The 72,089-nt window shown below is 39.0% G+C and overlaps 1 protein-coding gene and 1 pseudogene across 7 annotated transcripts; one reads left to right on the top strand and one right to left on the bottom strand.

Annotated features, from left to right (window-relative positions):
• The first annotated feature begins 11,751 nt into the window (after positions 1–11,751).
• On the top strand, positions 11,752–67,919 carry ZFAND6 (zinc finger AN1-type containing 6). 7 transcript variants are annotated; one of them, XM_002749206.5, is made up of 7 exons: positions 11,752–11,869; positions 37,447–37,609; positions 56,491–56,661; positions 57,882–57,990; positions 58,879–58,979; positions 60,471–60,584; positions 67,010–67,919. In XM_002749206.5, the coding sequence occupies exons 3-7, from the start codon at positions 56,508–56,510 to the stop codon at positions 67,156–67,158; spliced, it is 627 nt and encodes a 208-aa protein (XP_002749252.1). In that variant the 5' UTR covers positions 11,752–11,869; positions 37,447–37,609; positions 56,491–56,507; the 3' UTR covers positions 67,159–67,919. The 7 variants fall into 7 exon arrangements, with proteins under 7 accessions (XP_002749252.1, XP_008996764.1, XP_054113272.1 ...); XM_054257297.2 differs by lacking the exon at positions 11,752–11,869 and adding an exon at positions 11,970–12,070; XM_035303998.3 differs by lacking the exon at positions 11,752–11,869 and adding an exon at positions 11,970–12,134.
• Positions 49,420–49,916, bottom strand: LOC100409254 (small nuclear ribonucleoprotein Sm D2 pseudogene; annotated as a pseudogene).
• Positions 67,920–72,089: the final 4,170 nt, after the last annotated feature.

Genomic DNA, 72,089 nt, shown 5'->3' with positions numbered 1-72,089 from the left:
TGTCAGTGCATTCAAAAGGCTACATAACAATGGCAGTTCTGGGAGCCACTCCATCATTTTAGTTATAGAGCTCATGGACATGGATCCATAGTCTGCAGACAGGTTCTGGGAGATATGGGAACTTCCTAATCTAGATGAAAAGCTTTACATATGGTTTTCGCAATTTTTTTTTTGATGGAGCCTGACTCTGTTGGCCAGGCTGGAGTGCAGTGGCGCGGTCTCGGCTCACTGCAACCTCCGCCTCCTGGGTTCACACAATTCTCCTGCCTCAGCCTCCTGAGTAGCTGGGATCAGAGGCGCCTGCTACCACGCCCAGCTAATTTTTTGTATTTTTATTAGAGACAGAGTTTCACCATGTTGGCTAGGCTGGTCTGGAACTCCTGACCTCGCCCGCCTTGGCCTCCCAAAGTGCTGGGATTACAGGCGTGAACCACCGTGCCTGGCCAGTTTTTGCAATTTTCTAAGAAGAGGATCTACAGGCTTCATGAGACCCTCAAAGAGGCCCACAAACTAAAAACAACAATTTCCAGGCTCGTGGCTCACACCTGTGATCCCAGCGCTTTGGGAGGCCAAAGTGGGCGGATCACCCGAGGTCAGGAGTTTGAGACCAGCTTGGCCAATATGCTGAAACCCCATCTCTACTAAAAATACAAAAATTAGCTGGGCATGGTGGTGCATGCTTGTAATCCCAGCTACTTGGGAGGCTGAGGCAGGAGAATGGCTTGAAGCCGGGAGGTGGAGGTTGCAGTGAGCTGAGATTGTGCCTGAACAATAGAATGAGACTCTGGCCCAAAAAAATTAAATAAATAAATAAATAAAAACAATTATGATCTTCAAGCATCTCTGCTATGAACCTTTGAGTTGGGTTTGCAGTTTAATTCTCAATACATTATTTTATCCTCATGCTCAGAAGAAATTCACATTTGCCCCAGAGTGCTGACAGCACAAGTATACACTAACAAATAAATTGGAAAAATCTCAGTGAAATAGGCAATTTTCCATAAAAATATATATTATCAAAATTGTTAAAACATGGAGGGAAAAACCTGACTAGACCAGTAAGTCAAGCAGAGACTGAGAAAGTTTTCCAGTATAATAGTGGAAAGCAATCTCACACATGAAAATATGTATTAAGGAGACTGTAAGCATCATGGGGAAGACTGGAAATCATACACATACTCCTTTCTTGAACTGCCTCTGGGCCCATGGGGCAGGGCAATGGGTATGCCTGCATCCAGTCATCTTAAAGTGGGTGGAACTCGGGACCTGGAGAACAGGGGAAAAGGCTTTAGTCCAGGTGAACCTTGGAGTCCATCTTGCCCCACTTGCTGCTTGCTGGTGGAGAGAGAGTGTTCGAATACTAACCCTTCCGGGAGCAGATCTTCTCAGCCCCTTTCTCTCTTGCCCAGAGGGACTACTGCTAAACAAGAGAACACACGTGATTAAGACTGCTCGGGACACCAGCGGACAGAGCAATAGAACTAATAACCGAACAAACAGCACCAGCTACTATGCTGACTTAGCTGGCATTCTGGTTTTCTCTCTTTGAGCATAAGTATCCTTTGACCTGAGTAATTCATTGGCCTGATAACTCTTTCCTAGAATTATCATAAAAGGGAGGATAAAAAAGGGCAAAGGAAGGTATAATGGGAGTTTACAATCATTTAACGTAAGCTCATTTGATACTACTGATGAATTGGGCTATGTCAGGTAGATATAGACGAAAAATCTAAAATAAAATATTAGCAGATGTAATTAAACAACATAATGAAAGAAAAACTCACTATAGTTGTGTTAAGCATATCAACAATATAAGAAAAATTCACTAAGTAAGCCTATTAAGATACCACTTTACAACTATAGATCAACTATAAAAATGCTCATCTTCATGGATGGTGAAAATCAGTCAATACAATTCAACAGTCTTTTTTTTTTTGAGATGGGGTGTTTCCCTCTTGTTGCCCAGGCTGGGGTGCAATGGCGTGATCTTGGCTCACAGCAACCTCTACCTCCCGGGTTCAAGCGATTCTCCTGCCTCAGCCTCCCGAGTAGCTGGGACTACAGGCGTGCACCACCACACCCAGCTAATTTGGTATTTTTAGTAGAAATGGGGTTTCTCCATGTTGGGCAGGCTGGTCTCAAACTCCTGACCTCAGGTGATCCACCCACCTCGGCCTCCCAAAGTGCTGAGATTACAGGCATGAGCCACAGCACTCGGCCTCAATAGCCATTTCTAACAAAAATTAGTTATAGAAATAGATGGTATCTCTTTAGCATCACTTTTTTAAAAACTGCAATAAAATATGCATAGCCTAAAATTTACCATCTTATCTATTTTTTTTTTTTTTTTTTGAGACAGAGTCTCGCTTTATAGCCCAGGCTGGAGTGCAGTGGTGTGATCTCAGCTCATTGCAGCCTCCCCTTTTGGGTCCTGGTTCAAACAATTCTCCTGCCTCAGCCTCCCGAGTAGCTGGAATTACAGGCATGAGATACCATGCCCAGCTAATTTTTGTATTTTTAGTAGAGATCGGGTTTCACCATGTTGGTCATGCTGGTCTTGAACTTCTGACTTCGTGATCCACCTGCCTCAGCCTTCCAAAGTGCTGGGATTACAGGCATGAGCCACCGCGCCTGGCCCATCTTAACTATTTTTAAGTGTAGAGTGCAGTGGCATTAAGGACATTCAGTTTCTGGTGCAGCCATCACCACCATCTATCTCCACAGCTCTTTTCTTCTTGCAAAACAAACTCTGTACACATTGAACAATGACTCTCCATTCCTCCCTCTCTGCCCTCAGCTCTTGGCAACCACCATTCTATTAATACTTTCTGTCTCTATGAATTTGATAACTCTAGAGCACCCCATCTAAATAGAGTCAAACAGTATATGTCTTTTTGAGACTGGTTTATTTCACTTAGCATAATGTCCTCCAGGTTCATCAATGTTGTCTTATGTGCCAGAATTTCCTTCCTTTTTAAGGTGGAAATTTCCTTCCTTTTTAAGGTGGAATAATATCCCATCTCACATATATACTACATTTTGTTTATCCATTCAACTGTCAATGGACACAGGATGCTTCCACCTTTTCGCTATTTTGAATAATGCTGCTATGAACATCAGTATGTAAATATCTCTTTGAGACCCTGCTTTCAGTTCTTTTGGTTATATGCCCAGAAGTGTGTTTGCTGAATCGTACAGTAATTCTATTTTAATTTTTTTGTGGCGGTACCATTTTACACTCCCACCAGCAGCGCACAGGGTTCCAATTTCTCCACATCTTTGCCGACATTTATTCTTCTGTTTATATAGTAGACATCCTTAGATCACAATTTTTAAAAAAGATATTTATTCCAAATAAATCAGCATTTTCCAGAAACTAGTCTATAATAGAATGTCACATATTATCAATATTATTTAATTTTGCTTTGAAAACTCTGGCTATATCAGTAAGACATGAAACATAAGAAATATAAATATTTTAAAGGAAAAGAGAAAATACTATTTGAGTTATAATAATTAAAAATAATCAACTGAAAAATTATTAAAAATACTTTTTAAGGACCTGGTGTGGTGATACACGTCTGTAATCCCAGCACTTTGGGAGAATGAAGCAGGAGGATTTGCTTGAGCCTGGGAGTTCCAGACCAGCCTGGGCAACACAGTGGTAGCCCGTCTCTACAAAAAGTTTTAAGATTAGCTGGGTGTGGTGTTGTGCACCTGTAGTCCCAGCTACCTGGGAGGCTGAGGTGAGAGATTTGCTTCAGCCCAGGAGATTGAGGCTGCAGTGAGCTATGATTGTGCCACTGCACTCCAGCCTGGTGACGGAGCAAGACTCCATCTCAAAAAAAAAAAAACAACAGAAAAAATAAAAACTATTTTATCCACAGTATCAACAAATCATAATATAAGAGAATTACTAACAAAAAAATACAATGCTCATGAGCATTCCTCTTTAATATTTCACTAAGTTATATTAAGGAAGCAAAAATATGTTTGAGAAGTGTTTTTTTAAAAGCCGAACAAATGGGGAAAAAAGACAGCAGATGTCTTAATGGGCCATCCAGATACTGTGAAGATGAAAATATTTCTCCCTGCTCCCCCAAATTGTTTTTGGCGAATGCAATTCCAATTAAAATCCTTGCAGGATATTTCTTAAACAATTGCCAAAATTATTCTAGAGTTAACCTAAAGACATAAACAGATCAGATTTTCAAATAAAATTCAGAAGAAGAGCAATGGATAGTAAAAAAACAAGCTCTAGTAGATGCTAAAGCATATTATATCGTGGTGAGATTGAAATGTTATGGGTTTTGAGTAAAAACACAGTGTTGAAGCACAAATAGCAAGAACAGTGGAAATCATAGCTCACTGCAGCCTCAATCTCCTGGGCTCAAGCAAATCTCCCACCTCAGCCTCCCAGGTAGGTGCACACCACCACACCCAGCTAATTTTAAAACTTTTTGTAGAGACAAGCTACCACTGTGTTGCCCAGGCTGGTCTCGAACTCCTGGGCTCAAGTAAATCCTCCTGCCTCAATCTAGAATCTATTATGTATAAAAAGTTGACATACGGTAAAGAAGGCCTCACATAAAACCATGGGGAAGAGAAGAGTTGATACATTTATTAGAACAATTGGTTAGAGAGGGCCAGGCATAGTAGCTCATGCCTGTAATCCTAGTACTTTGGGAGGCAAAGGTGGATGGATCACCTGAGGTCAGAAGTTTGAGACTAGTCTGGCCAACATGGCGAAACCCATCTCTACTAAAAATATAAAAATTAGCTGGGCATGGTGGCACGTGCCTTAAGTCCCAGCTACTTGGGAGACTGAGGCACGAGAATTCCCTGAACCTAGGAAGCCGAGGTTGTGGTGAGCCAAAATCGTGCTAGTGCGCTCTAGCCTGGGCAACAGAGCAAGACTGTCTAAAATCAAAACAAAACAAAAGAACAATGGGTTGGAGACTTGGAAATGGAGCAGTTTACATGCTTATCACATATCAATTTTTTTTTTTAAATCAAACTTCAGAAAAACAAGTTTCTGGTCTAACTAGGGAAGAGACAAACCAATTTCCCTCACTCCCTCCCTCCTTTCTTTTTTTTTTTTATTTTTTATTTTTTCTGACAGGGCCTTGCTCTGTTGCCCACGCTGGAGTATAGAGGCACAGTCATAGCTCACTGTAACTTCAAACTCCTGAGCTCAAGCGATCTTCCTACCTCAGCTTTCCAAGTAGCTGGGACTACAGGCATGTGCAGCCACGCCCAGCTAATTTTTTTTTAACTTTCAGTCCAGAGAAGACCTTGCTATGTTGCCCAAGCTGGACTGACAAATATCAACATAACAAGGGAAATACTGTCACAGAAGGAAGAGTAAAGTGCGTGAAACACAGAAGAGAGGTGTCCTAATTATGCCTAGAGGAATCAAGCCAGCCTTGACCAACGAGCAGGCATTTATACTGGGTTTTGAGGGATGAGTGGGAGTTTGATAGGGATAAGAGAATATCCGTACAAGGGTGAGGTGATAAAAGGATGCTAGGCCTTTTACCACCTCACCCTTGTACGGATATTCTCTCTTATCCCTATCAAATGTAATGAATAGAAGGAGGTCGGCGGAAGCACGTCCCTGAGTTGAGGTAGCTGCTTGCCTGACACCTTCTATAAGTGCAGTACACTTCCATCAATTTTAAGACAGTGTCAACATGATAGTAGTTTAGACCAGCAGTTCTCAAAGTATGATCCGTGAACCCCGGAGGCCCTTGAGATCCTTTTAGAGCATCTGCAAGGTCAAAATTATTTTCATTGTAATGTTAAGTCATTATTTCTCTTTTTCACTGTTATTGTCACGAGTGTACATGGGGTTTTCTAGAGGCTACATGATGTATGATATTGTAACAGATAAAATGTAGAGGAAAATAGAAGAATCAAGCTGTCTTGTGTTGAGCCAAACATTAAGGAACGATCCTGAAACCAAAAGTTTAAGAACTTTGATTTAGACTCTGATGAAAAGGCATTAGAGGAAACACTATTAACAGAAGTCAAATTCATGAGAAGTTTTTATAAAAGTACCTCCTCCCCATTAACCAGAACCTCAGATTCCATTTTGATCCTATCTTTCCCTGGAGTTATGTTAGAAGTGGGTGTGCCCTTGGAGATAGTTTTGAAAAGGCACATTAATAAAGTGGATTAAATGACCATCAATTCTTTGCAAGCTCCCTGTTTCAAAAGATAGAGTTTATCTCCCTTCCCCTGAATCTAGGTCAGTCTTGTAACATTCTTTGATAAAATTTAGCAGAAGTGGCATCCTACAACTTCCAAGAAAGACCAGGCTCATGCTCCTGTATCCCTGAAAGTGCTGTGCTGTGAAAGACCATGAGGAAAGAGAGGCTCCAGCTAAACAGCCGTCACAGTTCATCTGTCACCTGCAGCTTCTCCACGAGAGAGCCTAGGCAAGACCAGCAGCAGGACTGCCCAGTCCACCCACAGAATCAAGAGAAATAATAAATTACTGTTTTAAGCCGCTAGATTTGGGGTATTTCTTACAGAGCAACAGATATTTGATAGAACTGGGGACTAACTGCCTGGCTTCAAAAGCAGAAGTTTGTATTTTGTCTCCTGGACCAGGGTTTTTCAACGTGACATGATTGAAATTTGAGGCTGATGATTTTGTTGAGGGGGCTGCCCTGTGCACTACAGGTTGCTTAGCAGCATGCCTGCTGCCACTAGATGACAGTGACAGTTTCATCCAGTTGCGACAACCAAAAATGTTCCAGACGTTGACAAATGTCCTCTGGGGGACAAAATTGCATCCCATCCTTTAGAACCATTGTCCTAGGCCAAACCATTCTGAGAATAAGAATCACCTAGGGGTTATTAAAACTAGATTTCTAGGCTGGGTGCAGTAACTCACACTTATAATCCCAGCACTTTGGGAGGCTGAGGTGGGGTGGAGGGGGGCTCTCAAGGTCAGGAGTTCGAGACCAGCCTGACCAACACGGTGAAACCGCGTCTCTACTAAAAATACAAAAATTAGCTGGGTGTGATGGCGCATGCCTGTAATCCCAGCTACTCAGGTGGCTGAGGCAGGAGAATTGCTTGAACCCAGGAGGCAAAGGTTGCAGTAAGCTGAGATCATGCCATTGCACTCCAGCCTGGGCGACAGAGCAAGACTCTGGTTCAAAAACCACCACCACCACCACCACAACAACAAAAACTAGATTACCAGACTCTTCCCCTAGAGATTCTTATTTATTCTGCCCAGATCATGAACCTGCAATGTGAATTTTTTAAATGCTCAAGGTATTCTTACTGGAGAAATGTGAGAACTGCTATAGGAGGGACAAGGAACCAAAAGAGGTCTGACCTGCTCATTTTGTGTTTCAGTAAGATCCTCCCAGAAGCAGTTGGAAGATAAATTGGGTAGGATGTGAGGGGAAGAGAATAGAATTGGAGGCTATTACTTAAATTCATGTGAGAAATAATAAGGGGGTTGTATAGGGCAGTGGTGGTAGGGATGCATTCCAAAGATATTTCTAAGGCAGAATCAGTGAAATTCGTGATGAACTGGATATTGGGAAGAGGAAGACTTAAGAAAAAAATTAAAGAACTTTTATACTTCAAATGATATCGAGTGAAAAGACAATAGGCAAAATGGGAGAAAATATTTGCAAATTATATATAAGAAAAGGGACTTGTATCCAGAATATATAAGGACACTTACAACCAACAATAAAAAGATAAACAACCCAATTAAAAAATGGGCATGGCCGGGCGCGGTGGCTCACGCCTATAATCCCAGCACTTTGGGAGGCCGAGGCGGGTGGATCACAAGGTCAAGAGATCAAGACCATCCTGGTCAACATGGTGAAACCTCGTCTCTACTAAAAATACAAAAATTAGCTGGGCATGGTGGCACGCGCCTGTAGTCCCAGCTACTCGGGAGGCTGAGGCAGGAGAATTGCTTGAACACAGAAGGCGGAGGTTGCAGTGAGCCGAGATTGCGCTATTGCACTCCAGCCTGGGTAACAAGAGCAAAACTCCGTCTCAAAAAAAAAAAAATGGGCAAAGATCTGAAATGACATTTCTTCAAAGAAGATACTCAAATGGCCAATAAACACATGAAAAGATGCTCAACATTGTTAGGCTTTATGGAAATGCAAAGCAAAACCACAGTGATATACCACCTCATACCCACCAGGGTGGTTAAAATCCAGAAGACTGATTATGACAAGTGTTGGCAAAGAAGTGGAGAAATTGAATCTCTCACTCATTGCCGGTGGGAATGTAAAATGGTGTAGTCCTTATGGAAAACAGTCTGGCAGTTATTCAGATGGTTAAACGGAGTGACCATATGACCCAGTGTCTACCTACTCCTAGGTAGATACCCAAGACAAATACAAACAGGCTGGGGGCGGTACACCTGTAATCTCAGCACATTGGGAGGCTGAGCTGGAAGGACTGCTTAAGCCCAGGAGTTCGAGACCAGCCTGGGCAACACAGTGAAACCTCATCTTTACAAAAAATTTAAAAATTAGCTTGGCATGGTGTTGCATACCTGTAGTCCCAGCCACTTGGGAGGCTGAGGTGGGAGGACTGTTTAAGTCTAGTAGTTGAGGTGTCAGTGAGCTGTGTTCATGCTACCACACCCTCATCAGAGTGACAGGGACCTCAGCTGTTTAAATAAAAAAAGTTCCTATGAAAACTTGGAAAAAAATATTAATAGGAGGCCTATTCATATAATGGGCAAAAAGTGGGCAACAACCCAAATGTCTATACATTAAGGAAACGTGTTATATTAAATATCAATACAGCGAAATGTCATTCATTTAACATTTTAATACATATTGCTGTATTAAATATCAATACAGCAATAAAGGGAAATAAAGTGCTGGTACATACTGCAACATGATGAACTTTGAAAACGTTATGCTAAGTGAAAGCAGCCAGTCTCAAAAGACCACATATTATATGACTACATATTTATAAAATGTCCAAAATAGAAAAACTAGCCGGGCATGGTAGTTTGCGCCTGAAGACCCAGCTACTTGAGGCTAAGGCCAAAGGATCATTTGCAGAACTAAAGGGACACACAGTAGCTTAATGGTTGCCTAGGGGTGGAGTAGGGCATAGATTAGGGGAAAGGGCCGTGATTACTAATAGGTTTTTTTTTTTTTTGAGATAGAGTCTTGCTCTGTCACCCAGGCTGGGGTGCAGTGGTACGATCTCTCCCGGGGTTCAAGCAATTCTCCTGCCTTAGCCTCCCAAGCAGCTGGGACTACAGGTGCGCACCACCACGGCTGGCTAATTTTTGTATTTTTAGTAGAGACAGGGTTTCACTGTGTTGACTAGGCTGGTCTCCAACACCTGACCTCAAGTGATCCACCTGCCTTGGCCTCCCAGTGTTGAGATTACAGGCGTGAGCCATTGGGCTCTGCCAAGGTTTCTTTTTAGAATGACACAATGTTCTGAAACTGATTGTGATAATAATTGCACCACTGTGAATATACTAAAGACCACTGAATTGTATCATTTCTTTCATTTTTCTTTAATAGGAGATGACTGTCTTGCCATATTGCCCAGGCTGGAGTGCAATGGCCATGATCCCATTACTGATCAGCCCAGGAGTTTTGATCTGCTCTGTTTTGGACTTGGGCAGAGTCCTCTTTCTTGGGCAACTTGATGGTCTCCCCCATCCTCTGTAGACACCCATGGGTACAGTGCACTACTGCCCAGAACTGGACTTGAGCAAGTCTCTGACCTCAGCTTCCTGTAGCTGGGACCACTGGCATGTGTCACTGCGCCCAGCAAATTGTATTCTTTAAAAATGGGTGAATTGTAATGGTATATGTGTTAAATCTCAATAAAGTTGTTAATTGTTGTTTTAAAGCTTGAGTTTCTAGCTTTAATAACTGGAAACATGGTGTCACCATTAGCCAAAACTGGGAATACAGAAAGAAGAATGTGTTTGGGAGAAAAATGAGCCTTGGGCACAGTGTGTGGCTGTGATAAGCACACAGTGAATGTCCTGTTCTGGAACACAGAAAAGATGGCCAGGAGACAATAATGCAAACATTCATTTATTGAGCATTTGTTACATAGCAGGTGCTGTGAATATGTTGTTTACCTACACTGCCTGGTAGGTTGCATATGTATACCGTGTATTGTTTCTGCTCTTTCTCTTTCCCTGTGTAAGTCAATGAGAGAAGGGCCTTCATCTCTCTTGATGCTGTCTCCCAGCACCTACAGCACAGGCTGGCAGAGAGTCGGCATACAGCATTTACTGGGTGAATAGAAATGCAGTATCTTTTAACCCTGATAACAATCCTTTGTGGTAGGTTTTTGTTCCAATTTCACTAGTTTTCTTAAGACCACAAAGCTAGTAAGTGACAGTAGTCTGTCTGCATTCCAAGTCACAATGCAATGCTACAATCTCTCAGTCTCCCAGAACGAATCTGGAATAAAAGAAAGCAGTAGAGAAACCCAATTTCTGCAAATTCATCATAACTACATATGAATATCCAACTGGGTTAGGTGTTGGAGTTAATACAACCACGAAGTGGACAAGAATCTGAAGAAAAATACATTTAAGACAAAATCCATAAGACTTGGCTCATAACCTTGCTAATTCATGAAGATCTTTCACACATATTACCTTATTTAACCCCCCACAAAATCCCTAATAAGTAGGTTTTATTACCATTCCAATTAGGCTTTTGTCCTTCACTTAAACTGTGCTCCCCAAGGTGACATCCGTGTTGCCAAATGCAACAGGTACTCACTTCAGGCGCGACATTTAAGGGAGCACCAAAAAACTAAGTGATGAAGATGAATAACATTTTTATTTTCTAAAATTAAAATTAATGCAAAACATACATGAATAACAGAACACCAAAATTTAAAATAAAGAGGATCCTAAGTACTGGGTCCACCCACCAACGGAACGCCTCATTCACGGTAGGACTGAATGACCTCGAACTAAAGGGGTCACGTACTTCCTGCTTGTGAGGCTTCTGAGCACGAAGGCCGAGGAACTTCAGGGGGAGCCATTCTGCCCATCACCCCTAATTCCAGCGTGCACCACGCAGGTGGGAACTGAGCCGGTGCTTTTGGAAAAGACTGAACTGGGGATGCTTGTGCCCGTGCATATATGTGTTGCACACGGGCGAGCGCACGCTTCTTTTTGCAAGTCCTGGTTCCGGACAGGGGAGAGTACTGCTTTAGAGTACGCACCCTGAGCTCGGACTTTGCGCTCGCAGACTGAGGCGCCAGGCTGCATGCATGTGAAGACAAGCTCAGAATTCTTTACTGTACAAGCGGCAGGTGGAGTGCAACTCTTTTTGGTGCCTCAATCCGAGACGGGGCCACGCCATTCCCTGCGAGGTAGCAGAGGGACCTAATCGAACACTGAGAATCTCCGCGGGACCCCTTAACTACGTTTTCCCGTAGCTATCGGAGGTAGAGAAACTGCAGCGGGATAAGCCCTAACGAGGACTGTGAAGCAAAGTACAGCGGAGGTGCGGAGAGCTGAGGAGCGTCTTCTTTCGCTCCGCCCCGCCTCTTTTCTTGTCTCCGGCCAATTGCCGCGCTCTCCGAGTCTTGACCCCGCCTCCTCCGGCCTGCGGCCCCGCCCACGCCGGTAATAATTAGGGTGCGGGCGGGGGCCGTCGCGTCAGCGCCGGGAGCCGGCCAATCCAGTGGCTCTCCTTGGCGGTCGCGTCATAAGCCGAACAGCCAAACAGAAAAGTTTAATAAACAGCGGACGGAAGGGCCGCGGCGGCTGAGCTGGAGCGAGCAGGGTTTCGGCAGCCTCACCTGTCCCCATTCACCGGAGGTACCGGCGGCGGCGGGAAGCATCTCAGGCGGAGAGAGCCGCCGCCAGGTGAGAAGCGGGGCCTGGCCGGCCCGGCGCTGCCCCTCCCCCGCCCGCTCCCTTCCCCCACCGGGCTGAGGCGAGGCGAGGCCCGCCCCCGGTCCCTCCCGGCTCCCGCGAGCCGGAAGCGGAGGGCGGCTGGACGGCGCGCAGGTGGTGGGCCCGCCGGGGCCGCGAGGGCGAAGACTCCCGGCTCCGCGGAGAGGGGCGGTGCGAAGAGCGGCGGGTTAACCTCAGACGCGGCGCCGGTGGCCCGGGGCCGCTTCCTGTCAGGGTGGGCGCGCCGGGGTCGGGAACCTCAGTTTCTCAGGGCCGCGGAGCCCGCGATGCGCGCTGCCCGAGTGGGTTGGCGGGCAGGGGTCGGAAGGGTTCGGAACACTCTCGGGCGTGTCAGCCCCGCCTCCGAGTCTCGGGTTTTCTTCGGGATGTTTTTCCACCTGCAGTGTTTTCAGAAATGAGCCCGGGGGCAGCCCGGAGTCTCCAGCTCGCTCTGACTGGCGCCGGGAAGGGAATTGGTCGTCTTTCCCTGCTTGGGTTTAGCTTGCTTAGGATTCTGAATTTTCTGTCTGCTCTTTTGAAATAGTTATTTTCAAGTTTTTGTCTCTAGCTACCTAAAGAAGTACAAAAGAATGTGGCGTTTGAAATCATTTTAACTTGGTGTCGAAGTCATGTGCTAACCACACAGTTGGGACTCTATGATTTACCTTCGTAACTCGGAAGTTGTGACCAGTTGTGACGAAGTTAGGGCCTTGGGGTTACCTACAGATAATTTATATTAAGTTGTTTGGCCCTGAAAACTGGGCATAATAGGCCAGGCGCGGTGGCTCACGCCTGTAATCCCCGCACTTTGGGATGCGGAGGCGGGCGGATCACGAGGTCAGAAGATCGAGACCATCCTGGCCAACATGATGAAACCCCGTTTCTACCAAAAATACAAAAATTACCCGGGCGTGGTGGCGCGCGCTTGTAACCCCAGCTACTCGGGAGGCTGAGGCAGGAGAAATCACTTGAAACTGAGAGGCGGAGGTTGCAGTGAGCCGAGACTGCCCACTGCATGCACTCCAGCCTGGGGGACAGAGCAAGACTCCGTCTCAAACCCCAAAACAAACAAAAAAACATTGGGCAGAATTAATTATTTTGATGCTCCGAGAAACAGGGTTAAATTCCTCTTTCTTTTTTTTTTTGAGACGGAGTTTCGCTCTTGTTACCCAGGCTGGAGGGCAATGGCGTGATCTCGGCTCACCGCAACCTCCCCCTCCTGGGTTCAGGCAATTCTCCTGCCTCAGCCTCCTGAGTAGCTGGGATTACAGGCACGCGTCACCATGCCCAGCTAATTTTTTGTATTTTTAGTAGAGATGGGGTTTCACCATGTTGGCCAGGATGGTCTCGATTTCTTGACCTCGTTATCCACCCGCCTCGGCCTCCCAAAGTGCTGGGACTACAGGCTTGAGCCACAGCGCCCGGCCCTTAAATCCTCTTTCAAACCAATATCAGAATTCGATTTTTTAAAAGTGTGAAATACCTAAACTTTTAAGGTTTTAAAATATATTTAAAGAGAAACAGATTATAAATGTGCAGGAGGAAAGTAACAGGAGTTGATGGATTTATTATCCTGTAGTGGTAACTTTCTGGGTGTATGCATGTCAGAATTTACACATTTTGCACTTCAAATACGTGTGCACTTTATTTTCAAGTATATGTCAGTAAAGGTTTTAAGAAGTAATCAAAATATATTTAATACCACAAAAAAGTACATAACACAGTGAAGTATGAACAGATAAAACTTCATAAATCCTTGACTCCTCCCACAAACCCAAAACTGGAACATTACTAAAACTTGCATTTGCCTATGAGTTTCTTATCCAGTGGATTTTGTGTACGCCACTTCGCGACTTTTTGAAAAGTAGTTTTGTCACATATGTTTGTATGCCCAAACAGTGTGGTATTTAATTTGCTTTTCTTTTGAGCTTTATAAAAATAGTATGTGGGTGTAGTTCATTTCATTGCTTTATGATATGTTAATCTGCCATAAGTCATGGGCAGTTAGACCGTGTTTTCATTGTTTTTAAAATTTTGTTTTTCTATAAACAGTCTTGCTCTATGAACATTTCTTGTTTCCGGCTCTTTGTACGCGAAGTACAAGAATTTCTCTAGAGTAAATACTTAACGTGGATTGCCTCGGAAGGTATTAGGTAATCAGGACTAGAATAGATAGAAATACTTAGAAATAAAATGAATGAAAAGCATTAGGATTCTGTATTATGTTTAAATGGAAGATTCATCACCATAGCGATTGAACTAAGCATTTGCATGAAAAACCAAAATTCTTGTTAACCTGTATATAATGACTCTTCTTTTGAAGTCACATTGTAGAAAGTCTGGCACTGTTTGGTGTCTCCTTTTCAATGCAAAAATAGTATGGTAGAAAAAACACTGGATTGTATGTAAAATAAATTACTCTCTCTGCTGTTCCTCTCCTCCCCTCTAATCTCTAGCAAATTACTTAAAAATTTCTCTTGTGCCTTAGCATAGTCATATAAAAGAAACTTGGCCTAAGCTTATCCTTCCAGTTTTGCACAGACTTTAGTTAAGGAAAACACCTGTCAAATGGCATGCCCTTTGAGGGAAAGCATTAGGACCAAGGTGTTATTCTGTGGAATTATATTTTGTGTCCTTTAGAACATTTTTTGAAAAGTTGTGTGGCATTTCAGGATTTGTTAACTCCATATTTATGTTTTAAATCAGAGAATGCCACCGAGGATCTGTTTCATTATACTAACAGAGACACAGTGACAAATTAGGGAATAGTGTTTCCTTAATATACTGACGATGGATGTGTTTGTATGTTTTGTGTTTCATTCTTGTAAATGAGAATTTACATATAGCTTTGAATAACCTTTTTGTTTGAAGCCTGGAGTAGAGATGGTTTCATTTTTTAAAATATATAGTTTGGAGAGAAATATCAGGATGCTTTGTTTTGATAGGGCTGTATTCTGCTTTTAAAAAGCTCATTTTTTATTTGATTATAAGGGCAGTGTGTGTATGGAGTTCCCCCCCACCAAACTGTGAGAAAGAATAGAAAGTTACTAAGAAAAGCCAATCATAGATGACCGTTGTTAACATTTTGTCAGGTATATCCCTGGTCTTTGTGGGGTTTTTTTCGTTTTCTTTTTCTTTTTTTGGGGGATAGAGTCTCGTGTCGCCAGGCTGTAGTACAGTGGTGCCATCTCTGCTCCCTGCAACCTCCGCCTCCTGGGTTCAAGTGATTCTCCTGCCTCAGCCTCCCAAGTAGCTGGGACTACAGGTGCCTACCACCATACCGCTCAGCTAATTTCTGCATTTTTAGTAGAGACGGGGGTTTCACCATGTTGGCCAGGGTGGTGTCCATCTCTTGACCTCATGATCTGCCCTCTGCGGCCTCCCAAAGTGCTGGAATTATAGGTGTGAGCCACTGCGCCCAGCCTGTGTGTGTGTTCTTAATATCCTAAACTTAAAGAGTTAATTCTAAACATTGTCAGGCTGGCTCTTCAGAACTTATCCCAAATGTAATCTGCCTCACCTCCTTGTTTTATATAAGATGATAATAGAAGTCATCTAACTGGTACCGCTGCTTCAACTTTTCTACTCTTCTGCTTCATTTGAATGTGTAAGTTAGAGTATCTTACTTTCCGACTCAAAACCCTCCAGTAGCTTTTCAATATGCAAAATAAAATTGAAACCTCATACTGTGGCTTATATACCTCAGACCAGCAAAATCCACTAGAAATAGAACTCTAGTCACAAATGGGAGCTTCGTTAAGTAATTTAAAATTTTCTGATAGCCCCATTATGAAAAAAAGAGAAACTGGTGAAATACATTTTATTTAACCCTGTCTTTATAATTTGGTGTGTATTTTCCACTTACGGTATATCTCATTTTGGACTAGCTACCTTTTTATTTTGGGACAGTGTCTTGCTATCTCCCAGGCTGGAGGGCACTGGTGCAATCTCAGCTCACTGCAACTTCCGCTTCCCAGGTTCAAGTGATTCTTGTTCCTCAGCCTCCTGAGTAGCTCGGACTAGAGACACACATCACCCCGCTTGGCTAATCTTTTTTTTTTTTTTTGAGACGGAGGCTGGAGTGCATTGGTGCCATCTTGGCTCGCTGCACCCTCCACCTCCTGGGTTCATGGTATTCTGCTTCAGCTTCCCCAGTAGCTGGGACTACAGGTATGTGCCACCACACCCAGCTAATATTTGTGTCAGGGTTTTGCCATGTTGGCCAGGCTGGTCTCAAACTCCTGACCTCAGGTGATCCATCTGCCTCGGCCTCCCAAAGTGCCAGCATGACAAGCATGAGCCATCGTGCCCGACCTGACTTTTGTGTATTTTTAGTAGAGACCAGGTTTCGCCATGTTGGCTGGGCTGGTCTTGAACTCCTGGTCTCAGGTGATCCGCCGGCCTCAGCCTCCCATAATGTTGGGATTACAGGCGTGAGCCACCATGTTCAATCCGAACTAGTCAAATTTCAAGTCCTCAGTAGCCATGTGTGACTAGTAGTTAACCACATGGACAGTTCCATCTTATAAAATACTGTAACTTGGCCGGGCGCGGTGGGTCATGCCTATAATCCCAGCTCTTTGGGAGGCCGAAGTGAGTGGATCACGAGGTCAAGAGATCGAGACCATCCTGGTCAACAAGATGAAACCTCGTCTCTACTAAAAATACAAAAATTAGCTGGGCATGGTGGTGTGCGCCTGTAGTCCCAGCTACTCGGGAGGCTGAGGCAGGAGAATTGCTTGAACCCAGAAGGCAGAGGTTGCGGTGAGCCGAGATTGTGCCATTGTACTCCAGTCTGGGTAACAACAGCGAAACTCCGGCTCAAAAAAAAAAAAAAAAAAAGGTACTGTAACTTAACTAGTTATCAGTTGGGTTTAACTTACATTAGTTTATTATTTTTTTCTTATAAGTAGTGTGATAAGAGCTACTTCTATGTATTTTACATTATTTCTTTAGGATTTAGTCTGTCTTACAAATTACTCAATCAGAGCGTATGAATGTTTCTTAAAGTCTTTTCATAAATATTGCCAAATTTTGTCCTTAAAAGTTTGACCAACATCAAACTTTAATACCAAATTTTACCAAAAATATGAGAGAATACACTCTTGTATGTCTTTACCAACGCTATTATCTACCCATCTACCCTCCATCCTTCCTTCCCTTTCTGTAGGATTTATTATGTATTTCTGTAATTAATTTTCATATTAAAGACATGGATATTAGACATCTTCTAGTTTATCTTTTGCCCATTTTGGGAGGCGTTTTATATTTGTGATACCCTTTTAAACCTTCTATGTTTTAGGATTTAGGATAGCAACTTTGCCATATACTGCAGATATACAAACATATATATGTGTGTTTGTTTAAAAAAATATATATTTTTTGAGACAAGGTCTTGCTGTATGTCCCAGGCTGGAGGGCAGTGGTGCAATCCAGGTACACTGCAATCTCTACTTCCTGGGCTTAAATAATTATTCCACCTCAGCCTCCTGAGTAACTGGGACTACAGGCATTCATCACCATGCCTGGCTTTTTTTTTTTTTTTTTTTGAACTGGGCTCAAGCGATTTGGCCTCCCAAAGTGCTGGGATTACAGGCATGAGCCACTGTGCCCAGCCCGCTTTTGAATTTTTTAACTTAAAAAAATTGCAGCTTCTACATTTCGTATTTTATGTTGTGTAATGAAAAAATTTAATGCTATTGAATGTTCTTCTTTGTTTTTTATTTAATTTTTTTTTTTTTTTGAGATGGATCTCACTCTGTCGCCAGGCTGGAGTGCAGTCGCGCAATCTTGGCTCACTGCAACCTTTGCCTCCCGGGTTCAAGGGATTCCCCTGCCTCAGCCTCCCAAGTAGCTGGGACTACAGGCGTGCACCACCACGCACAGCTGATTTTTTGTATTTTAGTAGAGATGGGGGGTTTCACCATGTTGGCCAGGATAGTCTCGAACTCCTAACCTTGTGATCCGCCTGCTTCGGTGTCCCAAACTGCTGGGATTACAGGCATGAGCCACCATGCCCAGCCTGAATGTTCTTCTGAGCAGAGGTTTAGCTGTATTACATAAATTTTGATGAGTAATATTTTTCCATTCATTCATTCATTCATGAGATGGAGTCTCATTTTGTAGCCCAGGCTGGAGTGCAGGGGCACAATATTGGCTCACTGCAACCTCTGCCTCCCAGCACGCAATTCTTCTACCTCAGCCTCCCAAGTAGCTGGGATTACAGGCATGAGCCACCATGCCCAGCTAATTTTTTGGTATTTTTTAATAGAGACAGGGTTTCACCAGGTTGGCCAGTCTGGTTTTAAACTCCTGACCTCGTGATCCGCCTGCCTCAGCCTCCCAAAGTGCTGGGATTACAGGCGTGAGCCACTGCACCTGCTCATATTTTTACATTTATATATTTAAAAACTCCTGCAGTTGCAGTTTTTATTCTTTCAAGTATTTAAGCACCTGGTCTATCTAGACATTGTGCCAAGTGCTGAGGGTATAACTATATACAATACAAGGTCTCTTGCCTTCAGTTATAGTCTGTTGAGAAATATAGACGCACCAACAAATAAAGAATTTTCAGATTTTGATAAGTGTGTAGGAAGTAAAGAAATAATAGAAGGTGGCTCATGCATGTAATCGCCAGCACTTTGAGAGGCCGAGGTGAGTGGATCACAGGTCAAGAGATCGAGACCTGAACAACATAGTGAAACCCTGTCTCTACTAAAAATAAGAAAAATTAGCTGGGCGTGGCAGCACAGGCCTGTAGTCCCAGCTACTCTGGAGGCTTAGACAGGAGAATCGTTTGAACCCGGGAGGCAGAGGTTGCAGTTAGCCAAGATTGCGCCTTTGTACTCCAGCCTGGTGACGACAGAGCAAGACTCCATCTCAAAAACAAACAAAACAAAACAAAAAAACCCCAAATAATAGAAGGTGCTAAATTCTGAGACTGTCTCTGAGGATATCACGTTTAAATTGATCAGTGGTACCAAAGAGTGTGTGGAAGTTTCTTTAGCTTTTACAGTCTGTCAGAACATTTAAAAAAAGACTTAAAGTTTTTTGTTGTTGCTTTTTGTTTTTTTGAGATGGAGTCTCACTCTCGCCCAGGCTGGAGTATAGTGGCATGGTCTCGGCTCACTGCAACCTCTGCCTCCTGGGTTCAAGCAGTTCTCCTGCCTCAGGCTCCTGAGTAGCTGAGATTACACCATGACTGGCTAATTTATGTATTTTTAGTAGAGACGGGGTTTTACCATGTTGGCCAGGCTGGTCATAAACGCCTTACCTCAGGTGATCCGCTCACCTCGGTCTCCCAAAGTCCTGGGATTACAGGTGTGGACCACCTCCCCTGGCCAAAATGACTAAGTATTTTTGGCAAAAAGTATTTTGTGAAAATTGCCTTGCAGGCCTGGCTCGGGGCCTCACGCTTGTAATCCCAGCACTGTGGGATGCCAAGGTGGGTGAATCACCTGAAGTCAAGATGTTGACCAGCCTGGCCAACATGGTGAAACCTCATCTCTATTAAAAATATGAAAATTAGCCGGGCATGGTGGCTGGCACCTGTAATCCCAGCTACTTAGGATGCTGAGGCAGAAGAATCTCTTGAACCCTTGAGGCGGTGGTTGCAGTGAGCCAAAATTTTGCCACTGCACTCTAGCCTGGGCGACAGAGTGAGACTCTGTCTCCAAAAAAAAAAAAAAAATTGCTTTACAAACAGTTTCACTTCAACTGGATCACTGCCCCAAAGGTTGTCCTGTGTAAAAAATTTGGAACTGTGATTCTGAGTTCTAAAATCAAGAAGTTGGAGGAAGTTTCCCAAGTGAAGGGAACTGCTGGCACAAATGGCACGTACACAACATGCTTGACTTGACTTTGAATTTGACAGAAGATTGGATTGGCTGGATTTTACTGAGTGAGGATGGGACAAGTTTTGTTTCAGGACTTGCTTGGGAGACTTTTATTTTATTTTTTTCCCAAGTGGTAGGGCTGCTTCCACACCTCCTGCCTTCCTGTGAAGTTTTGATTTTGTGATCCTCAAATCATTCTTTTACAAATAGCATATGTTATTTTACCTCTTGTTACTTTTCTTCATTATTTTTACTGTGCTTTCAGTTTTCTCTACTCAAGTCCTTTGGTTTTGCTTAATTGTGATTTTCTTGAGGAATCCTTCCTTGAATACCACAAAATAGGTTAGGTCCTTCTATTGGCTTCATGTGCTCATTTAATATTGGGTATTTCTTTCATAAACATTTGTAACAACACCAGTTCATTAAGTTTGTGTGAATTGTTTTAGTGTCTATTTCCTCTTCCAGATTGGTACAGTCTGGTAGCTCCACTTGTGGCTATTTAATAAATTTTAATTTAAGATTAAAAATTCAGTTTCTCATTTGTATTAGTCACATTTCAGGTGCTTACTCAGTGGCCTTATGTGGCTAGTGGCAAATGTGTTGGACAGCAGAGACAGAGTCTTCTGCAATAATAGATACTAATTTATAGTCCTCGTGGCTAATGGCTACCATGGTTTATTTAAATAGTCACATCTGACTATTGAGATGTGGCAAATCTGAATTGATGTACAGAGTATGAAATAGGAACTTGATTTCTAGTACAAAATAATGAAAATAACTCCATTTAAAAAATATTGATTACATATTGAAGTAATATTTTACATACATTGTGTTAAAATATACTATTAGTGTTAATTTTATTTATTTTATTTTATTAAAAAGATTTTTTTTATGAGACCCCTTGTCCAGGCTGGAGTGCAGTGGCGCGATCTTGGCACACTGCAACCTCTGCCTTCTTGGTTCAGGCAATTCTCCTGCCTCCACCTCCCAAGTGGCTGGGACTATAGGCGTGCACCACTGGCACCCGGCCTATTAATTTTGTTACTGTTGTTGTTGTTGTTTTGTTTTTGAAACACAGCCTTGCCTTTGCTGCCCAGGATGGAGTGTAGTGGCGTGATCTTGGCTCACTGTAGTCTCAACCTCCCTGGCTCAAGAGATTCTCCCACCTCAGCCTTCCAAGTAGCTGGGACTACAGGCGGGTGCCACCACGCCTGGCTAATTTAAAAACACTTTTTTTATTTTTTGTAGAGACAGGGTTTCACTGTGATGCCCAGGCTGATCTTGAACTCCTGAGCTCAAGTGATCTGATTGCCTTGGCCTCTGAAAATCTTGGGATTACAGGTGTGAGCCACCATGTCCAGCCAATTTTTATGTTTCAATGTGACTACTGAGAAATAGAAAATCACATGTGGCCCTCATTGTGTTTCTGTGAGGCAGCACTGGTCTTGTCCGTAAGTTTCTACAATGGTAGGGACTACATCCATTTTATTTACTGTGGTATCCTCAGCACATAATAGACGTTCAAAAGATTTGGTGAATGAATAAACTAACTCCGTTAACTTTTCAATGTTATTGTGTAGTTCATAGAGAATGTTAGCTATTCAACTTTTGCTTTTCAGAATTGTTCATTTTCTTTTTGACTGACGAAAGTGGTTGAGAAAAGTTCTTTTGGTAGCTATATAAAGAATTAGTCTTCATCTTTTATGTAATATTTTATTTATTTTTATTCTGGTTTAGGCTGCTAAGGAGAAGGGAATTTAGAGTTGGCCTGTCTATTTTCTCTTCATTTTTCTGTGTCTCGCACTTTTTCCTAGATGATATATAATATGTTATTTGGCACATGAAAATTTATGACTTAAAATCTTAATAGGTATTATAAATGCATTCTCTTTTATATTTGTGTCACGGTTGTGATCCCTGTTTCTTTTTATTCTGCATTAATCGGTGACCTTGTTTATCCCTTGAGACCTAAAACAAAGCAATTTACTGTCTTTCATAGAAAGATACCTTATCCTATCAGCTTGGTTTATGCTTTCTTATCTGTATGTTTCCTTAATGTTTCCTTTATATTTCCTTCCTGTTCAGTGTTTGAATGAATAGGCCATTACCACCCTCCCCAACTCCCCATACATACCTTGTAATCTTTTCCCTAAGGAATCAGGAGATAGACATCAGGAATTGCAAGCTCAAATATACACCTTACTTTTGTAGGCAATGTGTATTTGCCAGGGAAATTTTTTTTTATGTTTTATTACCCATCGAATGGTGTTTTTTCAGAGTTTATCCTTAGTGATCCCGGTCATGTTTTGCTAATGTCAGGGTGGTCTTTTTATCAGCTACAATAAACCACCAATTGTGCCTAGAGAAAATGCCCAGGATTAATTTCTTTTGTAGGAAGAGCAGTTTGAACTATCTGGAATCCTTCAAAATTCTAAACAGTGTTTCCCCTGTTCTCTATATATTCTGCTAAAAGTTGTTCCTGATAGTCTAGATATTGATTCTTTATATAAGTAGGGTCTTTTTAATCAAAAATGAAGTGGGACCAAATTGTTCAGTGGTTTGTTCTCTTCTAAATTGTTTTTAGCTGATAAGATTTGGGAAACTTTCTGGGCTCCCACAAATAATATACAATACATCCTTTGAATACTTGATGCTTAAAAAGTATTGTGGTGGCATGCAATCAGGGAGCTCCAGAGCTTTTTGCAGGCTCCTTGTTCCTGAGAAGCAATATTGTTTTCATATTATTTTGGTTACAAATGTTGTGGTTTTGACGTTGCTTTCTTTTTATTTTTTGCTGTTGTTTTCTGCTGCCTCTGATTTAGAAATGGAATAAGCTACTCTTAATTTTAACCTGTTTGCTACCTAAAATGATAATCAACTTGTTGATGTTCTTTCAAGCAGGTCCCAGAGATCTTAGAACAATCTGGAATCAATCACTAAGTCCAAGTTGGCTTTTTTCTTGGTTATATATAGATTGATAGTGGTCTTGGTGTTATATTAGTGTATGATTCATGTTTGTTTCATACTTAACTTTGAAGTGAAAAAGCTGATGCGAGAGCAAGAGTTTTAGTTTCCATAACTATCTACTCATTTTATGCTTGCCAGATTTTAAGATTAAAATATTTGCCATCTCCTTTTTTTTCATTAAACTTTTGTCCATCTACAGTCAATTTCCCTCAAGTCTTATGCTGTAATTCAGGCTATATATTCTTTCTGCCAATTGCTTCTGTACCTTCTCTGCTTCCAGTGTTCTTTTGCAGGAATGTCCACACAGTGGGAAGAAAACCTGAACTTGACTCATGAAGTGCTGGGCATTCAAAGCAGTGAATCCTTGCAAAGGATCTTGGGACTAGACCTCTGTGAATTGGCTCTTTCAATTTGTCCACTTAAAGGGCATAATAGATTATGCAGCTGTTTGGGCTTCAGCAGGGTATTGCTCCATATTCATGTCTAGTTGCAATTATGTGAATTTTCAGTTTGTTACAAAGGGTTGCCTTTGTCAAAGCAATTTTGTTGGCTTTATGTTCTAATATGTGAATTTTCTCTGAGGAAAAATAGTTACAAGATTTTGAACGTTGAAAACTTTAAATTTTAAAATGTTTAAAGGTTTTGTCATTGTTTTTGTTTTCTGCTGCAAACTGAACATTGAAAACATATTTAAAGGAGAAGCCACTCTAATAATATGCTTTAATTTTCAGTTTATGAATCACAGGATTTTTGGTAGAGGTAAAAATTATACTTACACAGTAAACTACACATTAAATGCCTTTAAATCAATCAGATGGTGATTAATGTCAGAGTAATGTTTGATGGGCCAAGCTACTAAAACATAAGCAATTCTAATTAAAATATATAAACTTAGAGTATAAAAATAGCAAACTTGTTATGTATAAAGTGACAGTAGGTCTTTTTTGCTTAACAATTGGAGTTCCTAAATAGTGTCTCTTTAGGACCTCTGTAGTAAAAATATTAATGTAGCTTAGTGAGAAGTTTAAGAGGAATATACTTCACTTTAGGGTGACCATGCCACTTTAAAGTAATAGAGTGCGAAGTAGTTTCCATACCTAAAAAAAAAAAAAAAAAAAAAAGATGAAAAAGACTTAAACTTTTCTAAATTTTATACCTGATCATGTCATTAGAACAAGTGCCTTTTGCTATTAAATCTGTTTGCAAATGGTTAAGCATTAACCTTGGTAAAATACTCACATATCAGATCTGTTAAATGTAATATAAATAATATTTCTGCCCGGTTTTTCTTCAGTTTTAAGTAGAAATAGCAACCTTTGATGTCACTGAAATTTATACTCTGTTGTGATACCGAGAACATAAATGTCAGTGAATTTGATAGACATCTTAGAAATGAATCTTTTGCTTTCAGTATTTTAGTGCTGTATATTTTCACTTAAGCTTTAGTTCTCTCTTTAAGTCTTAGAAAAAATACTGGTTTGTTCCTCTTAGCAACATATTGTAATGGATTTTCTGTTGCCGTTTTAAAGTTTTAAGATAAAGTATGAACTCTATTAAAAATAATCTGTCTTTAAAGCATAACTTCACCTTCATTGCTCCGTAAAAATAATCAAATAATTTAGGCTAAAAGCATTGTATTTAAACAGTTGGTCACTGAACTTCAAATTAAAATTGCTTCTGTGAGATTTTCATTTATGTCACTTAGTTTATTTTTCACGTAGACAAGGGTAAGCAACAGTATATGATGGGAAAACTGAAACCTTTCTTACTGTTTCTTTAAGAAACCAGCTTATCCAGGGGGTTTTAGTGTATCTAACCTAACCTGCTAGCAAGGAAAAGTTCTTTAAAATAATGGATATTAGCTGTATCCAATCACAATTATCAGTTTCACTAACAGGGAGGAGATTTTACTCTTCAGCCACTAGAATTGGAGAGGGTGGAGCTTGGTATTCAGGTTTGGTTGCTTTGGAGTACAGCTTCAAGTGAAGTTAATCTGAGGTGAAGCAAACAGAAAATTGTGGAGGTTTTGTTGGTAGGATTTTTGTTCTAATCTTTTTATGATCCTTTATTTTATAATTTTGCTCCTTTATGATTCTGTATGTGCTACATTTTATCATTGTTTTTTATTTTCTGATGCAAACTGAACACTAAAATTAAGCAGGGAAGCAGAACAAAAGGGCTGTTTGGACAGGAAATAGGTGTTCACAGAGAATCAAACTTGACTTTCTCCTATCATTTTTAGTTCAGAATATGAGTGTCATTTAAGAATCTTAGAATCAAAATCATCTCCATTAACAGGGTTTTCTTTTGGATTGGTTGTTCGAACAGTCAATTGTCAGTTTTTATAAATGACATATTGAGGAGGTTCATTTGATATGTCATTTTCCTTAAACTTAAAATGTTAACTGAAAGATAAATGTGATAGGCTTAAATCAGTCTTTTTTAATCAATTGAAATGCCAACTGTTTAAATTTTCACTTCTGTACACCCCCTCTTTTAATTTCAGTATATTTTAATTTAACAATATGTTGACATTTTAATATGCTCATAATTTTAGCTTTGTTTTTAAAAGGGCCATTGATTCATATTATGAACAAAGTAAAACTGCTTTCTTCATTCAGACTATTCATTTCTTTCAAAGGTGGAGATAAGTAGTTAACATTTTGAAAAAGGAAATGAAAAGATTTATATTTTTAAAAGCTATTGGTTAGGCTACTAAAACTTATTTTAAAGTATCTGATTTTGTTTACATTTCTTATTTATGAAATAATTGTGGTGTATTTCAGTACCAGCATATTTTTTAGAGACTGTTTTCTTTATATTGTTGTTCTTTGTTCTCATAGAAATTGAGGTATAAATTGCAATAATCATTGCAATAATCAGACCAACTGCCAGCTAAGCGTTTTCAGCCATTGTATTTGCTATGCTGCTTGTTCCGAATCATGCAAAGGTTTTTAAATTAATGCTTTTCTGCTATATCTGTTGCTTAAACAATACTGTAATAATAATGAAATCAAGAAAAGTTACCTATCTACCCACCAGAAGATCATTGTTTGGTCATCTCATTTTTTTCCTGTTCCCTTCTCTATCTTACTATATTCTTGCATTTTTCCAATAATTAAGAATTTGTGCAGTTTTATGTTTTTTTCACTTAACTATCTGTTGAAATTGTTTTCATTGCAGTAACTGTAATTCTCTTCAGTTGATGTGTCCATAATTAACCTAGTCTTTTGACTTGTCTACTTCTAGGTTGCTAATTTTTCATCATCTTAAATAGTATTGCATTGAACACACTTCTGTGTGTAGCTGTAAAATATTTTTCTTTTTAAAAAATACTTCTTTCGAAAATATCCCCTAAAGTGGGCTTACCTAGATCAAAGGATATGAACACTTCAGTGGCCAAATTGTTTTTCTTAAAAGTTATACTAGTTTATATCGACACCAGCAGGATGTGCTTCAAAGTTTTTCTAATGTGTAGCTCCTTAAATGTTCTGTTAAAGTGTGCCTATGGAGCTCTCTGACTTTTGCCTAAAAGCCTATTTTCAACACCATTTTTCAAGATGTAAATGGATATAAATTCATTTTTCTGGATATTAAAATCAGCTGAAGGAAATTGGAAAAACTTTTACCCACTTAAGTGAGCAATTACATCTCTGTTTGATATTTTATTTACTTATTTATGTATTGCTGTTAGTGTGTATGGTGCTTAGTGTTGTACACTGGCTTTGTTATTCAGGCTGGCTTTCCTTTTTCTTCTATTTTAGGCACATACCAGCAGAAATATTTTCTTCCAAGAAAATATATCAGAAACATTTTTAGGAGGGGACTGGAGTAGTGCCAGTTAGCATTAGAAGATTGGATTGGTGCCAGTTAACGTGTATGAATAACCTTTGTCATTATTTGTGCATTTCTTAATTTTGAGTTTTTAAAAATACGCTTTGGAAATAGAGAACTTTTATGTATAATTGCAGGTTTGGAAATGGTATGTCAGCATCTTTCCAGTATTTTATAGGTTTCAGTTAAAGGTAAGCTAACTTTACACACATAGAGTGGTGCTAGACACACATTGTTTCTATTTGTGTTTAAGAGCATCCTTTTGACAGTGATCACAGATTATGTATACTCTTAATAGCTCATCTGTTAAATAGAATAGGTGTTAACTGGCATATAAACTAGTTGAGTAACGGTCCAGAATAAACTTGAGGTGTGTTAAGACAATTCTAACACAATCCTGATTTTTCTTACAAATGGCATAATCGTAAGCCATGGGCTGAGCTATAACTCACTGATGCAACCAGTAGTTTTGCATGTATGGTCTTGAGTTAAATAATCTAGCTCATTTTGCAATTTAAATAATTTAGCTTATTTTCTGTCAGCATTTATTTCAATTAACTGATAATTTAGTATCTGACTTTCAGAGCTAATGCTGATACGTTTGTCATTTGTGTCATTTGTGTTTGTTTCAGAGGAAAGTGTTTTTTTAATGTCTATTTATTTTTATGGTTTGATTTTTTTTCCCCCCCAGATACTTTGGTGTCTGGAACATTTCGGATAGAAGAGAGAAATTTAAAATTTTCCATATTTATATCACAAATATTTCTCTTATTGGTGTAATTGACAACATGTAATTTGTCTTCTTAATAAAATATTAATGTTATTGCTACCAAATAGAGATAAAGATAATTGTAAATACTTTAGTGAAAGTCATTTCAAGTTTAACTATTGATTATAATTTTACCGGGTACCCCAAGTAAAGAAATGATGTTCTTTTAGTGGTTTTCTAAACTGTAACTCTTGTTCTTTTAGGTATTTAGAATCCTTGGAACATCAGGTTCAAATGTTTACTGATCTTAGATGGACAGATTTAGGGAATATCTTCTTAGTACATTGGCTTCCTAGGGAGAGTAGAAACTAGTTTTCTACAAGGAGAAGAAAACTTTTACGTATTTGGGGCAAGATATGAATAGTGATGGTTGCATTTTACTCCCTTACATTGGAGATAAAATCATGCATTCAAAGTCTCTGTTGCCATTCAAGAGGAATGTAGTGATTTTTTTTTCCTCTGAGTAATATGAGTAAAAAATTTAATGGACAGTAAGTTGATAAAACTTGAAATAACCTAGAGCCATTTTTGTTGAAATCTATTAATGCTAATTTTTGAACTGATGTGTCTATGAACTTATTTGACTAAATCTGATTTTCTGTGTTTGTATGCCATTGGAAAAAATGAACTTGAAACAGTTTTGTGGTTAGCAGCACTTTGGTAGAAGAAAGCAGATCCGTCTATTGTTTATACCTTTTTTCCCTCCCCAGTATAAATACTCTTTGTCATCTGCTACCAGTAGATTTTTGTGAATACTTGATTTCTCAGCAACATTTAATGCCATTGACTACTTTTCCTTCTTGAAACTCTTCTCATAAGTTTCATGATACTGTCTTTGCTTTCCTCATTAGTGATCTCAGTGTCACTGCAAATTTTTCTTCTTTACAACCATTAAGTAATAGAGGCTCATGGGATTTTGTTCTTAATTCATTCAAGACCTCTCCTTTGATAATCTCCAGTCCTGTTTCTTAACATACTATACATATTAATGGTTCCAGCATCTGTATCTAAAATCAAAAAATTTTTGTTTCACTCTCAAGACCCATATTTATCCAGCTCACCAAAAGTCACAGTAAATGGGTGATACTGCCATCCAAGCCAGTACCTGAGTGTCATTCTGATTCTTCTCCTTCATCACCAGTTAGCCACATTAGCGTATAAATTTTAAATTCAGTGTCTCTAGAATCCATTTCCTTTTTTTTCTTCATGTGTTAGCATAAGGCCACAGTATAGTTCGTTATTTAGATGACTAAACAACCCCCTAATTGATCTGCACTTACATTTTGGGCTCTGTATTCTACATTCTTTTACTATGCAATCATATCTGTTTTTCTCTGCTTCATATTCATTACTGAATACTAGCTAGAGTGAAGAATAACACCAGCTAATTCTGTGCTAAACATTCTCAGTCCCCACACAACTTTAAGAACTAAATATTAATACTCTCATTGAAACAAGTAAGTCAATTTAGAAAGGCTAGCTAATTTGTGTAAGGTCTCCTTAGCTGGTAAGTGACTAGCATACTTTAAAACTGAGGACCAGAAGTTCTTTCCTTTAAGCACGGAACTGTGTGCTTTCCTGAGCTTACTTCTCTATTCCTTCCTCTTTAACCAGCTATTTGCAGTTCCTTCTTCTAAGGCATACTCAAAACTTGCTGCCTGTCTAAAAATGCTCTAAGGGAAACAAACATTAAAAAAAAAGAAGTATTTCTGACAATTTTTTGGAAGACTTTGAAAAGGGATGTAATATACTTTTGCATCCCCAGAATGTAAGAAGATAAAATAATCAGACACAGAGTAAAGGTAGTTTTCTTTATGCATATAGTTTTGAATTTCAAAGCTTTTGAAAGCTTGAGACCACCACTGTGTAGTAGGAAGATGAGGCAAAGTACAAAAGTACTTTTTAAGCTGTTTGAAATGTTAACTCCTTAAATAGCTATTGGCCTGGACCTTGTGCTCATTCTGCATCCAGGTGTATAAAGCACCTACCTGTGAACAAGAGTCAAATAACTTCTACTGAGTAACTTCTACATAGGGTAGAGAGGCTACATAGATTCTTTTGCATCAAATACTATATCATCAAAAAAATTAAATACTGCAGCCAATATTACTCACACATAAAATTGACATAAACTGAAAAATAGTTGATTTGGAATCATTTTTATTTAAAATATTTTATCTTTATCCTCTGTGCCATTCCCCCTCTAACGTATTTTAAACCAGAAGGAACTCTATTGGACCAGAAAAAGTAGCGTTTCCATTCATAGCTTTGAAGGCAACTTGGTAGTAAAGGAAAAAGATCAAATTGATGGAACTTTTGAAATACAGGTAATTATTACCAATATTTGTTTCTTTGAAGGGATTGAATTCTTAACTATAGTTGGGAATTAAAGGTAATTATAAGCATAAAAATCCATAAATTACCCATTATAAGGACAGGAGTGTTGTTTTTTTTTTCTAATCACAATTTTTTTAGAGGCAGGAAGTGCCGTACTGCTCTCAAAACTTAATGTGGCATTATTTACTATCCAAAATAGTGCTTTGCTATGTTTTTTCTTTTCAACTTTTATTTTAGATACAGGGGTACATGTGCAAGTTTTACAAGGATAAATTGCATGTCACTGTGGTTTGTTGTATGAACGATACCATCACTCAGTGAACATAGTATCTGATAGGTATTAATAGTTTTTCAACACTCATCCCTCCCAACCCCTCTCTCTAATAGTCTCTAGTGTTTATTGTTCCCATCTTTATGTCCTTGTTTACTCAGTACTCAGCTCCCACATATAAGTGAAAACATGTATTTGATTTTCTATTCCTGCATTAATTCACTTAGGATAATGGCCTCCAGCTCCATCCATGTTGCTACAAAGAACATGATTTTGTTCTTTTTTATGGCTGCATAGTATCCTGTAACGTATGTACCACATTTTCTTTATCTAGTCTACTGTTGATGGGCACCTAGATTGATTCTTTGTCATTATGAATTGTGCTGTCAAGAATGTATGAGTTCACATGTCTTTTTGGTAGAATGATTTATTTTTCTTTGGGTATGTTTATACCCAGTAATGGGATTGCTGGGTCTAATGGCAGTTGTGTTTTACATTCTTTGAGAAATCTCCAAACTGCTTTCCACAGTGGCTGAACACCAACAGTGTATAAGCATTTAATTTTCTCTGAAACCTCTCCAACATGTCATTTTTTTGACTTTTTAATAATAGCCATTCTGACTGGTGTAAGATGATATTGTGATTTTGATTTGCATTTCTCTAATGATTAGTGATGGTGATGTTGAGCATTTTTTTAATGTATTGGCTGTATTTATGTCTTCTTTTGCGAAGTATCTGTTCATGTCCTTTGCTCATTTTTTAATGGGATTATTTGTTTCTTAATTGTTTTTTAGATTCTGGATATTAGACCTTTGTCAGATATATAGTGAATATTTTCTCCTGTTCTGTAGATTATCTGTTTACTTGGTTCTTTCTTTTGGTACATATTAAATAATGAAAATGTAAAATAATGACTTATTTAATAGATTTTAAATGTTACAATAATTTGAATGTTACATAATTTGAAAATTAATGTTTTACTTAGCTTTGAGAAATAGAAATACAACCTTTTTTTTTTTTTTTTTTTTTTTGAGACAGAGTCTCGCTCAGCTGCCTAGGCTGGAGTGTAGTTGCGCAATCTTGGCTCACTGCAATCTCCGCCTCCCAGGTTCAAGCAATTCTCCTGCCTCAGCCTCCCAAGTAGCTCGGATTATAGGCACCCACTGTCATGCCCAGCTGATTTTTGCATTTTAGTAGAGACGGGCTTCACAGTGTTGGGCAGGCTGGTCTCAGCCTCCTGACCTCGGGTGATACGCCCGCCTTAGCCTCCCAAAGTGCTAGGATTACAGGCGTGAGCTACCACACCCAGCCTACACAACTGTTTTTCTTAAATTGTGTAGATAATTGTGCCACGTACAGTGGCTTACCCCTATTTTCCGGCTGAGGTTGATCTCGGGTAACTGAAACAGCTGACAATGAAATTGTGGAGGTATTAGGTCATTCTTGCATTACAATAAAGAAATACCTGAGACTGAATATAAAGAAAAGAGATTTAATTGGCTTATGGTTCTGCAGGCTGTGTAGGAAGCATGGCATCAGGCATCTGCTCAGCTTCTGATCATACCTCAGGAAGCTTGCAATCACTGTGGAAGGCAAAGGGGGTACTGGCACATTACGTGACAAAAGCCAGGAGCTAAAGAGAGAGTGGATTTGGGGAGGTGCCACATACTTTTAAACAACCAGATCTTGTGAAAACTCACTATTGCAAGGACAGCACCAAGGGGATGGTGTTAAGCCATTCACGAGAACTTCCCTATCCCCATGATCCAGTCACCTCCCATCAGGCTCCACCTTTGATACTGGGGAGTTCACCATGAGATTTGGGTGGGGACAAATATACAAACTCTATCGGTGGCTAAAGGGGGGCTGCTGTAAGAGTATCTTTTCTCTCAATGAATACTAAATCTCAAGAGCTGCAGGACTTTATAAAATACATTTATTTTTCATAGAAAAATTTATCCTTTGCAGACTGTTTAAAATGAAAACCTACACCGAAAAGGTGACATTGATTGCCTAAAATAATTGTTTTAATAACGAATTTTTATTGAGTTGGGTTCATAAAGCCTAGTGAGGTAGTCAAACTAGTTACATAGTCAGATGAGTTTGCAAAGTACTATAAAATGGTCCTTTTCTGGAGGAAACTCATACTTTTTGATAAAATTAGGGAATATAAATATTTCCTGTCTGGTAAGTCAGTGTTAAAGACTTTAGACAAATTTAATGGAACTTAATTGAACAAAAGGCGATTCTGGAACCAAGGGGCTCCCAGAATCAGAACAGTTCAGAAGAGCTCCAGAGTGTACCGCATTATCAGATAACATTTATGGTCAGAAAAAGGAAAGTGACATACAGCAAAGGGAAATGAGATACAGTAACAGCTGGTTTGGTTATAGCTCAGCCTTTGCCTTATCTGAACACAGTCTGAACAGTTGGCCACCTGTGATTTGGCTGAAACTTGGCTACTGTGATTGGCTGAGACTTAGCTACTTGTTACAAGAGTAGGTTACAGTCTGCTTACACATCAAGTTAGCTTTATAGTTCATTATGTAGGGAGAAACTTTGGGCCAACCTAAAATATGGATGGAGGTAGCCTTGGGCCAGACTTAATCCAGTTTGTCAGGATCATATATTACTGAGTGCCAAATTGTGTTTTGTTACAGATGATTGCTGTAGAAGTTCAAGTGGGGAGAACTATAAGTTAAGATAATAAGAAAATTAGAAAAAGTAAAATCTCAGACATTCCTTAAAGGTTTGTCAGGAGTTTTTGCCAGGTGCTCTGTAGTGAATATGTAATGTACTTTGCCAGCTTTTAATTGGCATTAGAGTTTTGTTTAGAGTGAGAGGTTTTTAAAAATATTTTCCATATATGTTATTGATTGCTTTTGGTTTGGTTCTGTTTTGCTACCTGGCATAATCAGAAAATAACTTGATTTGGGCTGGGCACGATAGCTCACGCCTGTAATCCCAGCACTTTGGGAGGCCAAGGCACGCGAATCACCTGAGGTCAGGAGTTCGAGACCAGCCTGACCAATATGGTAAAACCCCGTCTCTGCTAAAAATACAAAATTATTTTAGGTTGCAGTGAGCTGAGATCACGCCATTGCACTCCAGCCTGGACAACAAGAGCGAAACTTCATCTCAAAAAAAAAAAAGAAAGAAAGAAAATAATTTGGAGTTTTTAGCAGGGAGACACACTTGCTACTGTCTTTTCAATGGAAGAATAGCAGTGCTTTATTGGAGAAGTCTTGTCTCTGTTCTTTAGTTCCAGTGTAGTTTTGGGAAGGGTGCAGTAGAATAACAAGATTGGGAGAAGGCAGACATTCACCTGATTTAGATTTGTGATTCATACCTTATGATCGGTGGAATGGTACATGTCATTTGGCACTTATATTTGGTGTTTTAAACTGGGTCACTATTATAGCTCATTTAATAGATCATCATAAATCAGTTTAGACTGCTGTTGGATTGGAGTTTGTGTGTGTGTGGAGATAAGATAAGGAATTTGGTTCTTTTAGGTATTTAGAATCCTTGGAACATCAGGTTCTAATATTTACCAGATTTTATTTTCAAATCAAATTTATAGAAAGTTAAAATATAGTACACATAAATTCTATCCCAACCCTTCGGCTGCCAACTGGACTAGTCCTCGTACTAGTCTGTGGCCTGTTAGAAACCTGGCTGCACAGCAGGAGGTGAGCGCATGAGAGCAGGCGTTACTGCTTGGGCTCTGCCTTTTGTCAGATCAGCAACACTGGATTCTCATGGGAGTGCAAACCCTCTTGAGAACTTCCCATGTGAGGGATCTAACTTACACACTCCTTAATGAGAACCTAAGGCCTGATGATCTGAAGTAGAACAGTTTCATTCTGAAATCATCCCCCCTGCCCCCCCACCCATGGAAAAATTGTTTTCCATGAAACTAGTCCCCAGACCTCTTAGCAAAATTAACCCATTGTTAACATTCTATGCTATTTACTTATTCATTCTCTGTCATATTTGTTTCTGAATCTTTTGAGATTAAGTTGCATACATCGTGTTCCTTTGCCATGTGATACTTCAATTTATAGTTTCTAAGAACAAGGACATTCTCTTGTATAACTACATTACAGTTACTAAATTAAGGAAATACTCAATTATCTAATACACAGTCCACATTCAGATTTTACTAGTTTTCCCAATAATGTTCTTCTTTTTTTTTTTTTTTTTTTTTTTGGTGAGATGCAGTTTTGTTCTTGTCTAGCCTGCTGCGATCTTGGGTCACTGCAACCTCTGCCTCCCAGGTTCAAGGGATTCTCTGGCCTCAGCCTCCTGAGTAACTGGGATTACAAGCCTGCCAACATGCCCGGCTCATTTTTGTGTTTTTAGTAGAGATGGGGTTTTGCCATGTTGGCGAGGCTGGTCTTGAACTGTTGACCTCAGGTGATCCACCCGCCTTGGCCTCCCAAAGTGCTGGGATTACAGATGTTAGCCCAATAATGTTCTTTAATGATTTTTTTTATTTTCCTGTCCCAAATCCAAACCATAATGATGCATTGCATTTAGTTGCCACATCTCTTTATTCTTCTTTAATCAGGAATATTTCTTAAGCCTTTCTTTGTATTTAGTGACATTGACATTTTTGAAGAGAGTGACAGACCATTTATTTGTAGAATTCCAGCATATCGGATGTGTCCTCGGGATGAAATTTAGGATATGTTTTTGGCAGGAATGTTACAACTGTCGTGTGTTTTTCAGTGCATCACATTAGGAGGCACATGTCCACTTGTTCCCTTATCAGTGATACTTACTTAGATCTTTAGGTTAATGTGATACCTGCTAGGTTCCTCCTCTACTTAAGTTTGTATTTTTCCTTCTGTAATCATAATTTGTGGGGAGATAACTATTAGACTCAGGATATACCAGTCCTCATCAAACTTTCATTCACAAAGAGCTTTAACATTCTTTGGTAACTTCATCTGAACCAAGTTATTTTATAATGGTGATAATTCAGATATTTAATTGGGTTTAGATATTTAACCAGGTTTAGGTATTCAGTTGCACCAGCTCGGTACAGCTCAAACCAGCAACTTCTTTGAGCTGTTGGATTCCTTAGCATTATAAAGTGCTTTGTGTTGAACAAAAATGTCTCCTGAGACTTTTATACACTGTTTCAAGTTCTGTACTCTGTACCACATGAGATGAGGCTGCTTTTTTGTCTCTCTCTAACTGCCCTTCAAAATGTGTTCTTTTTTGTCTTTTCAGTAGGTTACTTGCTTCAATTTCATATAGTCACTTCTTGTAAGAGATGGCTTTCCTGATTTTTTTTTTTTTTTAAAGACGGAGCTCACTCTGTTGCCCAGGCTAGAGGGCAGTGGCAGGATCTTGGCTCACTGCAACATCCGCCTCCCGGGTTCAAGCGATTCTCCTGCCTCTCAGCCTCCTGAGTAGCTGGGACTACAGGCATGTGCCACTATGCCCGGCTAATTTTCTGTATTTTTAGTAGAGACAGGGTTTCACTGTGTTAGCCAGGATGGTTGGTCTCAATATCCTAACCTCGTGATCCACCCACCTCAGCCTCCCAGAGTGCTAGGATTACAGGCATGAGCCACCATGCCCTGCCAGCCTTCCTGGATTTATAACCATCTTGTTGGTTTTCTGATAACACTCATTCATCAGTATCACACTTAACATAGGCCCTAACTCTGCCACTTAACTAGCTTTGTGATCTTGAACAAGTTCCCAGCGTCTCCAAACCTGTTTTATTATCTGTAAAGAGTTGGTAATAGTAGCACCTGACTTTTAAGGATGGAATGAGGATTAAGTATGCGTGTAAAGCTCTCATTGGTGTCTGTTACATCATAAACACCTATAAAATGTTTATCATTATTATACAGAAAGCATGCTTCTGTTTTATAGCCCAAGATGGGTACAGTTTATGTTTTAGCAGTTGTATTGTACTGCATACTCATTTAAGCCTGTGGTGAAATCAAAGTTTTAATCAGTTTTACTGAAGCAAAGTTGGACTCCTGGAGAAATATTTTAACTTGTAATGATAGAATACCTTTCATAAAACTCTTATGAGATTTTGAAATATTTTAAAAATATTTACAGTATAAGTCAATTCTGCAGAAACAGTTATTTTGAATAAACTCCAAAGCATCAAGTTGTCTCTTATAGCATAACAAATGTTAAATATCTCAGCATTAAATAGTTTTAAAATTAGTCTATGAAATTGGGAGTGTTTGGTTGCAATAGTGAGTTTTCACAAGATCTGGTTGTTTAAAAGTATGTGGCACCTCCCCCACCCCACTCTCTCTTTAGCTCCTGGCTTTTGTCACATAATATGCCAGTACCCCCTTTGCCTTCCACAGTGATTGCAAGCTTCCTGAGGTATGATCAGAAGCTGAGCCACCACACCTGGCATGTGTCAGATTTTTAAATGGCACTTTATTTTTATCTAGGAATATAAATTTTTTTAAAAAAATTAAATCTTTTGGCTCGGTGCCGTGGCTCATGCCTGTAATCCCAGCACTTCGGGAGGCCGAGGTAGGTGGATCACCTGAGATCAGGAGTTCGAGACCAGCCCTGCCAACGTAATGAAACCCTGTCTCTACTGAAAATAGAAAAATTAGCCAGGCGTTCGGGGGTAGGTACCTATAGTGCCAGCTTCTCCGGAGGCTGAGGCAGGAGAGTTGGTTGAACCTGGGAGGTAGAGGTTGCAGTGAGCCGAGGTCGCACCATTGCACTCCAGCCTGGGCAACAAGAATGAAATTCTGTCTCAAAGAAAAAAAAATTTAAGTCTTTTAAATTAAAATCTTTATTTCTGTAGTGCAAATTGTCATTTGATTCCCTGTGTAATACATATTTGCTAATGGGAAAGCGAAATCAATATTTTTTATCTTTTAATTATAGTTAGTTCCTAACATATAGACCTTCTGTATTTTTGGTATTTTGAAAGTTCAGTTTAGGAAGATAAATTTGTTTTTTAAATGTGAATGAGGTTTTATTTTCTAGGCAAGACTTCTAATACTTGATTTAACCTGTAGCAATAATGGTACTGTAGAAATTTGAATCTGTCAAGTATTGTGCTATAAATATAAACCATAGAAAATATCAGCAACATGGCTCCTCCTGCTGTCACAGTAGGACTAAGGATCTCATTCTCCCTAATCAGGTGCTATGATGTGGTTATACTTGGGACTAAAGGCACTCCACCGACTCTGTAAAAGTGTTCTTTAGTTGGTAGCTGTTTAAATTAATTGGCTAAACTTAAGGAAAACAGAAAAATACCTACTTTTGCTTACTTTGGATAAATTGATTGTATAAAGTAATCCTTAACCTAGTTTGTGGCCAGGCATAGAAAATCTATGGGTTAGTTATATGCATATTGTTACATGAGTGTCAAATACCAATTGGAATGGTATTTTTCAGTTTTTCTTTAACAACCCTTATTTACCTAGCTATAATAGTGAAAGCATTCCTTAAAATTTTAGTTGATCAAAATGTGCATAAATTTTATATGTCTCAACTCTGTTTCGTGTTAAATGTGTTACAGGAATGAATCTGAAGTCTGCTGCAGTAAAACACTGAAGGCTTTAAAATGTTTTCTTGCATAAAACTCAAAACTTTTAAGTAGCTGCTTATGAGGATAGGGAAGGCAGAAAGCTAATGTCTGTCTCAAGATACAGGACAGCTGTTTGCTCATCAACCTCAACTGTGTGAGTAGAGACTTAAGCCTGTAACCCTATGTAATTGGACATAGTAACTTAATTTTTTTTTTTAATTTAAAATGCTTGAAGATACACTAAGTCATCATGATGAGATATTTTTAGGGTGTATTTTTTTCTGGTGGGTAGGATACTGAAGGTGGAGTGGGTGGTAGATTTTCATTTATATAATATTTTGTGTAATAACATTTATAACTAATGTTATTAGTGGTCATGTATCTTTTTTCAGAATTATTCTAAGCATTGGAATCTGCATTACTAATTGTGTTATTGTGAAGCAAAAGATAATTCTTTAGATTGCTGTTTGTTTTGCAGTTGATTTCAGCCATTTAAAGTTAATATTTTGACCAGAGAAGCCTAAAAAAAATTGCTTGGGATTATGATGTTTGATTTAATATAGAAAATTGCCTCGGGAAATAATTTAAATTATAATTTTAAAAGTTAATATTTAAAAAAATAGCTTTATTTAATCAAAGCATATATCAAAACACAAGCACCCTTGTTCCCTAAATCCAATTGAAAGTTTTTTAAATTTGCCAAATTTTTTTTTGTTAAAGTGCTTTGACTAACTGAAAACCCTTTCGAAGAAAAAAATTCTCCTTTTCCTTTCTCTGATTTATCACCTTAAGAATCCATGGCAGGGTGGTGCTTGTTATTTTTCTACCCTCCTCCCCCCACTTTTTCTTTATGGATTTAGAAGTGAGATTCTTAATTGGATGTTTTTTCTCTCTCTTTAGAAGAATGCATTGTTTGTACAGATGGAGTGATTAAATTATAGAGCATTGTATTGAGCAAAATGATGAGCATGTAGACAGAGACTTATAAAATCTTGTTAACTGTTCACTGAGGCATGGAGTAGAAGGAATGTTACGTAGTGTAGTTGCATTAAAATGAAATTACTTTCTCTTTCATAACACAAATGTGTTGACTGAAGGAAAATAAAAATGGAATCAGTGAATGAGAAAACATTTAGAAAACATGTAAAGAATGCATATTGAATATGGATTTTTTTTTTTTTTTTTTTTTTTGAGACGGAGTCTCACTCTGTCTAGGAGTGCAGTGGCACAGTTTCGGCTCACTGCAACCTCTGACTCCCAGGTTCAAGTAATTCTCTTATTTCAGCCTTCTGAGTAGTATGTCAGCCTTTTGAGTAGCTGGGACTACTGGCATGTACTACCATGCCTGGCTAATTTTTTTGTATTTTTAGTAGAGGGGGGTTTTCACCATGTTGGTCAGGCTGGTCTCAAACTCCTGACCTCAAATGATCCACCTGGCTTGGCCTCCTGCCTCCCAAAATGCTGGGATTACAGGTGTGAGCCACCATGCCTGGCCGAATATGGATATTCTTAATGAAAGTAGTCAAAGGATACATGGCAGAATTGGGGAGATACATGTTGTTGCATTCAAAACTAGTGAAAAACCCAAAGGTTTCACTTTACCCATTATTTTCTTTTGTATATTGGTCAATAGATATGTAACACGGTGTATATCTACAGAGGTTATCTAGTTCCTAATCTTTCAATAGTTCTAGAGAATAAATATTTATAATCTTGTTTAATGATGACAAGCCTCACTTTAGTGCAGTGGGTCTGTAATCCGAAATTTAATTCTTAATTTACAGCCATTTGGCATTTCCCTTGTAAAGCAAAATTTTAATTTGATGCTGCTATTTTGTGTACAAGTACTTCAGCACCCTTCCCTCCTCTTTTTTAATTAGTGTCAAAAATAAAGAAAATTCAAGGTGAGAGAAGCCTTTGGAACATACTAATGAAACTTTGATTTTTAAAATGAGATTAGGCAGAAAGAACACATAACAGGAAAGAGAGTTGCTTTTATCGCTGTAGAGGGTTTAGGGGGAAATTGCATGGTAGTAAATTGGTCCCAAATTTCTTTTTATCTCTCTGAGATGATTCTCTGTGTTCTGTTCTATATTACTCTTCTCTCAAGGGGGTAAAATGCTTCAGAAGCTAATTAACTTTACTCAGATAGAACGTACATGTAGGAATATGTGTACACCATATATCAAACTCTTCTGCTTTATTCCCTCTGCCTTGCTCTACCCTTTACCTTACCACAATAGTATAGGCTTCTCATTGATCCTGTACCCAATTCTATCATTTAGTTTTGCTTAGATTTGTAAATGTATTTTATGGTTGTATAATACAGTATGATTAAAATGAATTTCCTGGGCCATGTAAGGCCATGTAACGTGGTTATGTGCACAGGCTGTAGAGTCTGGCTCCCTGAGTTCAAATCCTAGCTGTCCTTCCTAACATCTCTGTGATACTGAGCAAATTTCTTAAAACCTTCCTGGGCCTCAGTTGTGTATTCTTTAAAATGGGTACAGTAATAATTTGCTGCCTGATGGGATGTTGTGAGGTTGAGTGAGTCATCAATGCTTGCAAATTTTATTATCATTACTAAGCCCATTTGCTCTTTGAGAGGAGGAATACTAGGTAGCATATTATGAATGCTCGAAGTAGTAGATTTCAAGACTTTAGGATTAAGAATTTGAACATCACAAAGTAGGGTATTTTCAAATAAGGTATCATGAGAAACATCTCCAGAACAGTAGAATAGAAACCTTTACTCCCGGCTGGGTCATGCCTGTAATCTCAGCACTTTGGGAGGCTGAGGCGGGCAGATCACGAGGTCAGGTGTTCAAGACTGGTTTGGCCAACATGATTGAACCCTGTCTCCACTGAAGATACAAAAAATTAGCTGGCGGTGGCTCAAGCCTGTAATCCTAGCACTTTGGGAGGCCGAAACGGGTGGATCACGAGGTCAACAGATCGAGACCATCCTGGTCAACATGGTGAAACCCCGTCTCTACTAAAAATACAAAAAATTAGCTGGGCATGGTGGCGCGTGCCTGTAATCCCAGCTACTCGGGAGGCTGAGGCAGGAGAATTGCCTGAACTCAGGGGGCGGAGGTTGCAGTGAGCCGAGATCACGCCATTGCACTCCAGCCTGGGTAACAAGAGCGAAACTCCGTCTCAAAAAAAAAAAAAAAAAAAAAAAAAAAAATTAGCTGGGCATGGTGATGCATGCCTGTAATCCCAGCTGCTGGGAAGCTGGGGCAGGAGAATTGCTTGAACCCAGGAGGTGGAGGTTGCAGTGAGCTGAGATCGTGTCATTGCCCTCCAGGCTGGGCGATGGGGTGAGACTCCATCCCCCCGCCCCCAAAAAAATCTTTACTCCTCTGCCTTCCTGTTCTCAATCTGCTATATTCTTTAGCCTTATTTAATATTCTCAGTAGCCACATGCGGCTGATATCTGCTAGATGGGACAACGCTTTTCTAGATAGTTGGTTTTACTAAGTAGTGTATTTGCATTAAACATGACATTTATTGATGACACAATTCTGTTTGTCTGGAACATGAAAGATTGGCTCTTGCATCAGATATAACTTCACAAATAAAGAGAAGGGGAAGCAAAAAATATTCCTTCAAGAATCTTGGTGAAGATTAGGTATATTTTCTCTGTGTTTTATGTAAAGTGATTTTTTTTTTTTTTGAGACAGAGTTTCGCTCTTGTTACCCAGGCTGGAGTGCAATGGCGCGATCTCAGCTCACCGCAACCTCCGCCTCCTGGGTTCAGGCAATTCTCCTGCCTCAGCCTCCTGAGTAGCTGGGATTACAGGCACGCGCCACCATGCCCAGCTAATTTTTTGTATTTTTAGTAGAGACGGGGTTTCACCATGTTGACCAGGATGGTCTCGATCTCTTGACCTCGTGATCCACCCGCCTCGGCCTCCCAAAGTGCTGGGATTACAGGCTTGAGCCACCGTGTTCACTGGATTCTCATCAGGGACCAGAACATATAGAAACAAATGCATTTTAACTAAGGAAAGATAAAAGGATTATTTAAAAAATCATTGGAAAATCATATGGAATTGAATTGCAAGTATGTAGCTTGGTACTTTTTATATGTCTGCTATTCTGTCTCTTCCCCACCCCAACCCATGACTTCAGATAGGTTCATTGGGTCAGTATTCATCCAGGTCTAATTAGCTTGTCTGGAGGGTTTATCCATGGTACTAAAAGGGCAGCAAGAGCTGAATTGCAGGATACAGATTGTCTTAGAAGGGAATTTTAGCAGGGAGGCAGTGAATGGCATGTGTGACTTCAGTTTCTTTAACTAATTGGAAAAGAGCATGTGTGAGAATGTTACCTCCCTCATACAGATTTGGTGAGGACTAAGTCAGATAATCTGTATAAAGTGCTTGGCCCAGGGCCTAGTACTTAATAATGAGTTGACGTTTCCATTGAGTGCTTACTCTAATACATACCTAATTATATAGTTTTTCCGACCTGATTTTTTTAATTTAGGGAAGAAATTTGAAGAACTTAGTAGGATAAATTGGTGACTTGGGGATATTTCTCAGAACATCTCAATTCAGAATGTGGTAACTGCCTAACTGAATTTCAACTCTCATAACTAGTGGCCTAGATATACTCTAAAGTGTTCATGATATAGTATATCAACCCTACCTCAGATTGGCTTACTGTTGAACATTGTTGAATTTGCTCTCAAGAACTTAGAATGTGTCTGGATTTTTTTTAGCCATTTGAACCCCTTTATTTAAGTGAAATCTTTTACAGAAACCAGATATGTAAAAATACCAAAAACAAACCATTCTCTTTGAAGCAGAGATTTATAACCCATTCTGCCTTCTCAATCCGCTTTCTCCCTACCCTTTTCTTTTTTTTTTTTTTTTTTTGAGACGGAGTTTTGCTCTTGTTACTCAGGCTGAAGTGCAATGGCGCGATCTCGGCGCACCGCAACCTCCGCCTCCTAGGTTCAGACAGTTCTCCTACCTCAGCCTCCTGAGTAGCTGGGATTACAGGCACGTGCCACCATGCCCAGCTAATTTTTTTGTATTTTTAGTAGAGCCGGGGTTTCACCATGTTGACCAGGATGGTCTTGATCTCTTGACCTCGTGATCCACCCACCTCGGCCTCCCAAAGTGTTGGGATTACAGGTGTGAGCCACTGCGCCCAGCCTCTCCCTACCCTTTTCTTCTGCCTCAGCAACCCTTGAAAAATCAAAAGGACACTAAGAGGAATAAATTTTATAAAGGATTGCCTAGATGATAAGCTTGAATAAGTTCATTATTATTAGTATTTTTTTGAGAGATAGAGTCTTGCTCTGACACTCATGCAGGGGTGCAGTGGTGCGATCTCAGCTCACTGCAGTCTCAATTTCTTAAGCTCAAGCAATACTCCCACCTTTGCCTCCTGAGTAGCTCAGACCACAGGTGTGCACCACCACACCCAGCTAATTTTTAAATATTTTGTAGAGATGAGGATCTCACTGTGTTGCCTGGGCTGGTCTTGAACTCCTCACATCAAGCAGTCCTCTTGCCTTGGACTCCCAGAATGTTGGGATTACACATGTGAGCCACTGCCCCTGGCCAGATTTTATTTTTATCTTTGGCTCCATGAAGGCTGGCTGTTAACTGAAGTTGGCCATGAGGCTTGATTTATATTAGAACTAAAAACCCAGAAACTTATATTTGACTTTACAATTATTATTGCCCATGTCATGTTTTACTTATAAATAAACTGTAGATGAAATGCTCTTATATTATCTGGGGCAAGATTTCATTGTACTTTTCTGGAGTCATTGATTTTGTTTTTCCTAAGTAGTCATATTCTTTGCATTAGCTACCTGAAAGAATAGTCAAATGAATGGCTACTAATTAGCAAAGACATACATTTTATTTATTGACAGTATTTCTAACTTTTTTTTAAACCATTTTTCCTTGGATTGATTTTTGCTTGCTTGTAATATTATCATACAGCATGCATTTTAAAAATCACCTTGAATTCTTTTCAGATCAATTTAAAGTATATGAAAAACAGTAGTATTTTGTGAATAGCACTTGTGAAGCTTCCCTTTTCATTCTAAGGTTAGGATTCCCTGTTGCCTATGGGTTTAAGTTCAGACTCGTTAGCATGGATACACAGCTCTTTTGTGATGTGGCCTTATTTTGTGTCTAAGATCATTTCCCACTGTCCTATATTCAAGGCACACAGAATTCTCCCCTGCTAGACCACATACTTGCTTTTATCCCTGCTTTACAATTATAAATACTGAGCAAAAACCTGTGGTAAATTTCTGTTGCCAGTTATCCCAGAATAGGTGATACATCATTTTATAAACTTTTGAGAGGAGGAAATTAGAAACTATTCCATCACACTTTTAAGAAAAAAGCAGTGTCATCTCAGGTGGAAGTGAGGCCTACTCACAGATCTCCTAACAGGTGATTACTGTCTCTGTGGCAAGGAGGACTTTTATGAACCTGCCCTTTGTGAGCTGTGGGTAAATAAGGAGTCTTAGATTTATGACTGCAGCTACTATTAAATACCTGACAGTTTGCAGCTTTCTCTCTCATGATGAACTGTAGATATGTGACTTAAATAAGCTACACAATTCTGAACTGAGCTTTATATTGCAACATATGGGTTAAAAAAAATTTTTCACAAGCACTGTCCCATTTGATCCCTCAAAATCCTACGAGTTAGAAAGGACAGGCATCATAATACCTATCTTAGATGAAGTACTTTAGGACCAACCATTTATCTAAGTAGGAAGTGGCAGAATCACAACCAACTTGAAGATGAGTCAGGTCTTTTTTCTTTTTACTACACATCTATTTGTCCCAGTAGATACAGCTGTTGTTTTGCAGTGATTTATAGTCATACTTCCATTCATGATGCATTTCTTAGTCATCTCCACAAGGTGTGTTAAATTTTAAGGGAAAGAAAATCAGTTTCTGAAATACCTTGCAATCATTTCTGGTATCTGTTTTTGTATACTCTATGAAGTGAGAGTGGTATATTCTAAAACTTTGTGGTTTTGGTGCTTCTTAGCATTTTGTGGTTTCGTGGCTAATGAAGTTGTAATTTTGGAGTTAGATGTGATGTTTGTGCAGATACATGAAAATCAGACGTTAATATTTCTGTTCATGTACCTACATTGATCCTTGAGAGCAGAACTGTGTGTCCTAAATGTCTTTTATAGTACTTAATAGTTAGCAGAGTGATATGACCAGTAAATTTATCCAAGATATACTTGAAAAAAGAGCTGTGACAAAAGAAAGTAAAACTGGCTTACAGTCACAGAATTTTGCTGTGTCTTTCCTGATAATATTTCTAACCAAAATAGTTGTAAAATGATTTATTCATCCAGCATATATTTGAGTACCTCCTATGTGCCTGGTATTAATCTAGAGCAGGAATTGGCCAACTATGGCCCACTCACCAGATCCTTTCCAGTCACCCCTTACTATAAATAAAAGTTTTATTGAAACACAGCCATGCCTATTTGTTTACTTTTTGACTATTAAGGTGGAATTGAGTAGTTGTGACAGACTGTATGACCCACAAAGCCCAAAATATTTACTATTTGGTGCTCTAGAGAAAAAAATGTGCCAGTCCTAATTTAGAGTGCTGGGAATATAACTCTGAAAAAACTAAATCATTTTTCTGTTTTAAATTTGTTTTTTTGCTCTCATGTCATAGGCTTTTTGTTCTTAGAAACTTACTATTTGCTTGTTATTAACATTTTAATTCATGTTGAAAGACAATGTTGATTATTAACAGTAACTGTCAGTTGTTTTCCTCCGAATTTGTGTATCTTTTTCCTCAGTAGCCCTTTTCCCTGAAATGGGAGACTAATTAAGAGCTATGTGCCCAAAATCTCTGCAATAAGATTTAATAAAAATAATTTGTTTTATTTTCTCTTTTTGGAGTCTTGCTCTGTCACCCAGGCTGGAGTACAGTGGTATGATCTTGGCTCACTGCAGCCTCCATCTCCTGGGTTCAAGGACTTCTCCTGCCTCAGCCTCCTGAGTATCTGAGATTGCAGGCATGTGCCACCACGCCTGGCTAATTTTTGTATTTTGGGTAGAGATAGGGTTTCACCAGGTTGACCAGGCTGGTCTCGAACCCCTCACCTCAGTCTGCCTGCCTCGGCCTCCCAAAGTGCTGGGATTACCGGCATGAGTCACGGCGCCCACAGGCATCTTTGTTTAGTGCACAGATTATAGTCATAGGTAGCAGACCTTGCTGACAGACCTAGATCTCTTCTTAAACAGCAAATTCAATTTCTTTAAAAGGAGCCTTTCTGGTTTTTTGCCTTGTGATAAAGCCTTGGCTGCTAGTGGTGCTGTGCAGGTAAGGTGGCAGGGCAACTTCATTGATACATTCAATCAATATTGAATGCCTACCATTTACCAAGCATTAGTGAAAGCATCAGTGAGCAAAATCGACAAAATCCCTGCCATTACACAGGTAACATTTTAGCATAGGGACGACACAATATAAAATTAAGATTAGGATAAGGACGTTGAAGAAAAATAAAACTGGAATTGATGCTGGGGACAATTTTAAATAGGGTGGCAAGGAAAAAAGGTAACATCTGAGCAGAGACCTGAAGGAGGTGAAGAGCTTAGTTATAAGGATTTCTGGAAAGCAGAAGGAATAGCAAGTACAAAGACCTCAGACGGGAAAATACCTGTCATACCTGGCAGTGTGTATGGTAGGAAGAGGAGTAAAAGAGGAAGTCACATAATGGGGGACCAGATTATGAAGAGCCTTTAAGTCATGGTAAAGAATTTGGCTTCTAATACTTTTTAATTTGGGAAGCCACTGGAGGATTTTGAGTAAGCAAGCAGTGTGATTGGTTTAGATTTTAACAGGATCACTGGCTGCTATGTTGAAAATGAACTATACAGGGGCAAGAAGCAGGAATGTGTATGTACTAGAAACTGTGTTATCAATTATTGCATAAGAAATTAACCCAAAATTCATTGGCTTAAACAACAAATATTTATTATCTCACACAGTTTCTGTTGGGAGTGTAGAAGTGCCTCAGCTATATGGTTTTGGCTCAGGGTATTTCACAAGGTTGCAGTTCGCATGTCAGCCAAGGCTGCAGTCATCCAAAGACTTAATCAGGGCTAGAGAAGATCAGCTTCCTGGTTCACTCATATAGCTGTTGGCCAGAGACCTCAGATACTCATCACATGAGCCTCTCTTTGTGACATTGCTGTCAGCTTCTCCAGAGTGAGTTACCAAGAGAGAAAGCAAAGCAGAAAAAAACAGTGTCTCTTATGACCTAGACTTGGAAGGCATGCCATTACTTCCATGGTATTTTGTTGATCTCCCAGACCAACAGTGATACAGTGTGGGAAGGAACTGCATGAGGCCTGACTATGACTACCAGGAAGCTCAGGGAATTGGGGCAGGCCACCTTGGAGGCTGGCAACAAACAAAATGAGATTTAAAAATAAGATACACCATATATAGTAGATTTTAAACAAATACCTAGGAATATCTAAAAGATATGCAAGACCTTGTCACAGAACACTATAAAACATTATTACGAACCTAAAGGAGAACTAAATAAACTGAGAGATATAAAGCAGAATTGGCACGTTTGTAGATTCAACACAATTCCAATCAAAATTCCCTCCCCTCCCCTCCTCTCCCCTTCCCTCCCCTCGGCCTCCCAAAGCACTGGAATTACAGGGATGAGTGTTGGTGCGGGATCAGGTGTACTGTATTTTCAGTCTGAGGTTGGTGGAGTCACAGGTGTCACCTAAGGTGGGAATGCCAATAAGAAGTTTTCTAGAATCTGTCTTCAGATGCAAACAATACAGTGGTCTCTTGGTGATGTTTATCATTCCAGTATAAATTTATTGCAATACAGGATAAGTATATAGTAATATATTGCTATAAGGAAATTTTTCTCCTAAGTTTCTTAATAAAGTTTTCTTATAAGTGGGAAGGGCTCATCGTACCACTCTGTGCTACAGTACTAGTTCAGAGTTCAACGTGCATTCTTATTTAACTCAAGATGTATTTTTTTTCTTCTCTTGAAATTAATAGTGAAGATCCCAAATTGAAAAGGCCAAAGATTGCTTATAAGATCAGTCAGGTAGCTCAAATTGAAGGTGGTCTTGAATTGGAGAGTGCCAGCTCTGCCTAATGGGGCCTTAGCTGATGAGTTTCAAACATGAGTCCAGTATTGTCAGATCTTCCTATTTTTCAACAGAAGAAATCTGGAAAAAAAAACTGCTATACAGGCTAGGTGTGTTGATACACCTGTAATCCCAGCATTTTGGGAGGCTGAGGCAGGTGGATCACCTGAGGTCAGGGGTTTGAGACCACCCTGGCCAACTTAGTGAACCCCTGTCTTTACTAAAAATACAAAACTTAACTGCACATGGTGGCACATGTCTGTATTCCCAGCTACATGGGAGGCTGAGGCAGGAGAATCACTTGAACCTGGGAGGCAAAAATTGCAGTGAGCCGAGATTATGCACTTCATCCTAGGCAACAAAAACGAAACTCTGTCTCAAAACAAAAACAAAAAACTGCTATGCAGAGAAACTGCAAAGCACAGTCTGTACAGTAGTCCAAAATCTCTATACGTTTAATCGTTTAATCGCAGTGAATAGCATTCATCCCAAGTGTTTGTATCAAGTTATACTTTCTGATGTGTTGGCTTTATGATCATTCCTGGATTTTTTTTTTTTTGAGACAGAGTCTCACCCTGTCCCCCAGGCTGGAGTATAGTGGTGCGATCTCAGCTCACTGCAACCTCTGCCTCTAGGGTTCAAGCAGTTTCCCTGCCTCAGTCTCCTAAGTAGCTGGGATTACAGACATGTGCCACCACGCCCGGCTAATTTTTGTATTTTTAGTAGAGGTGGGGTTCCACCATGTTGGTCAGGCTGGTCTCGAACTCTGGACCTCGTGATCTGCCCACCTTGGCCTTCTAAAGTGCTGGGATTACAGGCATGAGCCACTGTGCCCTGCTGGATTTTCTTTCTTTCTGTTTTTTCAGACGGAGTCTTGCTCTCTTGTCAGGCTGGTGTGTACTGGTGCGATCTTGGCTCACTGCAACCTCTGCCACCTGAATAGTTGGGACTGCAGGCACATGCCACCATGCCTGGCTAATTATTATTATTTTTTTTTTGGAGACAGAATCTTGCTCCGTTGCCAGGCTGGAGTGCAGTGGCACGATCTTGGATCACTGCAACCTCCACTTCCTGGGTTCAAGTGATTCTCCTGCCCCAGCCTCTGCAGTAGCTGGGACTACAGGTGCACGCCACCACGCCTTTAATTTTTGTATTTTTAGTAGCGATGGGGTTTCACCATGTTGGGCAGGATGCTCTTATCTCTTGACCTCATGATCTGCCCACCTCAGCATCCCGAAGTGCTGGGATTATAGGCGTGAGCCACCTTGCCTGGCCAGATTTTTGTATGTTTTTAGTAGAGACGGGGTTTCACCATGTTGGCCAGGATGGCCTGGATCTCTTGACCTCGTGATCCGCCTGCCTTGGCCTCCCAAAGCGCTGGGATTACAGGCATGAGCCATGGTGCCCGGGGATGGATTTTTTTTTTAATCATTGATGCAAAAAGTTTCCTGCTACCCCTTACCATCCCTCATGTCTGTTTATTACCCATATGATAGTTGGAGAAACAAAGGCTCAGAACTCTTGGAATTACTGCATGCAGCCAGGAAACACTAATCTCAGGCACCTATGCCAAGTTAGGTAATTCCTCTTTTCATCAATTAATTTAAAAAGTTATAGTGTACCATAAATCCTATTTTGCTCTCTTCTGGGATCCATTTGATACAATTGCAAAGAGAATTCACCTATTCTTAGTTTTTAGTTTTCTAGTGATTAAAAATAGGCAGAATGGCAGGAGCTTATCTTACCACTTTGTGTTGCTCTACTAGTTGAAAGTTTAATGTACATTCTTTTTTTTTTTTTTCCACTAGAAAAAAACACAGAGCTTTATTATTCTCAACATCAGCGGCAGCGGTCTCTGTAGGACAGGGGAGTGAGTTCTGTTGACTGACAGGGATAGGTGGCTCCTACTTGCCGGCGATAAGCGGATTCCGCAGGACCACGATGACCGAGTCCCCACGCAGGAACATCTTGGAGATGTAGCGGTCTTTGTTGACTGGCTTGGACTTCTTCTTGCCCTTGCCGCTCTTGGGTACCTCAGTCCACATCTCCTTCATGTTCTCCAGCACCATGTTGCAGTGCCTATCAAAGGCCTTCGCGCGGCCCAGGAGTTTCTTATTGTTGCGGCAGTTGATGAGCACTTGGGTGTTGTTCTTGACGGACTGCGTGAGCACAGAGAGTGGACCCGTGTTAAATTCCTCCTCCTCTCGCTTCTGCAGCTCCTCTGGGGTCATCTCACTCTTGGGCTTGTTGAGGAGGCTCATGTTGGTGGCTAAGCTCTCGGTTCACTCCGGTTTCCTCCGCGTTGCTCTTAATGTACATTCTTATTTAGCTAGACATGTTATGTGTATTTTTTTCTTCTCTTGAAATTGTTAGTAAAGATCCCAAATTGAAAAGGCCAATTTCAATTTGATCTTATAAGATTGCTTATAAGATCAGTCAGATAACTAAAATTGAAGGTGTTCTTGAGTTGGAGAGTACACGCTCTGCCTAATAGGGCCCTAGGTTTTTTTTTTTTTTTTTGAGACGGAGTTTCGCTCTTGTTACCCAGGCTGGAGTGCAATGGCGCAATCTCGGCTCACTGCAACCTCCACCTCCTGGGTTCAGGCAATTCTCCTGCCTCAGCTTCCCGAGTAGCTGGGATTACAGGCACGCGCCACCATGCGCAGCTAATTTTTTGTATTTTTAGTAGAGACGGGGTTTCACCATGTTGACCAGGATGGTCTCAATCTCTTGACCTCGTGATCCACCCGCCTCGGCCTCCCAAAGTGCTGGGATTACAGGCTTGAGCCACCGCGCCCGGCCGGCCCTAGGTTTTAATTTGGGGAACATGAGTCCAGTATTGCAGAATCTTCCTATTTTCAACAGAAGAAATCTGGAATTATATGATACTCCCCAAGTTTCGAATGCTGACAAGTAATTTTTAAAAAAGTAATAGTTACTGGCCAGTCAGATATGGCTATGGATCAGATTTAACTCAAGTTTGCTAGTTCACAATTTCTGGACAAATTCATCATTATAAATTATATTTTCTCACTATTTCTTTCTAGAGGAGGGAGAAAAAAATGAAATGAGAAAAAGTATGCATTCTGTAACTGCCTTGGGCTATTGGTCATTATTACTGAATAACTTTCATTATATAAATTATGAATATTGCACTGTGCCCTCTTAGGGAGTTGAAACATGGAAATTTAGTAACATGCCCAAGCTTTTACAGGTAATCAAGTGGCACAGCTGGGATTCCAGCCGCTGTCGAACTGACTCAAAGCCCATTCTGTTTTCATACACCATACTTTCTAGGGAAATTAGGCTGCATGGGTTAAATTATGTAGAGCATGAATGCTAGGTTGAGTACTCCTTTCTGGGACAATTATTATACAAAACAGAAGTAATTGATGAGAACCGGGAGTTTTAGGAGAATTTTAATAAATGGATTAGGAGGAGGGGTAGTAAACTTAAAAATAACCCAGGTGTGAAGCAGTGAGAACCACAGTTGGGATGGAAAATAAAAGAGCATGAGACATTTCAAAATAAAAATTATTGGAACACAGCGATTTACCTTTAGGGAAGGAAGCACAGGAAACTAGGTTTAATTGACATGTATGTACTGTTATAATTGAGTTTGTGTTGCATTCGTTACTATTCTTTTGTCAGAATTTTAATAATTGGTCATGAATTTTCTTTACAGTCTTAAAGCGTTTAATCTTGAATTTTTTATCCTCCTAAGAACTTCTTAGGTAAAAAGACATAAAGGGAAAACATTTTTTTCAAGAGCATGGTTATAGCTAATGAAAAGCTGCATAATATGTTAAGATTGAATAAATGAATGGAATTTAAAATGTAGACTTAAAGGGAAGTAATAAAAATCAATGAATGCTCAGAAAATTAAAGGTTTTCAGGGATGTGGTGGACTTTGGTAGTTCGTTCTCTCTCTCTTTTTTTTTTTTTTTGGATAAATCAAAAGACACTGACTTAGCAGCTTACCAGATAGGGGAACTTGGGCCAGTTACTAAGTCTTTTTGAGTGTCTTTTTTTTTTAAATAGGGATATCAACAGCGCCAATATCATAGGGTTCTTTAGTGGATTAAATGAAATATAAATAATAAAAACAGTTCCTGGCATATAGTAAACTCTGAATAACTGTTAAGTATTGTCTGGGATGTTAGAGGGAGTAATAGGTTGGGGATTTGATTATGAATATCATGAAGAGTCAGAAGTCACATTTTATGAATTTTCTCCAATTCAGACTTATTTATTATACAACACTAATCATTTTTAAAATCTCTGTCTCTTTGGATTTGTGGTTTTATAATACCACAATGCAGCAGTTAAGGAATTGTTCTGCCCTCTCTCCTCTTATCCCTTTTCCTCCCTGATCATTTGAATGCCAGACTGATTGCCCCAAAAAGGTATAGTAGCAAAGGGAGGGAGGCAAGACTTCCAGTTTCTTTGTAGCTACCCCATTTATGCCATTATACATTCAGATGAACTAACCCTTTTATGGTTTTTGGCGTTTTTCCGTCTTTCTGACTCCTCGTGTAAAGGTACATTTTATGGCCTAACGATTAATAAACAAGGTTGATTTTTTTTTTTTTTTTTAAGAAATATGTGAGAAATCCATTGTGCCTCTTGAGTTACGAAAATCATTGTTAATTTGATGTCGTGCAGGCAGTTTGCCTTGGGAAAATTGGTACCGTGTTACATGTTTTCAAAGTTTAATCTTACTGTTTTGAAGTAATTGTGATGAAAAGCTTAGTGGTCATATTGTACTTTCATCTATGACTTTTGAGGTTTTATAGAAATAGGATATTTATCTCTTTTACTGTTTGGTTGCCAGCCATATATTTATCAGTATCATTGGGAAAGTTACTTTAATTCCTCTCTTATACTTTAATGTTGTTAATTGGTGGTATAGCATAGTTGGTGGTTTAGACCTGAGTTCCTCAGTCTTTTTTCTCTATTTCTTCCCTAAGGAGCCTTTTTAGATTTTTTTTTTTTTTTCTGAGGTGGCCCCACCTTCAGAAAATTTTAACTCCAGAGAGATACTGCAGGTCTGTTTATGTATTTTATGTATATCTGTGTTTTATACAAGAGTAAATTTTTCTGCCCCTTTCCTCCAAAAATCAGTGTTCCTCCTTGAGAGGGCAAACTGTCTATATTGAGAGTGCACATTTTATAAGCAGTGGATTCTCAAAATTTGGTGTAAATACCCCAAAGTACTTTTGTGTATGAGAGTTTTATCTAGTGAAATTCATCATATTAAAAATTAAAGCTGAGAAAATTGTTTAAATACTAGTTTATTTTTAAATATTTTATGAAAAGTAACCACTTTCATTTCCCCCATATTTTTTAATGAGAAGAGTGGCATTGTTAACACATTTTTGCAGATTTTTAAAAAGTCTGCCTTAATAGCAAGATTCTAGTAGTTGCTTTGGCATTCAGTCTGTTACGGTGTTATAAAGAAAATCTGGGCTCGTATGTATTTGGAAAGAGTATTTTAATAACATTTTCAGATCATAGAGGTTCTTTGATATTACACCAAAACTTGACAGTTAATGGTTTCTTAAAGTATAGTTGCAATGTGAAATTGAAACCATACAAAACAAACTTGTTCAATCTGTGGCCAAACATAAATTCATAAACTTTCTTAAAACATTGTTTTTGTTTTAGCTCATCAGCTTTTGTTAGTATTAGAGTATTTTATATGTGGCCTAAGACAATTCTCCTTCTAGTGTGGCCCAGGGAAGCCAAAAGATTGGACACCTCTGATATAAAAGTTTTTGTCTCGTTACATTAAAATTCATTGGCCTTTCTCTTTGAATGTATCTTTTGTTCATGAGCAATTTCTTACTAAACAACCAGCATTGGTTACTTAGAAAATACTGATTCACTCTCTTATGATATTTCAAATATTGATGTAGTATCAACTAACCACATTTCATTAATATCACAATGAATCTTATCAGAAACTGAGTATTGGAAATGATTGTCAAGGTTTTTTTTTTCACTTGACTGTTGTCTTTGATAACAAATACTATTAGATGTTTGAAGTGATGGGTGCACTTTGTTCATTTTCAGAATGTCTACTGAATACTCAGGTCTTAATGACCAGTTTATTAGTCATTCTTTCAGATAAAAAACATGTTCCGTGAAAAAGGCAATTTAGTCAGCTCACAACTCAAACAGTTGTACAGTGCTTTTTCTTTCCGTCGTCATAACTTCTTTACTCAACAGGAGTGTTTGGTCCATGCTTCCCAGTTTGTCATGCAAAATGTTAGCAATATGTGTATTCAGGGTTGAGATTTAGCAAAATTAATAATTTTTAACTGGGCGCAGTGGCTCAAGCCTGTAATCCCAGCACTTTGGGAGGCCGAGGCGGTTGGATCACGAGGTCAAGAGAGATCGAGACCATCCTGGTCAACATGGTGAAACCCCGTCTCTACTAAAAATACAAAAAATTAGCTGCGCATGGTGGCGCGTGCCTGTAATCCCAGCTACTCAGGAGGCTGAGGCAGGAGAATTGCCTAAACCCAGGAGACGGAGGTTGCGGTGAGCCGAGAATCGCGCCATTGCACTCCAGCCTGGGTAACAAGAGCGAAACTCCATCTCAAAAAAAAAAAAAAATAATAATTTTTACTGTGAGAGCATGGTGATGAAGAGTATGACTACTAGTGCAGTTGGGTGCCATTGCTTTGATTTGGCTTCTTGATAAGGCTTCAGCTCTTTTTTATTTCCCACAGCTGCTTTAGCAGCATTTGTGCTCATGTCCATTTGGTGAAAAAGGCAAATAACTCACTATAGTATTCTGAAAACAATTTTGACCTCTATAGGGGTACATGAACCATAATTTGAGAATCGTTGATGTATTAATAAGTGATGGAGCTGGGGTTCAATCCAGGTATTGAATTGAATATACATTTCATATATGTATGTATGTGTGTGTGTGTATATATATATATATCTCCCAGCTCCGTCACTTATTAATTAGCTACATGACCTTGAACAATTACCCTGATACCAAAACCAGATAAAGAACACTGCAGATCAGTATTCTTCACAAAATAGGCAAAAAAGGGGAAAAAAATTCAAAATATTTGACATTAGGTTTTCTATATTGTCATTGTTATTTTTTATTTTGGGGTGTGTGTGTGTGCATACACACTTAATGGGGCTGTAGAGGAGAGTGGGTTCTGAAGTAGCATTTATTAAAATGGAGTAAGAAAGATGCTGGCCAAAATCCCAAATTGTATTAATAGGCTAAAGGTCTAAATATCCTCAACAGTTTTAGGACTTTTTTTTTTTTAAATGGCAAATGCTAAGCCTGCTGCCTTGTTTTGTAGTTCAGTCAAGTGCATTAATGCTGTTGGTTTTGAAAGATTTTGAAATATGTATCAATCTTCACTACCCCTCAACAGTTTTCAGATAATGTAGGGGAAGAGAAATGTAGTTGGTAAAAGTAAACTGAATGCCTTCCTTGGTTGTTTACCAGTTCAAGGAAATTCAATGGTAAAACATTTTCGTTCTTTGGTTAGTCTCATTGTTCATGATCTTCGAAAATAGACTCATCTGTAATGAGTCTATTTACATATATACCCATTTCGGAGTAACCTTCACTTAGGAGATTGTTGTTTTTTTAATAAGAAAGAGGGCCCGTTAGTACCTTCTGTTATGTTATCCATGCCAAAGAACTAGTTGCTTTTTGAGAGAAATGACACATGGGGTTCTCCATCTGCTGTAATTGATTATTGCTTTCATGTGCTTCCCAAACAGTTCCTTCAGTCTCAGCATCACTTGCCTGTCTGACTAATGCTTCTGTCCTGTTAGTTTTTAATATTTGTTTTTTTAGTTGTAACTACTTAAAATAAAAATTTCCACCAATTAGACAAGTAATACCTTCATTTTAGAGAATTTTAAAAGTTAAGATAGAAATCAGGGAAAAGCATTAGCTTCATCATCGTGGGGTATGTTCATTACTGTCCTTTTTGATGATTAATGTGTGCTCCTTTTTTCCTAATTGGCAACATATTGAATACACATTTCATACTGTGTCTTTTCATTTATTATCAGTATTTCCCTCCATCAAAAAGTATTCTAAAACATTTTTAATGACTGAATAACTTTTGCCATTAATATGTATCATGCTTTTAAAAAAAAACTATATACATTCTCCTAATGTTGTTTTCAGTTTATCAAAATTATAAATATGCTGTGAAGCGCATCTCTTATATTTTAGTATTTTTTTTTCTGATTATACTCTGGTTGTTCTGTTGAAGACCCTTAAAGGAGAATGACTGGTTCAGATAGCAATATTTGTTTTTTTACAAGGTTCTTGAAGTCAATTGCTAACTTGCTTTCCAAAAAGATTGAACCAATTTATTATCATTTTATAAGCATTCAGCTCAGTTCTCCATATCTTCACCAGAACTGATACTATGTTAAATGCTTTTAAAACAATAAATAACGCACATCAGCACAGGAACTTCCAGCAAAGGTTTAAATGCTTAGAAATTAAATAATATAACATACATCAAAACTTGTAGTGTATATTTCTTATTACCAGGAGAGTCCCAACTGAACTAGACTTAATGAATTGTCTTTAACCTTCTGGGGGTATAGTCTTCAAAACAGATTTCTTTCTCTAGGAGTTCTTTATACTTTCTGAGCCTGTACAGACCTGCTTATGTAGAGTGGGTTGGAGATAAAAGTTCAATGTGTGTTCTTTGGTTTTTATATTTTTCTCTCCTTTAACCCCGTGTCTTGGGACAGTTATATAGAGTAGTTTGGTATATGTGGATTTTTTTCTTTATCACATAAAGCAGATTTGGATAATATGTGATTGGAAGTTATGTGTCTGAGTTCTTTGCTAATTCTATATAAATTTCAGGTGTGCAACAGAGGAACATGGCTCAAGAAACTAATCACAGCCAAGTGCCTATGCTTTGTTCCACTGGCTGCGGATTTTATGGAAACCCTCGTACAAATGGCATGTGTTCAGTATGCTATAAAGAACATCTTCAAAGACAGAATAGTAGTAATGGTAGAATAAGCCCACCTGGTAAGTAATTCTGGTAAAACTCATCTGTATTCAAAATTGAAGTACAAATGGATAGTTCAGTATACCCAATACCCTTTTCTGCTCTCACTTTGTACTTATGTTACCATATTCATATCAGTAAAATTTCTCATTACACATTGTGATTATCAGTAGTGAGGAGTTAAGAATGAGTATTGTCACTCATTGAAAATACTGTAAATTCATATCATGATCTTATTTGCTGTAGCTGTGGAACTCTATTACCTTATTAAAATAGAGGGGACATCTCAAGTATATATAACTGTCTTGGAAAGTAAGATAAGGGAGTGATAAAAGAACTTTTGTTCTTTTATCAGGTGTGACTTTTACAGCTTAAGTAGTTGTTGAAGGAAAGAGTGGGTTATTGATAACCCCACCTCAGTGGACTTCAGAGGAAGCTTTACTCCATTAGGAAGGAGGGGTGTAGTGGATTAACTCATAGTAAGGAATGTTCAACCCCAGTTCACTAGGGTTTTTTATGCCTTTTTGTGTCAAAGAATATTCTTAGAATTGAGGTGGCCTTTTGTTTCAGTAGTTGTGTAAGAGGGATCATGAGGATTCTGAGTATAAGCTTTGCAAAAGGAAATAGTTTAATGTGTTCATTTAGGATAGTTCTCCATGTGGGATAATGCCTGCATGTATAGATTTTTGTGGTTAATGAAAGTGCAGGCTATTACTTAGTTCATGTAATATTGTGTATGAGATCTTGTCTGTTTCTGTGCAAGCCAAAACCTACAACCATTTAACCAAAACTCCAGATTTTCTTAAGGCTAAGATCAAATGAGTATAAATTGTTTTAAATTAAATCATCATCTACATTTATAACCTAATGTACCTGAGTGTAGATTTTAATTCTGAACCTATATTCTTCATTGCTGTATCATCTTATTTAAATATCTCATTTGTACGCTAGTACTTGGATGATGTTTTTGAATCAAAGATTTGCACTTGGATGATATTCAGTCCTAAGAAGTAGGAGTTTAGTTTATTAATTTATACAATTTGTATATGGTTTAAAATTAACATACTTTTAATTGGTAAACCATTGAAAATTTTTTAGCTAAAATAACGAACCAGCATATTACATATTAAAACAAAATCTCTATACTATATTCTGTGGAAAATGGATCTTGTTTTTTTTTTTTTGTTAGATAAGGTCTTAGCATATAGAATCACTAATATGGAATGTGATACTGTTACAGCAACCTCTGTCAGTAGTCTGTCTGAATCTTTACCAGTTCAATGCACAGATGGCAGTGTCCCAGAAGTCCAGTCATCATTAGACTCTACATCTTCATCTATGCAGCCAAGGTAAGATGTAGTCTCGAATTATAATGGGAACGCTAGTGAAACTAAAGAGTACATTCTGTTTTTGATTAACTCTAATAAGGAAAACTAAGTAAAGCTACTTTAAGATTAACTGGCCTAAAATTTTATCTGTCTGATTATAACTAGTTAGAAAAAGCGATTTCTTGCTTTTACATTGAGGGTTTGGGGGTTATCGTTTAAGTCTTAGATTTATTTTTCAGGCGTCTTTTTCTTTCTTCTTTCTCATAATATATCCTGACCTACACCTGAAGTCCTTTGGAAGCATGTTAAGTGAAATGTTAGGTCTTACTCTGCAAGTATCACTAACTTACATTTAAAAAATACAGTCCTGTCACATACTATCTTTCTTTAATATCATGATGTAGTACTCATATTTGTTTGTATTGTAATATGTATATATATGTTTTTAAACTCTGAAGTCACATCATTTAGAAGCCTGCATACAGCAATACTTGTTTGGTTTTTATTCTGCTGTTAGGAACGAATATATTAAATTCCTACACTATGGTTTCTTTTTTCTAATTCATGATAGATGTCCAGTTTTGCTATGCCAGAATATCATTGACAGCTTTGCCTTAGGGTTCTTTAAGCATGTCTTTATCATGCTAGTTTTCATTTAGTGAATTCATATGGTACTTGAAATGCGCAAAGGACATATGCACTACTGCTTTGTTTGCAAGACAGGAAGATTCTGGTCCAAATTGGTCTCTAGTTTTAAAGCTCTATGATTATGTTTCATTTATTTTAAAAAGTATCTCTGTATGCTTGTCTTAATGATATACTTAGATATGTTGAATTCTTACTATGTCACATTAGTTAATATTCATGTGTGGAGATCACCTTTTAAGATGAAATATTTTGCTTTTCTAGCCCTGTATCAAATCAGTCACTTTTATCAGAGTCTGTAGCTTCTTCTCAGTTGGACAGTACATCTGTGGACAAAATAGTACCTGAAACAGAAGATCTGCAGGGTTTGTATATGAACTAGCATGTATTTTGTTATTTGAGTATTTTGGCCAGACACTGTCTTTAGATGCATGTCTAAAATATTGCCAGCTTAAAGTACTTATTTTTCTAATGAACGCAATACTTTATGTCCTTAAGTTAAGTATTTAATTAACATGTTGGGGAGCCATTTCACACTTATATATAATTTTATCAGCACAAACATTGCAAATTCAAATTTTATTTAGTTTGAAAAATACAATTAAATGAATGGCAGCATTATACTGTTCTCTTTTATTATTTTGGCTGGTTCGGTCTAAATACCACTCTCTAAGAAAACTGGGACTGCTGGTTTGAGGGGAATCTGTTTCTTTCATTTTTTGACTCATTAAGAGACTGTGCAGGTCTTGGCTTGCAGTTCTCCCCTTCTTCCCCATGTATGCAGTAGCCACTTGTTCTTGCCCATGCTCTTCATATTTCCATTTTGCAGCTCAGAGTGATCTGGGAAGACTTGAAAATTTGTATGAAGGCATTTGTATTAGGAGAGAACAGAGAAGGCCATTTTGGAGGCTGCTAAATAACTTCTGCTTAATTAGTTGTATTCTATCAGTGTGTGGAAATAACATGATAACCAAGGAAAGATCTCTGGAAAGATAAGCCTTATACATGGCATATTTGCAGTGTACATTAATGGAGCAGTGGATTCCTGGAGAAGGTCTAGTTGGTGATAAAACTGGAGAGGTTGAGAATTTATCCATGGCAAATTCCACCATTTTAGAGCATGATGTCATGTCTGCAAGGTCATATTATAGATTCTGACTCTGGGGACAGTGTTCAGGAGGGCCAGGGTGGTTAGTAACAAGAGGGGAGGCATGTTAAGATTTCAGAGTAGTAATTTAACCTGAATCTTGGCAAATCTGGCTTTGGTTTCCATATATAAATGCATCAATTTATTATCTTAATTATAAAATTTTAAAGCTTCTTTGGTTCAGTTTGCCTTATTTCTAACATTTAAAGCGCTTTTATGTGAAACATTTGGGGAACTTGAAACTTAACTTTAAATTCCACAGAATCTTGGTTTCACCTTTGCCCTACTTGTTCTCTGAGAAACCTATGTCATTCTGACCCCAAACAATATTAAGAAGTAAGCAGATTGCAGTTTTCTTGCACACTCCCTTAGAATATTCAACTAGTATTTGTTTATGTGCCTTTTATTGAGCAAATACATAGTAATTAGAAAAATCAGAAAATACAGTTTAAACCAAAAGAAGAAAGTCTATAAAATTACTGTTAACATATCATTACATATTCTAGATTATTTTCTACAAGTGTATATACATACATTCAACAAAAAGGGGTCATATTTGTAAACAACTTTGTCATTTAATAAGACTAGCTTTCTATGCTAATAAATAAAGTCCTCTGTGTCCTCTGAATAATAGATTAGGGAGGGTGGGATGAGGAATAGCAAAATCTTACTGAATAATTAAATTTTGCCACCTTCCTATTTTTGTCAGCTTCAGTATCAGACACGGCACAGCAGCCATCTGAGGAGCAAAGCAAGTCTCTTGAAAAACCAAAACAAAAAAAGAATCGCTGTTTCATGTGCAGGAAGAAAGTGGGACTTACTGGTAAGGACCTAGATCAAATGTTTAAGATGATGTGGCCAGGTGCGGTGTCTCATGCCTGTAATCCCAGCACCTTGGGAGGCCAAGGCATATGGATCACGAGGTCAGATGTTCGAGACCATCTTGGCCAACATAGTGAAACCCCATCTCTACTAAAAAGACAAAAATTAGCCGGCGTACTGGTGGGCTCCTGTAATCCCGGCTACTCAGGAGGCTGAGGCAGGAGAATTGCTTGAGCCTGGGAGGTGGAGATTGCAGTGAGCTGAGGTCGTGCCACTGCACTCCAGCCCAGGTGACAGTGTGAGACTCTGTCTCAAAAAATTAAGATGATGTTTTGTAATAATACATAGCTTACTATTATTGACTTCAATTGAGATTGTTCTTGTTCCCTTGAGAGTTAATATTGGATATACTTCAGCTTCTGAATTTTAAGGAAATAAAAATACCCTTGATTATGTACCTACAAGTGAAATGAATAGCTTTAAAAACAATTCATTCCAGCTGAATTTAGAAGTATTAGACAAGTAAGGTTAGTGTGCCAGATGCTGTGAAAGGTCAAAGATGTGACTCCTGCTTTCAAGGAGAGAATATTTTGAAGTATTTGGTTAGCTGTGTAGTCCTTCCTATGTATAAAATAGGGCTAATCGTATGTTGTTGTGTGGATTCAGTGAGTTAAGACATGTAAGTGGTTATCCCAGTGCTGCCTCACAATAAGTAATCAATATATATTGGCTACTGTAACATAGCTATCAGATGCAGATGGTGGTGGGAGGGAGAAAGAAATGTTCAAAAGCATTTAGCAAAGAAAGTACGCTAAGTGCAGTCAGATTGCTTTGGAAATTCAGACATAAGAGTGACTAATTTACATTTAAAAATGGTAGTTCTTAGAGGCCTAGCAAGGAAAGGTTCATGACGGCAGAATGTTTCAGTGCATCTAGAATAGTGAGTAGGACCTATAACTGATGGAAACAGGCATTTCAGACAGAAAGGATAACTTGAAAAAAATGCATAGGGCATGTGCAGGGACCATGAAAAGGGGAGTGTGGCTGTGTAACACGTAATATGTGAACAAGAGTGTTGCGTACTGCAATTACTGCAATCCAACAGAAATAAAGAAGACTAAAAACATATACAGTTGACCCTTGAACAACATGGGACTGTGTGGGTCCACTTAGAGTTTTTTCTAATATATTGGAAAAGTTTTTGGAGACTTGCTGCAATTGGAAAAAACTCAGAGATGAACTAGCCTAGAAATATATATTTTTTAATTAAGAAAAGTTAGGCATGTCTTGATGTGTGGATACTAGTGTATTGTATCATTTAACAATATCATACATTTAATTTGCCACAGAATATACACAAATCTATTATAAAAAATTTAAATTTTATCAAAACTTGTCTATACAGTTGCAGATCATACATAAAGCCATTCATAGTCAAGAGAAATGTAAACAAATGTAAAGATGTAGATTAAGTGATGGTGGCATAAAAGTTACTATAATATATACTGTACTTCTCTAATAATTTCATGGCCACCTCCTATTGCTGTTGCAGTGAGTTCAGGCACTGCTGGTAACCACTTAAAATGGTATGAGGCACTAATCACCTCTGTGTCCGCCGTTTGTCTCCGTAGTAAATTGCCTAGCCCAGTAAAAGGTAATCTTGTGGTTCTCATGTATTTTTCCTCGTGTTTAATGCAATATTGTAAACTTTGAATAATACCATAATACTCATACAAAGTGCCACTAGTGGTACTGGAAGTGCTCCCGAAGCAGAGAAAAGCCACAACATTACAACAGAAAGTTGAATCGCTTGGTATGTTCCATAGATTAAAGCCTGCAGCTGCAGTTCTGCCATTTCAAGAAAAATGAACAATGTCCGCCATTTCAAGATAAATGAATTCAGTGTAAGGACTATTTAAAAAAAAAAAAAAATGTGTGAAGCTGTCTCTGCAGCTATGCCAGCAGGCACAAAAACCTTGTATTTTTTTATGAAATACCTTTTTATTTTGTATTGACAATGCAGCTTTTATGTGGGTGCAGGATTGCTATAAAGAAAGGCATACCTATAGATTATAATTCAAGAAAAAATGAAGTCATTATATGACAGCTTTTAGACTGTAAAGCTGGAGACTTTAATACCAACAAAAGATGGTCTGATTTTTTTTTTTCTTTTTTTAATTGAAATGGAGTCTTGCTCTGTCACCCAGGCTGGAGTGCAGTGGCATTATCTTGGCTCACTGCATTCTCTGCCTCCTAGGTTCAAGTGATACTCCTGCCTCAGCCTCCTGAGAAGCTGGGATTACAGGCATGTGCCACCGTGCCAGGCTAATTTTTGTATTTTTTTTTTTTTAAGTAGAGACGTCGTTTCACCATGTTGGCCAGGCTGGTCTCAAACTCCTGACCTCAGGTGATCTGCCCACCTCAGCCTCCCAAGGTGTTGGGATTATAGGCACGAGCCACTGCACCTGGCCGCTTCGGTAATTTTAGAAAAAGGTTTGGCTTATAAAAAGTCAAGATAACGGGAGAAACAGCTTCTGCCAACAAAGAGGAAGCAGGTAAGTTCTTAAACTACATTAAGAAAGTCGTTAGAGAGGCTGGGCGTGGTGGCTCATGCCTGTAATCCCAGCACTTTGGGAGGCTGAGGCGGGTGGATCATGAGGTCGACAGATTGAGACCATCTTGGTCACATGGTGAAACCCTGTCTCTACTAAAAATACAAAAAATTAGCTGGGCATGGTGGCGCATGCCTGTAATCCCAGCTACTCAGGAGGCTGAGGCAGGAGAATTGCCTGAACCCAGGAGGCGGAGGTTGCGGTGAGCCGAGATCGTGCCATGGCACTCCAGGCTGGGTAACAAGAGCAAAACTCCATCTCAAAAAAAAAAAAAAAGAAAGTTGTTGGAGAAAGAATATCTGCCTGAATAAGTTTTGAATGCAGACAAAAGTGCCCTATTCTGGAAAAAAAAGAAATCACAAAGACATTTATAAATAAGGAAGAAAAGTGAATACTACAACTTAAGGCAGGAAGAGAGAGTCTAATTTTACTGTTTTGTGCAAATGCAATTGGATCAATTACGATCACTTATGATCAGGACTGCCCGTATCTATAAAGTTGGTAACCCCTGAGTCTTGAAGGGAAAAGATAAACACCAGCTGCCAGTCCTTTGGTTATACAAGAATACCTAGACAAGACGAACCCTTTTTCATGGTTTGTTACATTAATGCTTTGTCCCTGAAATCAGAAAGTACCTTGCCAGTAAGGGACTGCCTTTTAAAGTTGTTGTTTTTAAGATGGAGTTTCATTCTTGTTGCCCACGCTGGAGTGGCAACAATGGCACAATTTCTGTTCACTGCAATCTCCTCCTCCCGGGTTCAAGTGATTGTCCTGCCTCAGCCTCACTAATAGCTGGGATTACAGGCATACTCCACCATGCCCGGTAAATTATTTATATCTTTAGTAGGGACAGGGTTTCACCATGTTGGCCAAGCTGGTCTCAAACTCCTAATCACAGATGATCTGCCCACCTCGGCCTCCCGAAGTTCTGGGATTATTAGAGGCCTGAGCCACAGCGCCCAGCCTAAAGTTGTTTTGATATTGAACAATTCCCTGGCCACCCAGAACCTCAAAAGTTCAGCACTGAAGGCATCGAAGTGATATGCTTACCCCCAGACAAGCGTCTCTAATTCACCCTCTAGGTCAGGGGTCATAAAGACCTTTCAGGCTCATTGCATATGGTACTCTATGGAAAATATTGTCAGTGCTATGGAAGAGAACCCCAATAGAGAGAAGATCATACCACTGAAGATACCATTATTGTTTAGACAAAGATATGAAAGCTGTCAAGCCCAAAACAATACATTCCTATGGGAGAAAACTGTGTCCATGTGTTGTGCATGACTTCACAGGATGGAAATCATGGTAGAGATTGTGGATATGGCAAGAAAGGTGGGGGATTAAGTATTTCAAGATATGGATCTTGGAGACATTCAGGAGCGAATAGACACCAAACCGAGGAATTAACAGAAGATGACTTGATGGAGATGACTGCTATCAAACCAGTGCCAGACAGTGAGGAAGAAGACCTAGAAGAAGCAGTGCCAGAAAACATATTGACATTAGACTGTCTGACAGAAGGGGTCTGAGTATTCAAGACTGCTTTTCACTTTGGCAACATGGTCTCTTCACTGATCAGAGAGAAGTCAAACTAAAGCAAATGGGGAAAGAAGGATCAGTACCATATGGAAACATTTTTAGAGAAACAAAAAAGCAGAAAAGTCAGAAATTACATTGTATTTCCATAAAGTTACACCAAGTATGTCTGCTTCTCCAGCCTCCCCTTTTACCTTCTCACCTCTGCTAACCCTGCGACAGCAAGACCAACTCCTCCTCTTCCTCTTCTTGAAGACAAGGATGAAGACCTTTATGATGATCGACTTTCCCTTATATATTTTCTCTTCCTTGTGATTTTCTTAGTAACATTTTCTTTTCTCTAGCTTAAGAGTACATTATATATTAATACATATAACATAAAAACATATAACACAAAATATATATTTGTTGACTGTTACCAGTAAAGCTTCTGGTTAATAGGCTATTAATAGCTCAAGTTTTGGGGAAACAAAAAGTTATACTTGGATTTTTGACTTGTTAGAGGGATCTGCATGCCTAAACCCTGTACAGGTGTTTAGTTAGAAAGTAGTTGCAGCTATAGATGTAATTTATTGTTTACCATGTGCCAGGCATTGTACTGAATACTTTGCTTAAAAATTGTACTTACAGGGAAGAGTAAGTAAGATTTGGAGTAAAGGTATGCTTTAGGTAGATTATTTCTGGTTAAGGAATGGGTTGGAGATGAAAGAGAAAGGAAGTTAGAGTTTAGTATCACAGATGCTTCAAGGCCAGGCACAGTGGCTCACGGCCGAAATCCCAGCACTTTGGGAGGCCAATGGGGGGAAGATTGCTTCAGGCCAGGAATTTGAGACCAGCCTGGGCAACATAATGAGATCTCCATTTTAAAAGAGAAAATTTAAAAAGATGTTTCAGATTTGCCCGTACCTTAGCACATGTATATTTAAAGAATATAAACATGGCCCAGTGCAGTGGCTCACACCTGTATTCCCAACACTTTGGGTAGCCAAGGTGGGAGGATCACCTGAGGCCAGGAGTTTAAAACCAGCCTGGACTACATAGTGAGATTCAGGTTCTACAAAAAAGTTTTAAAAATTAGCTGGGCGTGATGGCATGTGCCTATAGTCCCAGCTACTCAGAAGGCTGAGGTGGGAGGATTGCTTGAGCCCAGGAGGTTGAGGCTGCAGCGAGCTATGATTGTGCCATTGCATACCATCCTGAATGACAGAGTGAGACTCTCTATCCAAAAAAAAAAAAACCAGATATTAGACATTTTAAAATATACATATTTAATATTAAAGATAAACTTTTAAATCTCACAAACCCTGGAGCTTTATGATTAGAAGGCTGAGATTTAGTAATTTTCATTCTGTCCAGTCTCTCAGTCTAATACGGTGTTGTTTGCTTCATTTTTTCTTCATTATTATGAAGTTACAAATATGTTTTTGAAGTCAAAACTGTGGCAAAGGAAGTTAACATCAAATTAATGTTTAAAATACTGATTTCTATGCTCCATTTCCAACAATTATATCATACCATAAAATTCTAATTTGGAGGAGCAGGAACAGTTTTATATAAAGACTGTCTGTACCCATTACGTCTCGATTTTGGCTTTAACCCTGGGCATTTTCTTAAAATTAAGTAGCGTTTATTGTATGTTTTACCATATGTTCAGCAGTAAATTAATTCCTCATTTAATCCTTATAATATTATTCCAAAATAACAGATGCAGAAATGCAGCTAATTTGCCTTCATTAGTAAGTAGATTCACACCGAGGCAGTCAAACTCTTAAATCCCATGCTCTTTACCTCTCAGCTGTAGTACAGTTTACATCTCCGTTGGAGGTTAGCAGAGAAAAGCAAATATTGAAGTTGTGTTCTTTGTTAACACAGTTCTTTGAGAGGCATTATTCGATCTTTCTTAAATGAATGCTACGACTGCCTTCTGACAGTAGGCTTATTTTCACGTTGTAGTGTTTGGATTTGAAAAATGTTTTACGTTTTCAATCTAGCAACTGTGTTTTTTGATAAGAAGTAATTGTGGCCATATTACAGGTGAAGAAACAAATTCAGAGAAGACTTGCTCTAGTGCAAACCTACCTTTGTTGATAGGAACAAGAAATGAAGCTCTCAGATAGTGAATAAGAATGTAGTTTGTGAGACTGTGTATTTAGAATGAGTCTTTAGTTTACATTGCTGCCCTATATATACTGTGCTGTTCAGTATTAATTATTATGCCAAAGACCTTAATAGTTCATCCTTCAATCCAACTCATGTATGTACATTACTCCATTTTCAGGGTTTGAATGCCGATGTGGAAATGTTTACTGTGGTGTACACCGTTACTCAGATGTACACAATTGCTCTTACAATTACAAAGCTGATGCTGCTGAGAAAATCAGAAAAGAAAATCCAGTAGTTGTTGGTGAAAAGATCCAGAAGATTTGAACTCCTGCTGGAATACAAAATCCTTTGAGCATCTGCAAACTAAAAATTGACTTGAGGGTTTTTTTTCCTAGTCATTGGGAATGTAGAGCAGTGTATCTTGCATAGACCTTTTAATCATGCATGTCATCAAAAGAATAGATTTTTGTTTTTGTTTGAAAATGACTCTGAACATTTATTTCCATTGCAATTTCTGTGGCTGAGAAGACTTAAACTTTACAAGTATCCTTTTAAGATCATTTTAATTTTAGTTGAGTGCAGAGGGCTTTTATAACAAACGTGCAGAAATTTTGGAGGGCTGTGATTTTTCCAGTATTAAACATGCATGCATTAATTTTGCAGTTTATTTTCTCATTGTGTGTATATATATCGCTTTTCTCTGCAGCACGATTTCTCTTTTGATAATGCCCTTTAGGGCACAACTAGTTACCAGTAACTGAATGTATCTTAATCATTATGGCTGCTTCTGTTTTTTCATTAACAAAGGTTATTCATATGTTAGTATATAGTTTCTTTGCACCCACTATTTATGTTTGAATCATTTGTCACAAGAGAATGTGTGCCGATGAGATTCTAAGTTTGTGTGTTAAAACTTTTTTTGAGCGAGGGAAGAAAAAGCTGTATGCATTTCATTGCTGTCTACAGGTTTCTTTCAGATTACGTTCATGGGTTTGTGTGTATACAATATGAAGAATGATCTGAAGTAATTGTGCTGTATTTAAGTTTATCCACCAGTCTTTGATTAAATAAAAAGGAAACCGGAATGCTGTCTTGTCTTACTTTTTCTTTTCTTCCTGGTAGTTAATTTTATTTTTTGGTCTTTTAGTTTTCTACTTTCCAAATTTTGTGAGAGAATTATCATTATTTGTCCCACATCTGCTTGTGACTAAGCTTATCATCATAATTGTAATTTTGTTTTCCTCTTGAGTTGATGACCTTAGCATGTCTTTAAAGGCAAGCACTCCTCTCTGTTACTTAAATGTATTTTCTAGTCCTTGTCTGATTCTCTTTTCTGGATTTGCACACCCAATTAACATCTAATAGAAGCTTCTTTTTTTTGTAGGCTTAGAGAAATTTTAAGAGTATAATTCAAACTGCAGAGCAGTTGTAGAATTGCGGAGTAGAACAACCCTCGAGATCGTTTGTCCTATGGTTTTCAAATGTGTCTAGTAACCAAACTTTTTTAAACCATTAAATATTATATAAAACAGATGAAGGCAGTAATTTTACAACATAAATTTCTCAGTTTAAAATTGTTTTTATGTACATGTTCTATTTCAATAAAAGATGATATAACAAAATCTGTGAATTGATCAGATTAACAGATGAAAAAGAATAAACTGTTAAAGTTTATCTTAATAGATTCAGATAAAGTAATAGAATTAAACTACCCATTCATAAGAAAAAATAAAAGTAATGATAAATTAAGACTGGAAAGAAATTTCCTTAAGCTGATAGTTCTTAGTGAAATCAATGAGCCAAACACAAAACCAAGCATCAACAAAAAAGAGGAAACTTACTTCCTTTTAAAGTCAGAAACAGGCCCGGCATCGTGGCTCACACCTGTAATCCCAGCCTTTTGGGAGGCTGAGGCAGGTGGATCAAGAGGTCAAGACGGTCCTGGCCAACGAGGTGAAACCCTGGGGTGTGTTGGCGTGTGCCTGTAGTCCCAGCTACAAGGGAGGCTGAGGCAGGAGAATCGCTTGAACCCAGGAGGTGGAGATTGCAGTGAGCTGAGATCATGCCACTGAACTCCAGCCTGGTAACAGAGCAAGGCTCCGTCTTAAAAAAAAAAAAAAAAAAAAGATGACTGCCCACTAATACTGCTTTCTATTCAAAATTGTGTTGGAGATTATAGCCAGTGGAGCAAGACAAGACAGAAAAATGCTAAGAAAAGAGGTAGCACTCATTATTTGCACATTATTGTTTTTATAGAAACATAAAATTACTAAAAAACGGTTTAGTTAGGTAGCTAGATATAGTATTAGGTTTTAGAAGAGTGTTGGCATTTCTTTACACCAGTTTCATAGAAAACCAGAAAGCATCATTTGATGATAATACCAGAATATTGATTACCCAGGAAATTGACAATACACGTTGATGGCCTCGTTGAGAAAGAATTCTAAAACATGAAGGGATAGTAAATAAGACCTCAGTAAATAGATGTCCGTGGATAGGAAAACAGTATCATTAAAAATGTCTTTTGTCCTTCAGTAGACATAGATTCAAAGTAATCCCAATCAATTCCACTAGGTTTTTTTTCATGGAGCATGTTTAGTTGTTTCTAAAAGTAAAAGTTAAAAAGAGCAAAAGGCTAGACCATTTCAAAAAAGAACAGCGAGACAGGGACTTGTGCTGCTAAATGTCAGGACTCACTGTGAAGCCTTGTTAATTAAAATAGCATGTTATTAGCTGATGGGGTCAGACAGATAAGCCAGTTGAATAGATTGCCCAGAAAAAGGCCTATGCAGGGACTGAATTTTGGTGTAAGAGAGAGGTGGCACATTACATTGAGGAAAGGAGACTGTTCGATAATTAGAGCTAGAATAATTAGTTTTCTATATGGAAAAAACTGTTAACTTATGCCTTGGAAAAAAGTTAAGGACTTACATGTAAAGCAAAACTTTAAAACAGAAAGCTGGCTACCTGTTAGGCCTTAGGATAGAGAGACTTCTTGGCCAGGCTCAGTGGCTCATGCCTGTAATCCCTGCTACTTGGGAGGCTGAGGCAGGAGAATTGCTTGAATCTGGGAGGCGGAGGTTGCATTAAGCCAATATCTCGCCACTGCACTCCAGCCTGAGCAACAGAGCAAGACTATCTGGAAGAAAAAAAAAGCTTCTTAAAACACAAAGCATTAACTATAAAACCATTATTATTATTTTGAGATGTAGTCTTGCCCTTGTTGCCCAGACTGGACAGCAATGGCACGATCTTGGCTCACTGCAACCTCCGCCTCCCGGGTTCAAGCGATTCTCCTGCCTCAGTCTTAGCCTCCCGAGTAGCTGGGATTTGAGGCACCCACCACCACACCAGGCTAATTTTTGTATTTTTAGTAGACCATGGGGTGTCACCATGTTGGCCAGTCTGGTCTTGAACTCCTGACCTCCAGTGATCCGCCTGCCTCGGCCTCCCAGAGTGCTGGGATTACAGGCATGAGCCTCTAAAGGCATTATTAATGAATTTGTCTATTAAGGGGACATTTTATTCTCTGAAACACATTAAAGTATCTTCAAAGAACGTGAAAAGTTACAGCGTGGGAGAAATTACACTGCAAATGAAGACTACAGTGAGATACCATATACCTATTCATCAAAAGTTTAAAAATCTGTGAATATCTAGTGTTGGCAGATTTCTGCGTGTTCGCATGCATTGCTGGTGTTAGTGGAAAATGGTTCAGTCCTGGAGAAAGTTTCATGTTACCTTTTAAAGTGGAACTTTTTTTTTTTTTTTTTAAAGACATTTATTCAGCGTCAGGATCAGACTATTACATTTAGCAATCAACAGCATGGGTGCAAAAAAAAAAAAGAAAAAATCTACATTAAAACCCTTTGTTGGAATGCTTTACACTTTCCACAGAACAGAAACTAAAATAACCTGTTATACAATTAGTCACAAATACAGTCCTCGAGTTTTTTGCCCATACACATGAGTATTTGTCTAAATCATGTCTTCTTTGTAGCAGCTAGGCCCTGCCACCACTGTGCTTGGCTGAGTTCACAAATCTGTTGTAACCTGTAGCTTCCCTGTCACTTCTCTGGCTCTCCTCTCCTGCTAAGCTTTGTTTCCTAATTAAAATCTTCTGCCACTGCCATAGCCACCTTGGTTTCGTGGTTTGGCAAAGTATTGGCCGCCACCACCATAGGGGCCAGAGCTTCTGCCTCCAAAGTTTCCTCCCTTCATGGGTCCAAAATTTGAAGACTGATTGTTGTAACTGCCAAAATCATTGTAGCTTCCACCACCTCCAAAATTGCCTCCATCATTACCAAATCCATTATAGCCATCCCCACTGCCACCATATCCACCACCATCACGGCTGCCACCAAAGCCACCACGACCACTGAAATTTCCTCCACGACCAAAGTTGTCATTCCCACCGAAACCATCTCCACCGACCACCACCCAAGTTTCCAGAACCACTTCGACCTCTTTGGCTGGATGAAGCACTAGCCATCTCTTGCTTTGACAGGGCTTTCCTAACTTCACAGCTGTGGCCATTCACGGTATGGTATTTCTGAATGACAATCTTATCCACGGAGTCATGGTCGTCAAAGGTTACAAAGGCAAAGCCCCTTTTCTTGCCACTGCCTCTGTCCGTCATGATTTCAGTCACTTCAATTTTTCCATACTGTTCAAAATAATCTCTTAGGTAATGTTCTTCAGTGTCTTCTTTAATGCCACCAACGAATATTTTTTTCACAGTTAAGTGGGCACCTGGTCTTTGAGAATCTTCTCTTGAGACAGCTCTCTTTGGTTCCACAACTCTTCCATCCACTTTGTGTGGCCTTGCATTCATGGCTGCATCCACCTCCTCCACAGTTGCATACGTGTCGAACCCAAAGCCCCTGGAGCGCTTGGTGTTTGGATCTCTCATGACCACACAGTCTGTGAGCGTTCCCCATTGCTCAAAATGGCTCCTGAGGCTCTCATCGGTTGTTTCAAAGCTCAGCCCTCCAATGAAGAGCTTCCTCAGCTGTTCCGGCTCTTTAGGAGACTCTGACTTAGACATGATCGAGGGGAGAAGAGAGACCTTAATGATGCTGCTTCGGCGGCTTCCACGGGCAGAAAGCTAAAGTGGAACTTTTACATACCAGTAATCCAGAAATTGCACTCCCAAGTGCATACCCAAGAAAAACTTGCACATAGATAAATGGGGGACCAGTACAGGAAGTTTTATAGTACTGTTTACAAAAGCAAAAACCCAGAAACAACTAGTC

Source organism: Callithrix jacchus, chromosome 6 (genome assembly GCF_049354715.1).
Source record: "Callithrix jacchus isolate 240 chromosome 6, calJac240_pri, whole genome shotgun sequence".
NCBI lineage: Eukaryota > Metazoa > Chordata > Mammalia > Primates > Cebidae > Callithrix > Callithrix jacchus.
The sequence above is the reverse complement of the archived record's forward strand: the minus strand, read 5'-3'. Positions and strand labels throughout refer to the sequence as shown.

What these genes read in the sequence shown, in the direction of transcription:
- ZFAND6 (XM_008998516.4), top strand. Translation starts at nt 56,508, where the DNA reads ATGGCTCAAGAAACTAATCACAGCCAAGTGCCTATGCTTTGTTCCACT. An exon ending in TCTTCATCTATGCAGCCAAG is followed by an intron (nt 57,991 to 58,878) that starts GTAAGATGTAGT and finishes TTGCTTTTCTAG; the next exon opens with CCCTGTATCAAATCAGTCAC. An exon ending in GAAGAAAGTGGGACTTACTG is followed by an intron (nt 60,585 to 67,009) that starts GTAAGGACCTAG and finishes CTCCATTTTCAG; the next exon opens with GGTTTGAATGCCGATGTGGA.